The following is a 51,174-nucleotide window of genomic DNA, read 5'->3' on the forward strand; positions in this document are numbered from 1 at the left end:
TTACAAATGTAGTTACATCTTTTAAATTATCAAAGTGTAATAACATCTGTGCAACAACATCTGCAGATTTTAAGATGAAGTTATTTTTAAGATGAATTAACTAATAATGCATTATATTAACCAGATGTAGTTACATATAAAGAAATTTTCAGATGTAACTACATCTGGAAAAAACTCTTCCAGATGTTACTTACCAGATGTAGTTACGTCTTTCTAAGATGTTGTTAGGGATCGTTGAATTTTCAGATGATATTGGACAGATGTTATTAAAGTAAAAGAAAAATATGGATAATCTTGGACAAAAGTATACAGATGATCTTGGACTACTCCACAGATGTTGTTGGACAGATGTAATCTTTTACCTATTCGAGAGATTTATGTTCAAATAACGCATTAAAGCGACTTTTTTAGTTATGTCTTGTTATCGTCGACCTTAAAAAAGATTATATTCTTTTAGTTAGATTTTATGGTCAGCGTTTATAAGATAAACTATATAAAACATAACAAAATTAATAAATAATATGTTCTGACCAACTTTCTATTCTGACCAAAATTCTAATTTATTATTTAAAATAAAATTTAGAATTCCTTTTTTTTTTAAATTTAGCCACCGATTAACTTAAAATTCAGCCACCCTTTTTTTTGAAATTACTTCATAATACCATAATACCAAAAATATCCAAAAAATTTGACTTTTATGACTTCTTACTATATACATAATTTATTTTTATAAATATTTTCAAAAAAGAAAAAAAAAAAAAAACTTGATTAAAGACCACGTTCAAATGCTTTTCACAGTTTTTTAAGCAGCTCCGTGGCTTCTTTACGAAAGCTTTCATCCTAAATAAAAATTAAATTAACATTAAATTAACATTAGATTTTCTAAAACTTAAATCATAAACCAATTGAAATATTTTTGCAATTTTGTTGAAAACCATCTTTAAATTTGGGATACATTTTTTATTTTATTTTTTCTCATTTTATTATTAACCGAAGGGGAGGGGTGTAAATTTGAAAACTTGATGGATTTTTATCTAAAACTTCTTTTTTGACACGTTTATTGCATTAAAAGCTTTAAGACTTTAAGTCACCGTTTCATGATTTTCATTTCAAATAAGACTAAAATCCATTTTCTAAAAATCAACAATTTTTTTTGTAAATTTTTTATAACTTACTTTCGAGTTTTTTCATAACTTATATGCACACTTAATTTGACATAAACTGACACATGATTGACATAAATTGACACGTTATTGACATTAATGAAACAACTATCTGTTCAAACTTGCAAAGTTCGATGAGAATATAGAAAAATATTTAGAGAGAGAATATTTTCAAACTATTACAATTTTTCATTAAATTATTTAATAAAAAACAAAACAAAAAAAACATTTGTAGCTATGTCATCAAAACTAAAAATCTGCCGACTAAAATGTGTCAAATGTCGACTAGCCGAAAAAAACCGACTAAAAGTTAAAAATAGCCTTCTTTAGAAAGAGGGATGAGGGCTTATGATCTATGCAATCTATGCAGGTTCAATTTTATGGCATACTGTCTTAAAACCGACTTTGCATAAGTATGATCATTAGAAAGAAAGAAAATACTTGAAATGGCAACATTATGAAAACTGACTAAACTTATATTTTCTGATTTACATTTGATTTTATGATCCTAGTTTTAACAAAAATTATATTAAATGATTATACATATACCTCAAATTACCCAAATCACTTTTTAATTACATGTAGATTTGTTTCAGATAAAAAAGTGCATAAATAATCATTCATAAAAAACTTAAAACAAATAGTAAAAAACAGAGGTTTTATTTTACCTCATCAGACATTGGTACAACAGAAGTGACTTGAAAAAACCATTTTCTTGCTTCTGGTAAACAGTTTTTGTAGTAATAACACTAGAATAAATTTATTATGAACAGGGTTAGCAATAAAACCTACTTCCAAAAAAAAAAAGTCAAACTGGTTTTACTATATTATGAGTAGTTTTCACAACTTAGATCCATTTTATATTATTGGTGTTGTTACGAAAAAAATTCATAAACACTTATTTTATTGTATTTTTAGACATTTATTTATGAAAACAAGGTAAACATCATTGTGCAGTTTTTTAATAAGGCTTTATTTATTCCTTTGTGCTACCAAGTATATGAAATCCTCTGTACTGAGTTTAGTACAAAGGATGAGCTCAGTACAAAGGATGAGTTCAATTTAATAACTTGCTATTATTCTACAACTTTCTACCTTCTGTTTTCAAATAATTGTTATAATAAATATCTTAAACATAAAAAAAAATAATGATTAGTTATTAATTAATTATTTTTTATTATTTTATTATTAATTTTTTTAATTAATAATAATTGTTAAAAACAACATTTCTTTTAAAGTATCATTATTTCACAATAAAAGTTAAACAAAACCAACTTCATTTGGAGGCAACTCCTATCTTTTGTTAAACACAAAATATTGGTTTTTCCTCTTTTCATATTCTTTATAATTAAAACAGAAAAAAAAATGTAACTAATGCGTTAAAACTTTTAATCCTTTTTTCGAACTTCAACAAAGATTTAAAAAAAAAAAATTTAACGCCTAATTATACAAAAAATGAGGTTTTTCATGTCATACTTATATGAAAAACATCATTTTTTGTATATTCAATTAAAATGTCTTAGTCATATTTACCACAACTTTTTGTATGCATATTATTTTTTATTATTATAAGAAACAACTATAAAAAACAGAAAGTTAAATGTTAAAAAATTAGGAACAAATAAAAAAAAATAACTATGCTCAAAATAATTTATCTTGTTTACTAAAGGATAAAATGAATACAAACTATATATAATAAACAATTAAGGAATATACTTGAATGACCTCCATGGTAATATTTTAAAGATATTTAAGAAAACTACATGAGTATTTTATCTAAGTACCTCTATAAAGCAAAAGACTTAAGAAATATTTGCAATTCAAAATTACCCCTAATTTTAGAAAATTTTAGAAAGGGTAAAGCCAATAAAAGTCCTTATAAAAAGTAACGAAATTAAAATTTTTTAAATGTGTTAAATGCAATTTAATTAACTGAAAATTAAAAACTTACTTTTCCTAAATAAAACGAGTTTCCTATTGAGTATCCAGATTTTAACTGTTCTGCCTGTGTATCAAACAAAATACTAATTAGTTTTTAAAAAACTTTAAATACGCAGAAAAATCTAATTGATTTCAATTTTTTAACAAAAAGTAGTTTATAAACCTTTAAAAAGCATTGAAGAGCATCATCTACAGTAGCAGTTGGAGTCTCAGAGAAGATTGCAGCAGCAGCTTTTCGAATATACCAAGGAAGCATATAAATCTATAGTATTTTATTTAGAGACTAATTTACTTTTAATTTATGTATAAAAGAAATTTACATTGTTATCATTAACAAAATTCTAAGGAATAATATATGTGTGTCTATATATATATATATATATATATATATATATATATATATATATATATATATATATATATATATATATATATATATATATACATATATATTTATACATATATATATATATATATTTATACATATATATATATATATATATATATATATATATATATATATATATATATATATATATATATATATATGTGTGTGTGTGTGTATGTATGTATGTATGTATGTATGTATGTATGTATGTATGTATGTATGTATGTATATATATATATATATATATACATATATACATATATATATATGTTTATATAAACATTTATATTTGCATATATAAATATTTATATATGCATATATAAGTATTTATATATGCATATATAAATGCAAATAATAAAATATAATAAAAGATTAAATGTACCTCGTACAAATATCTTCCAAGCAAGTAGTAAGATGCTGCATCATCAGGGTTTAATAAAATAGCTTTTTCTATATGCGCCTATAAAACAAACATATTTTTTAATTATAAGCAAAATATCACAACAAAATTTTTTATTAACATCTCTCTGTTTATTTTGAAAAACAACATTTCTGAGCATTATTTGATATTTTGAAAAACATATTTTCCTGAAAAAAATGTTTTTCAAAATATCAAAGTTGGGAATAAAAACTACAAAAATAGAAAAAAAAAACAAGTTTTCTCGGTTTCCCTAAAATTCTTTTGCTGAATTCTCCTGCTTTTTTCAGATTTTCTAAATTGAGTGGCAACACAATAATGATTTAAAATATCATCAAGAAACTGATAGACTGAGACATACCAAGATGTATCCAAATATTTCAAGATAAAAATATTGTTTTAACTGCTTTCAAAACACATCTCAAAACAAATATCTCAAATTAATTTTCTACTTTTTACTCATATAACAAAACAACAAAATAACAAACCTTGTAAATGTTACCTAACAAAAATTTTTGTTTTGTCTCTTGGAACTTAATGTTTGTGCCGATAAGAACAGCATACCTAAAATAAAAAAGAACCACAAACATCAACAAACCCTTGCCTCTTCTACAATAATGTTACTTCAATGTAAAAGATGCTAACTAATAATTTGTAAAATGTTGGTTATACTTTTTTTATTTTATCAAATCTTTTTTATTATATCAAAGTTTGAAATGCTGGTCTTCCCCATAAGTTTGCTTCAAATGGCGTATCGGAGATTTTTTAGATTACCAAATGATTTCTTTATAACTGCTTTATTAAAGCCATCCTTAAAGGCCAACACTCTTCTTCATTTCCAGCACCCTCTGGCATACCTTAAGGTTCTATACTTTGTCCTGTTTTATTTCTAATCTATATTAATGATCTTCCTGACAATCTTAAATGGCTTTATTTGCTGATGACTCAATTTTATACACCTGTCTTGATAAAAAGTCTTTTTTTTTGAATTGCTAAGAATAGGCAGTTGATCTTGAATCTGATCTCACATCTGTAACAGCTAAGGGATTGCAGTGGTTTGTGAATTTTAACTCCAACAAAACTGAGATATTTACTGCAAACAACTATTAAAATACTGTTGACATTCCTATATGAACGAATGGCAACACTCTCACTGAGTCCTCTTCTTTACATCTTCTTGGAATATCATTCACTACTGACCTCTCATGTAAACCATATATACAATCGATTGCTAAATTAGCACCTTCTGAGGTTGCTTCTCTTTATTGTGCTTGCCATTTTTTTACTCCTGATTCCATTCTCTATCTCTACAAATCTCTTATTCATCCTTCTATAGAATAGTGTTGTCATAATTGAGCTGCTTCTTTTAATGATACTCTTTCTCTTCTAGAGAAGGTCTAAAAATGCATTGTAAACATGGCTTGACAGTTTTATCTGCCAAGCTTGAACCTCTTTTCTAGCTTTTTTTAAGCTGCACCTCTTTCTCTTTTCTACAAATACTATCATAGCTGTTCAGGGAGGGAATCAACTATCATAGTTGCTGTTCAAAGGAGCTATTATCTCTAGCATTAAACAGAACTCACTCTAGTTTGACTCGTCATTCATCGAAGTTGCATATTTTTACTGTATCTGTCCCGGCATGCTCTAAAAACTTTTTTTTTGTCTAGTTTTTTTACCTGCACTTCAATCCTTTGGAATTCTCTTCATGTTTCTATTCTTTGATTTCTTGTAACTCCCAACTTAATAGTGGTTGCTTGTAGCCTTTTTAGGAGTGAATTAGATTTTTTTTTAAATCACTAAACCTGGGGAATCATTAAAATGCTTCTGTGAAAAAGAAGTGATACTTTTTGTTTACTCACACCACCATTATCATTGTTATTGAGTTGAAATGAGTAAAAAATATTAAATCAAGAAATATTTTGAAAAATTCTCTCCAAAATCTTTGTTTAAACAAGTTGACATTTCAAAATTGATCAATAATGATCTTTAGTTGGATTTATTTTTAAGAGATTTGAACTATCAAAAGAAAAGCAGGAACTTGAAAAGTCATCCATATGTCTTTATACATAAATTGATCAAAACTTTGATGCTCAAATGTAGTTCACTAAACCTGTATAACACAGTTCACAAATATAGGTTTTAGGTATAAAATGATATGACCCCGGAAGTTTCAATGGATTTAGGTCACTAATGTCATACATTATGAGGTTCTGACTTTAAAAAAATCTAATGTGTGGCCCTTTTTGAGAAAATTAAATTTGAAAATTTGCAAAAATTTCATAAGATTTTTTTAAGATTTTAAAAGGTTTAACTTCTGTAATTAGTGTTTAAATCAACAATATGGTTGATAATACAATATTTATTATTATTTTTTGTTAAATATAACAAGACTGCGACATTTTAGTTAAAAACCAAAAAAATTAGATCTGATTCCCATTATATATCAATATTTGTAGCTTTATTGCATAACTAGTCATATATATATATATATATATATATATATATATATATATATATATATATATATATATAATATATATATATATATATATATATATATATATATATATATATATATATATATATATATATATATATATATATATGTATAAATGTATTTATATATATATATATATGTATAAATGTGTATTAACACAATGATTCTCCAATTGCAGTCGTAGTATTTTTTATGTATTCTCGTTTTTATTATTTACATGTTTCTATATTTTAATGGATTACTATAAAATAGTATTTCTTATAAACACTTATTCTAGTTTTTACTGTCTTCTTATGCTCACTTTTGAAACTTAAAATGTAGCTAGATATATACTTATATGTTTTAAATAGATAATCTGGAAAATTAAAAAATTAAATCTACAAAACTAGTTTAATGAACCAAAAGGTTATGCCACGCCTACTCTTTAAAAAGAATAAGTATAAGAGATGTCACGAGGACAATCAGAGAACGGTTTGTGCCTGCTGCCATCTGAAAGATTTAAATTGTATACCCATAAACCTGACACTGGAGAAAATGATCAAAGAACATATCAATCCCAACTATTCAAGACATGTGTTTGAGTATCCAACTGGTAAAACTTACATTAAAACTTTAAATGCAATAAGTTAAGTATTGTAGTCAATTTAATATTGTGTTTTGACAGTTGTTTTTTTTACGATTCAATATGTATTAAACTAAATATTTTTTTAAAGAAAACATGTCTTACAGCTCCCTCACAACAATGTACTTTGTAAAAACAGATATTATTTTTGAATTCATAACTTTAGTTTTATTCTAAGGAATTTGTTCATCATGCAAATCATACATGTACAAGCTGGCTTCCAATAATCCTATTCCAATAAATGTTACTAAAAACTGGAAGCAAGCGGACCTAATGCTTTTCAAGTCTGGAAGAGACTGTGTCATACAGTGTACAGTCTGTTCTTTGGCAAAATCCATGGATCATAGGGTACTAAAGAAAACTAAAGCTAGAATTGAAAAGTCAAAGTCATAAAAAACCTCTTATTTTATGCCCTAACTGCTTTTGTAACCTTGGTAAAGGTTTACCCCACAAATGTTCTCCTGGGCAGGTAAATGTTTCAACCCACCTAAGTAGCAGATCATCAAAGGTACAACAGCAAGTTACTTCAACTCTGCTCAAAAACATCTATACATCTTCACAGACAAACCTTGGGGAAGAGATCACTAATTCAACAGGTTAGTAATAAATATGTAAGAACAGTTAATAATTTTATTACAGGAGGAGCTTTAGTTCCTGTAACCCTTGGCAAACAAATTGAACAAAAAAAGAAAGTAAAATTTGAAGAGATCCAGCCTCTAATAAACAAACTAGGACTTAGTCAGTATATGAATAAGTAGATGTTGCAGGGGCTTCGAAAATGCGGTATTAAATTTGAGTCATTCATGGAGGCAAAACTAGACGAGAGGAGCAAGATCCTTTCAGATTTTTATGCTGTTAAGACAATTCAAGCTGAAGAGAAGATAAACAATAAGCTTACAAAGGTAGTTTCAAGAGACCTTGCTTATATTAAAGACCTTACAGAGTTTCTCAGCTTTGTCATGGATTTCAGAGGGCAAAATTACTACTGTACCTTTGTCAGAGTTGGAATTGATTCAGGTAACCAAAGCTAAGAGTTAGGGACATAGAATAAGGTTTAGCATTCTTTAAATATAGTATTTAGTAAAATGTTCCCTAATGCTCAATTTAGGTGGAGGTTCATTGAAAGTAATCTGTAACATATTTGAGCCTGAAAAAGAGAGAGAGGACGACATGGGAGATAGAGGGACATACTCTGGGATCAATGGTTCTGTTGTTCTTGCATATGCAGATAACTTACAAGAGACCCATCATAACTTATTGCAGATTGTCGAAAGCATAAATCTGCATGAATTCAAATATTCTCTGGCATCAGATATGAAACTCATCAATATATTGTTGGGAATTTCGGTACTATATATATATATTATAATCCAAATTTTATATTTTTTACATTACTTGAACACATATATATGTGTTCAAGTAATGTAAAAAGTAGTACATGCAAGTATATGCGTGTACTACTTGATAAAATGTAAATCATGAACCTTATATAAATTATTCTAGGCACATGGAGGAAAACATTCCTGTGCCTGGTGTGAAGGTACATCAAGTATTGCTGCTGGAGATCTCAGAACTTTGAGATCTTTAGATGATTGGTAATACTATATTGCGAGGCTGGATCGCCACACAAAAGGATGCAGGACTTCAAGGTAATGTTAATAATATACATTAAAGATAATGTTTTGCCTTAAAAAGTTCTGCATTTTATCAGACTTTAACAAATATTATTTTTACATAGAATGTTGTGAAGCCATGCTTGATTAAGGAAGATAACAAATCCAAGTTGGTGTTAGATGTTATACCTTTGCCAGAACTTCACTTACTGATGGGCCTTGTAAATCATATGTCATCCTTCCTAACCAAATTGTGGCCCGAGTTTGAGATGTGGGTTGCAAGCTTGGGATGTTTAAGAAAAAGATATCATGGTGGAACTTATGAAGGAAATACTTCAAAACGGATCCTAGAACAGTGCGATGAGCTAGAAAATATTTTGCCAGTAGAGCTATTACCTCTATTAAAACCGCTGCAAAAGTTCCACGTGGTAGTTCAAGGAACATTCGGAAACAGTTTAGATCCCAATTACAAAGAAGACATTCACGCATTCACGCAATCTTACATGGTTACCCAAGAATACTGTAAGGAGGTAGAATATAACATGTACTTTTTTGCTTTTAATAGTCTGTGCAAGCACATGGGTGATTCACTATGTTATACAAAAATTTTGTATAATTTTATACAAAATACTTTTCTGATAAAGATATCACTTCAATAAACAGCATAATTAAAAAAAAATTGATTGATATTTTATTATAGTATCTTCAAAAAGATTTAACTGTCACTTGGAAAGTACATGCTATTACAGCACACCTAGAAGAATTTATCTCCAGATCTGGGCACTCTCTTGGAAGATATGCAGAGCAGGCTTCTGAATCAGCTCATGCTAAAATGAAGCCTGTCATCAACAGATTCAATGTTTCCCAAATGAACAAAAAACATTTAACAAAGAAGCAAGAGAATTGCAGAGGTGTTTAGTAGTAATAACCTGTAATAAAAGAACCTTGTCAAAATTTTAATATAGTATTAAAGGATATATTTTCATTGATTTTTTAACTAAAATGTCGTAGTCTTGTTATATTTAACAAAAAATAATAATAAATATTTTGTATTATCAACCATAGTGTTGATTTAAATACTAATTACAGAAGTTACACCATTAAAAATGTTAAAAAAATATTATGAAATTTTTGCAAATTTTCAAACTTAATTTTCTCAAAAAGGGCCACACATTAGATTTTCTAATGTCATACATTATGAAGTCAGATCTTCATAATGTATGACATTAGTGACCTAAATCCATTGAAACTTACGGGGTCATATCATTTTATACCTAAAACTTATATTTGTGAACTGTGATAACTGTGATCAATAAAATTACACAAAAACAAAATAAAAAATTTTTAAAAATAAAAACTTCATAAAACTATTTACTTTTTTGATGTAAAAACATTTCAAAACAACCTAAAAATCAATAACATTTTATTAAATTTTTTATTTATTTTTAATAAATTTTGTAAATTAAAAATAAATATAATCCACTCATGATTTCAAATCGCTTGCTTGTTATTTTTTTATTTATTGTTTTTTAACCTAGTAGTACCAATTAATGTACTATCCAGTAGAGTAGTAGGTACCAGTCTCTTTTTACTTTATTCTTTATAAAAGATTTAATCGTATAAAATATTTAATCCAATCCATTTTCTATAAAAAAATTCCTCAATTCAATGAAATATTAAATATCATCTTAAAATTATTGACATTTTGATAACAATCTTTTGAAACTAACTAATCTTATTCAAGACTGAAGAGTTTATTGAACACTAATATCCTACTTCCAATTATTTGATAAATATACTACTTCTGATAAGTTTTATTTTTCTTATTTTGGTGTGTATCAATCACACAAAATTTGGTTCTCAGGCATAAAAATGAAAATAAGGAAATATTAATTTTTTAAATTTGTAATGATAATGTGATCATCACGTTAACCTTTATTGGGGCAGGTGAGGTTTTTTAGTGGTGGTGAAGGCCAACTTACCTTGGAAAAAATTATTTTTTGATTATAAAAAAAGTTTTCAAATAAAAAAGTGTCAACAAAAAAGAAATTATAAAAGCAAAAAAGAAAGAAATTAGTAAAACCATTGAGGAAAAATAATTACAGTTAACATCTACTAAAATTTTGTTTCATAAAAAAACTTTTTAATTTTTCAATAAAAAATTTCTTATTAAATTTTTTTATTAAATTTCCAACTTTTTAATTTTTGGAACTTATTAGATTGTTTTAAAATTTTTGAAATTTATTATATTGTTTTGAAAATTATTAGACTGTTGTCAAATAAAAATATATAAAACATGATTGCTTTGTAAACTTTTCGACCCATACAACAAAATAACTATTTGTAAATCTTTGAACCCAGACAATAAAATGATCAAATTGTAAATTTTGGCATCCATGTAATAAAATAATTGTTTTGCTAATTCAAGCTTGACTCTTTAAAAGATATAATATGTATATATGGTAGCTTTGCAACTCCGTTTGACAAATTTGTTCATTTTGAGTTAAACGCAAGTTTTCATTATGCAAATTTTAATAGATAAAATGTTTTTGGGTTGGTAATGTACAACCATGTTATCAGTGTATTACATATTTTTTCATATTTGCATTTTCAATGCAATCAGCAACATTTTTAAAGAAAACTGTGAATAACAACAAACTGAGAATCTTGCAATATTGCAACTGTAACAAGTACTCTTGATTTTGATCAAATAATAATCAACAACCATAGATTAACTAGATAATCAAACAAAGTTTGATTATCTAGTTAATCTATGATTGTTGACAACCTTTTTGTTAGTAATTTTAAAATATAACAACTTTCATATAAAGTACTCTGGTTAATAGTGTCATATACCTTGGTTATATTTATAAACAATTCTCCTACTGAATTGCCATATTTAACATAAATAAAGAAAATCTCCTGTAAATTTTCAAAAAAAGTTTACAAAAATAAGGTCAGCCAATATACTGATAGAACCTCACTTATATCATGACCCCAGAGTTTTGAGCACAGTTCATAGTTCTTGCCTTTATAGGACTTATGTTTACAATAATTTGCAAATTGAATAAGTTTCCTAATTCAACTGTTGAACAAAATGAAGCAAAACTAAACTAAAAGGTATTTCAAACAACTCAATGGATGTGATTTTTTGAGAGGAAAAAACTTTGGAAACCTGATATAGATATACATATCCGATATATGGCCGGATATGTAAAAACCATATCCAGTACACCTTTATCACAAACAATGAAAATTATGAACACATAAACTATTGTAACAGTTTTCAATGTTGAAAATGATTTTGAAGATCACCTTAAATGTAAATTAACAATAAATCTTTTTAAATAAAAAAATTTATGAACACATGAACGATATATAAATTCTTACCACTGGTGGGCCTGATAACAATTTTCATTTATGTGAAGAGCTCTTTCAGCAGTTTTAATACCTAAATATTTTATCTCAAGTTACATTTGAAAATACTATAAAACAAATTACATTACTACATAAGTACAAATTAAATTACTATGAATTCGTTTTCATCAAAATCATGGTCATCACCATGATAATAATAGCCATGATGATTATGGTATTCATTATCATCATTGTTATCATCATCATTATCATCATCATTATTGTCACCAAATCACAAAATTATCTGAATTTTTTAAAATAAAAATTTGGCACAAAATATATATATATATTTTTGATAAAAATGATGATAACAATGCTTTATAAAATGAAAAATTAATAAAAGATCATAAAAACCTCAAAATAGTATTAAAATAACTAGATAGCAATAAAATAAAATATTAATATATAATAAATTAAAATATAGTAAATAAAATATATTAAAATATAATATAAATAGATATATTAATATTAATTTTTAGGTATTTTTTAATTGGTAACATTTTACATTAGTAACTAACCTTCATCTACCATACTCTTATGTTGTAAATGATCCCCATTTTTTTCTTTTTGGCAGGAAATGCGATACTGCGATTTAGCATAACGCCATAATAAATCAACATTGTCTGGTATCTTCAAACAATATAAAGTAAAACTATATTAATAAATATGCATAACATTAAAACAAAAAATTCTTAATTCCAAATTAAATTACTTATTCATATTACTAAAAGACTTTACATTAAACAGCACATTTTTCAACCTTACCACTATGTGGATTTTCATATTGAGTACCAGAACTTTCAATATAATTTGAAACTTAATACAAGGCCTTTTTCAACCTCACTTCACGGTCATTCAACATCTTTTCAAACTTACTATTAGGCTATTTAATGCCTTTTCAACTTCACTAAGAGGTCTTTCAGCAACTTTTCAACTTCACTAAGAGGTTTTTCAGCAACTTTTCAACTTCACTAAGAGGTTTTTCAGCAACTTTTCAACTTCACTAAGAGGTCTTTCAGCAACTTTTTAAACAAATGCTGACACTTCACGTTGAAATTTTAGATAAACTTAAATTTTGTTTAAGCTTGTTAGTATTCTGAGATACTCTAAAATTTTTAGTAGATTATTAGTGTAAGGCTTATTAGTAGGCTTATTAGTGTAAGCTAAATCAAGATTGTTGTCAAAATTCTAAGTAAGAATGGAATAAAATAATACTTTTAAAAACATAATGATAATCAAATTTAAAAACATTTATGAAATTGATTAGAGGTTAAGATCAAATAAAATACAACAAAAAATAAGTTATTATTAACCAGCTTTTAGGTTTTTGTAAATCAAGTAACTGTTTTAATTACATTAGAATAATCTGTTTATTTTAGTAAACTGTAAACTTAGTAACTAAAAAGTTAACAGCATGATTTAAAACATATTTTAGCTGTAAAAAAAAAAAAAAAAAAAAAAAATTGAATATGAAATATAAAGAAAAAAAATTTGAAAAAAAAAACCTGTTTTGCTTTATTTAAAAGTAAGTTATAAGCTTTAACTTGCTGCTCATCATCGCCATCAATTAAGCTGTCTACTTCCTTGACAAAAAATTGAAGATTTTCAGATCTATAAGAATTAAAATTGTCAATGCACAAGTACTTGTTCATACTTTGACTTTTCATACATTAGCTTAAATTTTTGTACCTAGACTAATTAAGTTTTACGGATTGTCATATTACCTTAACACTGGCATTTTAATATAATGTATAATATTGTAGTGGTAGAGTGCTCTCTTTGTAAGAATTAGTATGAAGTACCAAGATCAAACCCCACCATGTGCCAGATAGTAATGCACTTTTTTTCTGTACACCAACCTTGTTCATTAAGGATTGCATTTTTAAGGGTTGAAACGAGGTCATAACAACAGTTTTAAAGGAAAAAAAAAGAGTAGCTATTCAACTGTCAACTTCATTACCAGGCCCCTTGACCTTAGACAGGTTAATACAGTAAAAAAAAAAATGATAACTGCCTGTGGTACCAGAGGATCCTTTCATTGTATTTACAGAGTAGAAAAACAAGCAACTTAAAAACATGCAGTCAAGGCTCACAATTGGCTGATAAACAAGATTATTTACAATATACAAAATGCGGTTTTTCATCTTTTCTAAAGGAAAATTACCATAAAAAAAAGAAAGAAAAGTAGTTAATACAAATATAACAATTCTTAATAGTGGGACAACTTTAGCAGAAACTGATTTTAAAACAGACTAATTAAAGTTTTAATTATATAGCAATTTCTAAAAAAGAATATGATGTAAAAGATAATCTAAAACAACAAAAGAAAGTCAAGAGAATATCATGATTTTTTAAAAATGAAAATAATTTTGAAAACAAAAAATAATAAAACTTGTTTGAGTAAAAAATCAGCAACTATGACTAAAAAGCACCTAGAAGATATATATATATATATATATATATATATATATATATATATATATATATATATATATATATATATATATATATATATATATATATATATATATATATATATATATATATATATATATATATATATATATATATATATATATATATATACATATTCTAAGAAATCTTTTTTACTAAAGACAAAAGCAAATAGGATTTGGTTTGATAACTTATTCTATCTTTTAAAAAAATTAATTCTAATATGAAACTGTAAAACACTTGTCTATTTTTTGAACAACCAACTGTAAAATATAAAAATAGTTAAAAGCTGTTTTAACCTTTATACTGTGGAAGAAAGAACTTGTTAATTTTAAAAAAAGTTACCTTAATTTTATCTACATAGTTTTTAGAGTAAACTTGCATAGTTAATTTATGCTAAAGACAGCAAAAGTTTTAAATTAATTATAATCCATCAATACAACAACAAACAATTACATATGCTGCTTTAAAACTCACAAAAAACATTATATAAGCAAATGATATACAGATGCATGTGTATAAAAAAATGTTTTTGCATCTGAATGGCAGGATGAGATTATTATATGAGATTGAAACAATAAAGAATATACAAGATCTTTAGCAACTTCCCAATGCAACTTGATGTAAATAACATCTGAGCCAAAAATGTAATTGTAATATATTAATGTTCAAAAAAATTAAAAAATCAAAAAGGTTACGCTTTTGTCTTTAACCAAAAAAACAAGAATAACAGAAAAACTAAAATCTTAGATTCTTTTTAGAAAAAACTTTCACATAAACTTTCATTAATCACAAAAATATTGAAGACATCAGATATAATATGCATAAATTGTTAGCTATGATCAATTTTTCTTTATTTCTTCAGGTCAATACAGTTAATTATTTTTGTAGAAGGAATAATGAATAATCCAATAAAATTTAATAAAAGGTAAGAAACCAAAAAGTCATTAATAATAGTAATAACAACAGCAGCAATATATTAAAAAAAAAACGTTAAATAATAAATTTTTGATTTTCTCTTAATGTATGGCTAAACCCAACAAGAAAACTTGATTCAGGCATTTCAATCCCTACATCAAATTAAAAGCAGGCCATATATAACCCACATCAAATATTCTATTAAAGTGGGATAAGTTTATAAGCACACATAACACGCATCACCACCATTCAATAAAATTCATTAAAATTCATTAGCATCTAGTGCTACATATAATCCACACCAAATTTTATTATCAGAATACAAGATATTTGATTAAACTTATAACATTCTTAAAAATTAAAAACAAAAAAGTAAAAAAATTTAAACAAAATAAAAGAATCAATCATAAACTTTTATTTTTTTGTGTGTGTAATTAACAAACATCAATAAGAATCATAGCATAAAACTTTTAAAAGGTTTTGCTAGTTACATATATTTTCAAAGCATAATGCTTTATTTCATATCACCTTTTTTGCATTAAATAAACTATAATAAATTATAGCCATTGGCAAAGTGTTGTCTTCATCAAAATATTGACATCAACAAAGTGTTATTATCAACAAAGTGTTAAACTCTACAAAACTTAATAAAGCACGTGCATCATTCAAATATTCAACACCATGCCTCAACGATATCATTCATCTCCATGCTTATATTATGCACATTTATATATAATGCTATAAAGTTATGTAAAAAGCAGCAATTATTGCTGTTTTTATAAGAAGCTTAAAATTTAAAATATAAATCTTATTCATAAATTCACCTTGGCTTTTCCAAGTTTTTCTAATTATTTATGTATGACCTTTCATATAAATTAAAGTAATGGACTCATGATGATTTTTACTATTTTATTGTGCTTTAGAATGTATTTATACTAAATATGAACATCTGATGATTTAACTCTAATTAGTTGTCTACAGAAGATCAGAGGTGCAAATTCCATACTACTCAATCAAGCTTTTGAAAAAACAAAGAAGGAGAGCAGAAACAACTGGCATTGCTGTCGAAAGAGAAAAGATATTTCACTTAATTATTTTTAAACTAAATGAGGAAAATAGGTTCAGTGACGCTAAAGTAAACTAACACATATACTATATATATTTTAAATTCTTATTTATTCATTATCTTATTCATTAAAAAAAATTCTCCAAAGTACTGTAGGTGATGAAACTTTCTTAATTAGTTGTATTAATCTCACTCTTTAAATTTACATTTTTACATATAAGGTTGTGAAGCAAATACTGAAAAAAGAGAAAGATGGCGCAGTTACTTCAACAACAATGTATACTAGAGTAACATACATACATTAGTAAACATGGTGGCTTAGTAAAACTGATTACAAACAATTTACATTAGAGCAGTTTTTAAAGGAAATAATTAGTGAAATTATTTAATTAAAAGAAATCACATTTGCTTTAGGTATTTAAAAAAATTGCTTATAAAATTAAATTGTTTATTCAATTTAAAACATTTTATCATTAAAACTATTTAGTTTTTAATTCAATTGTTATTTTGCTAATCACCATATTATTTAATTGCTATATAACCATATAACCATTAACCATATAACCATTAACCATATAACCATATAACCATACAATTGAAACGCAACCTTAAAATTAAAACTTCAAGTTTGTTATTTGACCTTTTTATGTGGTGAAAATATTTTCAAATTTTAAATGTTTTAGCATTTGGTTTAAAATGAAAAAAATACATTAATTTTGGGAAATTTTTTCGTCTCCTATCCATTCCCTGTTTAAATAGTGGAATGAGATTAAATTTAAGAGTTCAAATGAGGAAAACGTTAACAAACTTTTTATATTGCGGTATTAATTTTATTACTGCACTAAACATTTTTCTCGCCTACACCAAAGTTTAACACAGAACAGAAATAAGATAGAAAAAAGTTACTTTTTAAAAAAATCTGAATATGTGTGTTTAAATAAAATAAATAAGTAAATACTTAGAAATATAATCATTTTATCTAAGGTTAAGGAGTTGAATTATATAATTTAAGTTAGAAATTAACAAATATGTTTTGACATAGCATCAAACATAAAGCATAAAAATAAAATATCCAAATGGAATACGAGAATATCTCGACAGAATACACAACTTTGATGCTCTATTATTTAAAGTCAAATTATGATATTGAGATTTTTTTTTTTAACTACTAGTTGCACTATTAATTAAAAAATATAAAACAGAAAACTTTTTGAAAAAAAAACTGTCAAGAGTTATTCTTTTTTTAGTGAGCAGAACAGAATAAAAAACTGTAAAAAGTTAGAAATCCACTTCCACTTACTACTGTTAAATATCAGAATATAGATTGCTGTGTCAAAAAAAGAAATTTCCATTAGACAAATTAAAATTTTGTTTTTTAATCAAAATTCCAACTTCTAACATAAAAAGTTATTTGAAAAGGTGATTTCAAAGCATGAAAATTACTTTAAACAATAAAAGAAAAAAAGAAAAAATTCTAAATCAAGTTTTTAAATGTTTTGTATGAATGCAAATACTATTTAAACCAGGGATCTAAAGTTGGAGTCTGGAGTTTGGAGTAAAGGAGTCCCTGTATTTACCAGGAGTCTTTGTTTTTACCCAGAGTCCCACCCGTCATAAAAAATTTTTATACTAACTTATATTAAATTATAAGTTTATTAATTTAAAATTGTTTAGCGAGCAGTTGCATAACTTTAAACCAGTAAAAGGAATAATTTATAGCCCTCTGGCATATAAATTATTCAAAAATGTGTAGCATTTTTATGGCATACGTTGTCAATAGCATACATTACTTTTAAAGAATATAAGAGGGGAATCACAGCATATGCAGCGTACAGAACCTTTGGCGTGAACTGATAGCTATGAACTGATAGAGATACACACTCAAATGCAAATATTTACACACTCAAACCTGCATTGATGCTAAAGTAAAAGAAAGTATTTTTTTAACCCATTTTCCGAATAATATTGTTTTAACTAACAGATATGGTTTTACTGATAAAAAAAAGAATGAAAGTCATATGGAAAGTATTAAACAAGCTGAGCACCACAAACAAATTCGGAACTTCTCACTTACAAGGTGAGCGCTCTACCACTATACCACTACCGCAAGTGAACTTAATATTATAACATTTTTAATTTTAAGCATATTAGTAAAAATACCTTTAACCTAAAAGAAATAGTTATTTTTCTAGAAAAGAAATAGAATCAATAATAAATTATAATTTTTACAGCATAATTGAAATTTTTTATAGTCTACCCTACCATTTAAAAACTTTGGTTAATTAAGTCAAAAAAATTTTAAAAAAAACTCTAGAGCCCAGAGTCCCTTTTTTTTGATCCCAGAAACCAAAGTCGCAATGTCCCTATAATTCAATAAGATTCCACATCACTTATTTAAACAATCTAGTATGACCTTTCTTATTTTATATAAATAGTAACACACACGGAACAAAAGTTGAACACTTGAAGAACTTCTAGTTTTACAAGTTATCAGGCAATTTTATTTCAAATAAAACTTGCTATATATTATTATAATATAAATAAAGTATTTATAATTTCCTGGATTATCTATTGTTCAGTTACTTTACATTATGAAAATATTTTTGAACACAAAATATTGTTTTTTTGATTAACGGCAGAGCGATAAAAATTACCCATTGATTTTTAAAAAATGATTTACTAACTTTTCTAGGTTCTCCAAAACAATGCTGATAAAAAGCTCTTTTTATAACACAAAGTAACGCTACTTAGCTATAAGTTACATGCCTTATAAAACGTTGCGTTAATATATTTATGGGCCAAAGATCAAGCATATATGGTTAAACTTCACAGAAATAAGTCTTTTTAGAAAAATTTTGCATGGGCTTTTTGGTGCCAGCATGCCACTAGCATGCTGGAAGAAAAAAAAAAAAAGGGAAGAAAAATATATATGCATACCTTATTGTGGAATACTAAGTAGCCTTATTCCCCCAGTTGATTTATAAACCCTTATTGACTATATCACATACAGGTTGTTTAAAACACGTAAAAAACCTGTAAAGGCTCTTTTATTTTCAGTTAAAATACTTAATAAATCTGTAAAAATCCATTCTTGCCTTTATGCGCCAAGTAAGATTTGATGAGTCAACTGGCCAATCATTTTCAAACAAAGAACAGAAGGCCAGTAAGTATCAGTTATGTAGAGTAACATTTGTTATTTTATTTTGTGTCGTCCGATTTTAACTTTATATTGAAGAATCTGGAGAACCACTTTGTACTAATGAAAAACTTCTACACTTAAGTGTCATAGATTGTGATTTCAATTTGTAAAAAGAAGTGTTGAGGTTATTACAGTCTTTAAGAATGATCTTTAACTCTTTTACTATCAAACATAAATTAGAATGCACATTGACTGATAGAAAAGTAGCTAGTGTTTTTTGCTTGTAACTCTTTTTAAATATGTAGTTTTTGTGGATTAAATGTTGCTTTTTCAAAATTTCAACTATAGTTTTAATTAAGATTGGATTGATCACATTAGATGCATAGACTAGGTGCTTTGAATGGTTTCCAATACATCGAAGTGTACATAACATGCTTATTCAACCAGTGCCAGTAGATCTTCTTTCTGAGGGGGCTCAGGAAAAGTCAAAATAAAGATTAAAAATCATTGAGTACACTACACTAGGAAATTTTTAAGAAAAATAATTAATAAAGATGCTATGCAAAGATTATTGTGCAGTTCCACTTATGAACTCACTAAAAAGCAGTTCAGGATGTATTAAGGAGCTCAAGCTTAATGAAGATTATACTTTTGCTGTAATATATCTTTTTAATTTTAAGTTTTTTATATTTTATAATCAAATTTCTGATAAATATCTAACAAATATAAATAAATCATAAAAAAATAAATACTCTTTTCTTTGTTTTGAAAAAGTCTCTATGATGAAACAATCATTTTAATTAATTACTGCTTGGGAAAAACTGTTTTTGAATCCAAAAAAACTGTTTCTGAAAAACTAAAAGTTATGTTTGAAATTACCAATTTTTGACATGACATTATTTTTGGGGAGGTGTACAGGATCCTACATCTGCAAAAAAAAAACAATCAATTTTTTAACAAGAGTTGCTGATAAAAAATTTAATCTAAAATCTTTAAAAATAAAGATGTTATGATTTTTTATCTATGTCGATCTTAGCCCATCTGTGTGTAATGAGTGTAAATAATTGTATGATATATAAACTATTATTGTGTTGCATCAGAAGAAAAATTGTGGGTGCGTCATACATTATATTGTATATAATATTTATAACGTTTACTATACCATGGGGGTATTTGGAAATGTATATATATTGAGTAAAGATATTCATGAAGACACAGCCAAAAAAAACAAGTTTAGACTTATTATTACAAGTTATTTCAGCCATGAGCATTGTGATAAAGTTTGCAGATTTGGTGATGTAGTACGAGGGTTTGAGTGAATATTAAGAATAGATAGAGAAATTGGAACTGGTAGCAAAACTTCAAAAGTTGATGAGTTGCATGTGGTGCTCCCCTTATTTCTTTCTGGCAGGGCATTTGCTGTTTACAAAGGCCTCAGTGATGAGATAAAAGAAGGCTACAATGAAGAGAAAAATGCACTGACTACTGCCTTCTCTGCTTCTCCACTGACAGCATAAGAAGAGTTTGTAAATCGCTGTCTTGAAAAGAACAAGTCCATCGACGTATATTTAGCAGAATTAACAAGGCTGAGCAAGCTAACATCATCTCACGCAAGTGAAGAGTGGATAAGGTGCGCATTTATTCTCAGATTACCTGATGAAGCAGGAAAACAGCTACAAAGTGTATGCTCAATATCAACCATGTCAATATACCAGGTACAAGAAATCAAGAAGTTTTGTAATCTTACGTTGCAAAGAATCATGTTTTGTTAGTTGCATGAATATTGCTATCAGCCCAAGACAGTAAGTGGGCAAAAGACCATAACATACTACAGTTGTGGTGAGGATGGACATATCAGTTAAAACTGCAGCAGTGGTGCTTTGTGTGTGGAATGGGCAACCACATGACCTAGCACTGCTATAAAAAGTGTACAAACTCGAAAAAAAAATGTAAGGGAAGCGGCCCATTTTTGTGCAAGTGACTGCCCACAAAATTTAAAACTGCTAACTCTCTGCATATGTGTCAATGGAAGAAAAATTGTAGCAGTTGGACACTGGATGCTCTAAATCAATTTTAAGTCATGATATTGTAAACATAAAAAACGTCAAACTAGCAAGAGAAAAGGTTGTCATGATGAATGGGAAGTCAATTGAAGTAAAACACCCAATTGCTGTTGATCTTTCTATAAATGATACATCTTTCTATGAAGTATTCTCGCCTTTTCACTAAAAGTATTCACTATTCAAAAACTGATTGATAAAGACTTTCTAGCTGAATTCAAAAATGGCAGTTAGAGCGTGTCTTGGAAATGGCTGCTGGAAGCACCAACTTTAACAAACAAAATTCTATATTATCATATTTCTGAAGATGCAAAAAGTGAGTATGCAATGAAAATAAGAGAATAGATAGCACAGGGATGGCTGAAACCATTTGAAGAGAGATGTAATGGCATCATTCCGTTGATGGCAGTAATTTAACAAAACAAATTAAACGTACATCCGATGATGGACTACTGTGAGCCCAATCAATTTGTATCCATTCACACTGCAGATGGTGATGTTTGCAGCACCAAACTTTGCAGCTGGAGAAAGATGGGAGAAAATCTTGAGATAATCAATTTAAAGAAAGCGTAACTGCAGATTCATGTTGACAAAGTATTATGGAATCAAGTTGTGAAATATGAAGGGCAGCGTTACTGTCTAACAAGATTGGGCTTTGGTTTAAATGCGGCGCCCATAATAATGACTAAAATCTTAAAAAAGGTATTGTTTTTTTTTTTTTTTTTTTTAGTATTGTATTTGCCGATTGAAAATAATTTACACTCGTAATTTATAAAAACAAATATTTACATGACTGGGGCTTGAAGAAGACAAAATTCATCTTATCATTAAGCACCCCCCAAAAAAATGCATATTCATCAAATAAAATGTTTTAACAAAATGCAAAAAATAAAATATATAACGTTTAAAATATTTAGTAATTCAAAGAGTATTTATATTTAAGAACTGATTAGTAAAATAAGATGATATATAAGTATTAATATTACAAAAAGAATTTACAATAACTTTTTTTAATAAAAATTGAAATTATAAAATTTTACAATATTTTTAGTAATTAGTATTTCAAATAATAAAACTTAAAAAAATCGTTTGTAAATTCAAAACTTATAAGATAAGAAATACATTTACAATAGCAGACTATTGTTTAGAATATTAAATATAATATTAAAGAGTAATTAGTAGGTTAATTTTTGTTTTTGTTTGCTAGTTTAAAAAGCTTTTTAGAAGAACTTTAATTCATTTTCATGTATCATCAGTAATTGCTTAAGTTTTGTTTTAAACTGGTTTAAAGAATAATTAGATTTCAGCTCATTATTTAATATTGTATTCCACAGCTTAGGACCTCGGTTAGCAATTGAGAATTTGGTTGCTGAATAATGTGTTTTGGATTGAATGTAATTGTTTTTTGAAAATCTGGTAGGGTATATGTGGTTTATTTTTTCAAAAAGTGAATTAAATAACATTGGTGATATTTTTTTATCAAGTTTAAACATGAAGATAAGAATATGGTAAAGGTTTAGTTTATATACATTTAGAATATTAAGTTTATTAAATAATGTTTGAGTGTGAGAGAAACGGTCTACGTTTGTAATTATCCTTATAGCCTGTTTTTGTTTACTAAACAGTTTTTTTACTTTTGTTGCGTTTGTGCTGCACCAAGCAACGTTTGCATAATTTAAGTAGCAATGAATTAAAGAAAAATATAAGTTTTTTAAACAAGATAGATTTAAAAACTGCTTGGCTTTATACAAAACACCTATATTTTTTGATATTTTATTTTCAATTAGACCTATGTGGTCCCTCCAGGTTAAATTTTCATCCAGAACCACACCTAAAAATTTTATTGATTGCTCTCTTTTTAATAATGCGTTATCAATAAAAAGATCAGGAAGTTTTAATGGAATATCTTGTTTTTTATGAAGACGATGGAACAAAATGTATTTGGATTTATTGATGTTCAAAGATAGTTTGTTTGATTTGAACCATTGGGTTAATTTTTCAAGTTCTTTGTTTACTGTTTGAAATAATTTACTGATATCTTTACTAGAATAAAACAAGTTTGTATCATCTGCAAACAAAATTAAGTTTAAAATGTCGTTAATATAAACGAGAAATAAAAGTGGTCCTAAAATTGATCCTTGAGGAACACCACAGGTGATTGACTTATATTCCGTTTTTCCGCTATCATATGAAATAAACTGCTTTCTATTAGACAAGTAACTATCAAACCAGGACAAATTAGTATTTATTATACCATAACTTTCCAGTTTGGATAGAAGGATTTGATGATTGACAGTGTCAAAAGCTTTACTTAAATCGATAAATACACCTAGGGTATACTTGTCTTCATCAAACCCTTTAAATATATCATGAACAAGGTGAGTGATTGCATGATCAGTTGAATGACCAGATTTAAATCCAAACTGTTTATGAAAAAGAATATTATTAACATTTAAAAAGGAATATAGTCTATTATACATAACCCGCTCTAATATTTTAGAAAAACAAGAAAGAATTGAGATTGGTCTATAATTCGTAACATCGGAAGGATCACCTGATTTTAACACTGGAATGACTTTTGCAATTTTTAGGTTATCTGGAAAAACGCCTTGTTTTAGAGATAAATTAAAAATATGTAGTAATGGAATTGTAATTTGTTTTATTGATTTGATAATGACATTACTACTTATATCATCAAATCCTAAACTTTTATTGGGTTTTAATAAAGAGACTGCGTCTAGTAATTCTTTTTCTGTAAGTTTATAATTAGACATAACATTAAGGTTGGTTGAGGTTAAGTACGAACTAAAGTGTGATTGAGTAGTTGCTATATTAGATGATAAAGTAGGACCTATATTTACAAAAAACTGGTTAAGTGTTTCAGCGACTAAGGATTTATTTACAATTTGTTTGTTATTAAATTTAAGATTTAGAGGAAGTAAATTTCTGTATAAGCTTTTTTTTCCAATTACCTCCTTAATAATATACCAAGTTTTTTTAGAATCATTTTTGTGCTTTATTAATTGTTCAGAATAGTAACGTTTCTTTGAGCGTTTTAAAATTGACTCAAATAGCCGTTTATAGTTTTTATAGGTAGTTTCATTTTTAAGAGTTCTTTTTTTAAGAAACTTGTTATATAAGCGTTGTTTTTTTTTTGAAGATTTAAGAATGCCCTTCGTGATCCAAGGGTTTAAAAGTGTTTTTGTTTTGATTACTTTAGTAACTTCTGGGAATGCCTTGTTATAAAGATTAAGAAACTCTGTTAGAAAAATATACGCTTTATTGGCGTTTAGATTTAGTTTTAGGGTGTCCCAGTTAACACAGGATAGAAGCTTATAAAAATGACTAATAGAAGTGTCGGTTATTAAACGTGTTTTAATTATTTTTTCCCGTTCATTTTGGGCATTATATATGCATTTTTGCGATAGGATAAAAATCGGAAAGTGATCAGACACGTCAGTTGTAAATATTCCTGTTCTTATATTTTCATTTATAAATTCATTTCTTATAATTTGATCTAGGGATGTTGAATTTTCCTTAGTTATTCGCGTTGGTTTATTGATTAGTGGAATATAGCTATTTTGAAAAATGGTGTTAAAAAAGTTTTTAATATATATATTATTTTCATAATCTAATATATTGAGATTGATATCACCAATAAAATATACAGCTTTATTCATAGACGATTTATTTTTAATTATTTTTTTAATGTGGTTTTCAAATACCTTAATGCTTCCTGAAGGCGGTCTGTATAAACCATGAATGACGATATTTTTTGAGGTTTTGTTAATAATTTCAATACATAACGATTCGTAATCGTTAGTAGTTGAACTTAAATTTGGTTTAACTTTGAATAATATTGAGTTTTTTATGTATATACACAAACCCCCACCTTCCTTATTAGATGCTCTAACTTGATGAATTACTTTATAATTAGGTAATTGAAAATTAGAATTGTTTTCAATGTTTTTATCTTTACACCATGTCTCACTTAGACAAATTATTTGAAATTTAATGCCAATTTTATATAAAAGTTGTTTTAACGACTCAAAATTTTTTTGAATACTTCTAATATTAATATGAAGCATTGAAAAATAGTTATCCTCCATTCCATTAGCAATTTTTTTAGAATTTGGGTCATAATATAAAGGGTTAATATTTTTAATTATTTCATCATTATTATAAAAATTAATATCAGGATCCGAATAGTTGTTTAATAGTATTGACTTTTTTGATACAAATGAATTAAAATTTATGTTTGTTAAAACAGTTTCATCAGCCATTTTAAATCAGAAATAACTTAAAGCAATATTAAAATTCAAAAAGTAATATAAAAACGTAAGAAAATCATTTATCATTTTTTTTTTTTTTTATAAATTCTCTAACAATAAGCTTATCGTATATAACAACGGAATACTTACCATTTATCCTGTGCAATTTGCTTTCTTCAAGAAGTTTCTTTCTTATTGTGGAAGTTTCCAGCGAAAAATCCTCGTTGATATAAATTCCGGATCCTTTCAGTTTATTGGCATTTTTTAGGATTTTTACTTTGTCTTTATGGTTAAGTAACTTAATTACAATTGTTCTTGGATTTTTTTTTTCAATAATGCCAGTTCTATGCGCTCTTTCTATGATTACCCCATTTACATTGAGATTATTTTCAAAAATGTTTATTATTATTTTTTCCGTATCATCCCAACTTTCGTTGTCATTTTCTTTAACTCCTTCAATTCGAAGATTATTTCACCTTTGTCGATCTTCCAGCTGTCTAAATTTATTTTTTTCATTCTCACCTATATTTGCATTCGATGACTTTTTTTTTTCCAACTCGCTCATTTTTTTGTCATTGCAATCTTGATAAAACGTTAGACTTTCCTCAATGTCTTTTTGTGTTTTTTCAAACTTTATCAACTGCTTGTTAGTTTTATTTTGATCAGCTTTTCGGTTTACGTTATCTTTTTTTAACATTTCACAAGTTTCCTTTAATGTACTAATTTCTTTCAGCAATCCATCGATTCGATCATTAGTCAGTTTTAAATTTGCACTTATTAACGATAGTATATCATTTTGTTGTTTTTGGAACATTTCTTGAAAAATTTCCCTAACTAATTTTATCGAGACGTCAGTGATTTGTTTTGAGCTCATTTTCGATAAAATATGTACATAAAATGCTTCGACTAAGTTTAAGAAGTTTATATTATAAAAAAAAAAAAAAAAATTGTCTTTAAACAAAGTTGTTGGGTCTGGGATGGATTCATTTATTGATGACATTATCGCCAATAATAACAGTGTCAAGTTGCCTGGTTCAAGAGCTCTTTAAAAAATGTCTTGGATTCAAAGTTGTTGGAAAAACTTGTTGGTGGTCATGTCAGGCCTTGTTATGAGATTTCACTGTGAAACGAAAACGCGTAACGCATTTCAAAGTAACTCAACTCAGCAAATATATTTTGTATTGTTAGAAGTTATATTGTGTCACTAGAGTATTTTCAAGTACCGCATTGTAATTAAAGTTATTTTATTAACGCGTTAAAAATCATACAAACAGTTTTTTTTTCTCACTATAACAAAAGTTACAAATAAAATTTAAGTTCCTATTTGAAAAATCATTTTTTTTAATATGAACTAAATTTTATTTTGAAAGAAATAAAACTTTACGTTATTGAATCGACAATAAACTATCTTATTAATAAAATATTTACATCAAAATAAATTGTGCATTTTTTAAACTATTATGACAAAAAATAATTTATATATTTAAAAGGAATTAATATATTTAATTCCTTAAGATAAGACTTAAAACACTTTATTTTCTTTAACTAATTTTTAACAACAACAAAAAAATTATTAAACAAACTGTTTTTTTAACAAAAAATCTATTAGTTTACAATTGCAGTTAAATGCTTTTACTTACGACTTTATTTCTTCTGAATAAATGTCACATAAACAATATCAAAAGTTAATTTAAATATTGTAAAATAAAAAAGTTTTTGCATAATGCAAAACTGCTGAACCCATAGACAAATCACCTTTTCGCAGGCAAAATGGGAGCTGCATAACGCTTCTTAACAAGGCCTGTCATGTCTTGGATTGCGAGAGTAAAAACAATGCAATCAAGTCCGTCCATCAGTTAAAAAGAAAGACTTACAAAGGAAGACCCCGTTCATGGGTCATGGCATGCCAAAAACACTTTTGAAGTAGAGATATGCCAGAACCAGTTTATGTCGAGTTCCCAATTTCGGGTACCCTGAAGAAAATACTGGGTTCAAGTCCGGGTACATGGCACTGGATCCATTTTTATTCTTTTACCAAGCTTTTATTTCAAAAAGTTGGAATAAAAGCTTGTGAAATTTCAAGCACTTAATTGTTTTCACAAAATAACGCTAATTAATTTGCGCTAATTAATTTCGCCTAAATGAAGTTTCCTTTTAATAAATAACTATATTTACCCTGAAGGTCACAAATTTGTATTACACAAACTAAAGTGTAAACTCAATATCCCTAAATATTTTTTCTCCCTCGGGATTGTTTATCGCTAAATATTTGCTAATATGCGCTAATTAATTAAAAGTTATGTTATGGAAAATAAAAGATTAAGAGAAACAGAGAACGGCAAAAAAAAAATAGTTTTATTCACACTACAGTCGAAAACTTCTTAACTGTAGTGTGAATAAAAGTATAAAATTTAAAACAAATAAAAAATAGCTTAGACAACACTTAATTGCTGTATCTTATTTTAATTGTTTAATTAACTTTAGATTATAATGAACAAACATTAGGTATTCTCCGTTATCTGCTTTTAGTCTGCCCCTTGTTGATTCGTATATGTCCCCACCAGCACTAAATAATCTTTCACTTTCTATTGATGATAGAGGTGCTACACTTTTTTGTTAAGCTTCTTTGTAGCATTTCAAATGAACTGTTCCAGCAAGTTGGAACATCTTGTTTCATTTTGTGAGGTTCAATACTGAATTGCTGCTGTGAGGTACAATACTCAACTGCTGAATTTAATTTAATTTTGCACATACTATTGGGGAAGAATTAAAATGTGAACATTTAGCATCTAAATGTGAACATTTAGAACATTTGCAGAGGAATAACAACACATTTTAATCCTTGCTGGATTTTTGGCTAAATATAGAGTCATGAATACATAGCTGCAAAGTATGAATAAAGCATGGAATTGATGACATGCCACTGTTTTTTAGTCCAGCCTTCATATTACTTGCATTATCGGTAACAATAAGATGAATTTTACTTAATGGGATTTCAAAAGACTCTAAACCTTTTTGTAAATATTCTTTTATATGAACACCTGTGTGATTTTCCATAAAATGAATTACTTGTAGAACTGCAGTTTCTTGGGTAAATTTAGTTTAATCTATCCAATGTCCAAAAATACTTAAGAATGTGATTTTCGCAGTATCCGCTGTCCAAATATCTGTCATCAGAGACAAATAGTTTGTCGCAGAGATTTTGTTTTTAAATCTTTAAACAATTAGAAATTACGTTTTGACGGAAATATGTTTTACTGATTAAGGATGCTTACCCCCAATCATAAATAAGGTAATTTATAATTAGGGTAAGCATCCTTAATCAGTTCATTGAATACCATAGCTTCAACAATATAAAATGGCTGAATATCCAATGTGATAAGTTTTCCTATTGTTTTATGGATTTAAACAGACCTGTGGTCATTGATATCTCTTTGTGTTTTTTTTTGTGCAAAGCCTGAATAATGTTGCTTGTATGGTATTATTGGTGGTAGAAGCAACTGTGACTTCAGAAGTAGCGCAAGACAGCAACAATTGAACCTTTTTCTTCTCCTCTAGATCAAACTTTTTGGTGTGCTTGAAGCGCAAATGTTTTATTATTGCTGTAGTTCCATAAGACTTTAAGGATTTTCCCCCTCTGGTAACTAAGCTATCACATGGTTTGCACTTGCACATATGAGGAGCAGTGCTGATATCAAAGAACTTCCACGCTATACTTTTTTAAGACATTCTTTTACTTTCAAATAAAATTTCTATAAAGACAATGAAAGTACGTTTTTGATTATATATTGCAGATAATATGATTACTATTATGATTTCTTAAATAATAAGCTCTTAATTAACTATTTATTAACTACAAAAGGTCCTGCAAAACAATATATAAAATATTTATCTTCTACCTCTACTTCCAAGATTTTTTGCTTAAGATAAATGAAACGCGCAATTATTGTTCAAAATAAATTTAAACTGTTGTAAATGTTTAGTTATTGTAAACAATTGTTTAGCAAAAACTGCATTTAAAAGTGAATCAAATAACTCAGTTAGGTCAAAGCATCAAACTCATTCATTCAAAGTTTAATTACTAAAAATTATCTTGTGAAAAATTCTCTCCCACAACAAAAAGAAGCAATTCAAATACTTTTTTCTCCGTTCTTTTCTTTCGTTTCTCTAATTATTTCATTTTGCATTACTGATTTTATATCCATATAAATCAGTTTCCTTTTTGCAATATATGATTATTTTGAAAAATATATTTTAAAAAATATTTAAAGTGAGACATCTATATTAAACAAATAGGATTTTGTGGTTATCGACTCCATAACACTTTTAGACTTATATCAAGAAGTTTACTGGTTGAATTTTAAACTAAAAGCAATGTTGTTAATAATATTTTAACACAATTTAAAGTACCACTAAAACAAATGGTTACAGCACTTAAGGCTTACATTTATTACAAATTTCTTTCAAGATACCCGGTGCTGGGTACTGCAACAAAAAGATTGATTCTGGGTACCCAGGAAAACAGCCAAATAACTGGGTCCCCGCATCCAAACAGGGTACCTGGCACATCATTATTCTGAAGCAACATTAAAGATGGTATATTGGTAAAGCATGGCTCCCAGAAAAGTGAGGAAACATAGCTCCCCTACAAAGCTGTATTCTTCTATGAGTGTAAACCACACACAATATACTATACACAACTATTTACAAGTATTTGTGAAATCACCTGACTCAAAATGTATGAGCGAATGGAATAAAGGAAGAGGTACAGATGCAGGACAAGGAGTTTTGGTAGAAATCAATGGACTGCCAAGACACATGTCAGATGTCCGTCCTGCTCCCATTGCAACTGACTTGTATACTAGAGAATCAGAAGAACCCATTGCAACGTGAATCTCAGAAGATCAATGTGAGTGAGGAAGTTTCCAAATAAGTATGCAGACTTTGTCAAGAGACCAAGGGGTGTTGTAAAAAGTTTAAACAATTGTATTATACATAAACAATTATCGTGTTGCATCATATATTATATTGCATATAACGTTTAAATTGTTTATTAAACCCAGGGGGTATTTGCAAATGTATATACAGTTATTAAAACCAGGGGGTGTTTGCAAATGTACATACACGAAAAGAGAGAGAAAAAAAAATGTAGACTTATCATTACACTGCGCAATGGTGATAAGAAAATACGGAGTATTGAAGTAAGCACACATAACATTTATATCCTGGTTTACACCCAAAATTAGCTCAAAATTTTGATAAGTAAAACAAAACATACTGTGCTGCATGTTTTTTTTAAAGCAATATTAATTAATACATTATTTCCGCTTTGCAATTAATTTAGTTAAGATTGAGTTAAAATTTATAATATTAGGTCACGAAAAATTTGAGAGATAATATCTTGTTAGGCAAGCATTTTTAAGATCTCAAAGAAAAAAAATAGTCAAAGAAAAACTTATTTTGACCTTATTTAGCAACTATTACTCAAAAGATTTTTTATTCAAAAGATACAATTTTATAGTACCAATAGAATGGAGTAAATCTTTTGGCCAAGAACATCCAATCCACCAAAGTACCCAGAATTACACCTTATGAAACAACTAAACATTTCAAAAAAGACACAAGTCTATTGATGAAAACTTTTCATGATCAACAAAAATATGTTTCTGATAAAATAAGATAGCAAAGGTTAACACAAATTTTTTTTTAATCATTGATGAATATCTTATTATAAAAAAGTTAAAAAATATAAGTAAAAAAATTTTTATATTTATTTTTCCATACACAAAATGTTTCTGGGACATGTTTTATATATCAAATTGGCTCCTAAAACAACATTTTTGATAAGTATCTGTTGGCATTCCCTTAATGTGTATTACATAATAAAGTAATACTGAACTTTAAAAATATTTTTAGGGGTCCCCAAAGAATAAAATACTTAAGGGCTCCCAAATATTTTAAAAAAAAAGGTTCTTTAAAAATATGTCACCATTTGTCTTGATGGAGCCGAATTATTTTTAAAATGTTGAAAAATAATAATCATTTTATAAATGGATGTTACTTTCATATCACAAAATTAAAACAACAAAAGAGTGGCCAAATCAAGAGAAATAAATACTAAGTAAAAGAAGAAGAAAACTATTAATAAACAAAAATTAAAAAACTCTTACAAACTTTCAGTACAAGGTGGATTATTTGCATCAAGGTATTCATCACTATCACTCAAGCTGGCACATTGATTATTCAAATCTCTAGCTATAGAAAGAATAGTTTCACGAAGTTGCTGAACCTCAGTAGTCAGCTGTTTTAAGCACGAAATGAGTAGTTCTTTATGCTTCATTTTTTCATTCATAACTCTGCGAACTATGACACCAATACCAACTCCAAGACCAAGTCCAAATGCAAAATTTTTTGTAAAGTCAAAAGGGCTAAAGCAGGTTATAAATGACATTTTGGAAACAAATGGTTATAATTATGAACTTTACATCTAAAACAAGAGATAAAAATGATAAAAGTTTCTAAAAACATTTTAATTTCTTCCTTTAAAAACAATGTTTTCTGCACTCTGAGGTAACTGAGTATTTACAAATCAAGTTTTATTTTATGTTATGCTGCTAGAGAACACTGTTGATGCATTCTATTATAATATAACTTGCAATTGTGTACAAAATTTGCAATTTTTGATATGATTGCGTACAAAATAAACATAATTTAAAAATTATAAGCCTAAAAACTCAACCAATCAACTGGTACTCTTTAAAATACACTTTAAAATGTACTGTATACAGTTTACATGACTAAAATTAATTGAAGAACAAAATTAACTTCAGCTTATACTTAGAATTTTAAACTTATCTCTATAGTATAAAGATATTATAATATAAATATAGTATAAAGATATTTTAATATAGTATAAAGATATTATAATATAAACGACTAATATTAAAAATTATTAATATTAGTCGCGTAAACTGTACTTATCTTTATTGTGAAAAAATAAGTTTGAAATTACAGATATATGTTGAAAATTAAAATTGTAATTTTTAATTTTTATAATTAGTTAGCCATTTTAAATCATTTAAATACATTTAGTAAATGTATATGATACATTTAAAAGTTTAGAGGACACAGTTCAAAGTTAGGCTAAGTTTTTTGACTTATATCTTTAAATTGTGTTTTACTCTGTAAATTACATTCTATTCAATTCATATTATAAAATATATTCTGTATTCTATAGACTATAGAGAATGTTGCATTTAAAAATTTTTGAAGATAAATTCAAGGAGATAACTGATGTTAAATTTGGAAAATTTTATTAATGAAAAAAGTCTGTCAACCTATCAAGTATTTTGTTTGTAGGTGTAAACACATTAATTTAACACGCTATTTACTTTCAATTAGAAATTGTTTGGAAGAGGTTAAATAAATAAATAAAAACATATTCCAAAAATAAGTGAAGAAAAGTAAAGGCAGCTCTAGATACTAATATCGTAGTTTATTCTCGTGGTTACGTAAATAGCGGGTTTAAGTAAATCCCCATGGTAAAGTAAAGTGGTAAATTGTTTGGAAGAGGTTAAATAAATAAATAAAAACATATTCCAAAAATAAGTGAGGAAAAGTAAAGGCAGCTCTAGATACTAATATCGTAGTTTATTCTCGTGGTTACGTAAATAGCGGGTTTAAGTAAATCCCCGTGGTAAAGTAAATAGCGTGTTAAATTAACGTGTTTACGCGTTCAATACAAAATACTTGATAGGTTGACAGACTTTTTTCATTAATAAAATTTTCCATATTTATCATCAGTTTTCTCCTTGAATTTTAAAAAATTTTAAATGCAATATACTCTATAATTTATAGAATACAGAATATAATTTAAAGACTTATGCCTTTAAATTGCGTTTTACTCTTTAAATTATATTCTATTACTCTTTAAATTATATTCTATAACTTAAATTAGCTTTCGGGTTATATCTGTTAGAAGCGTACCTAAGACGTCCGGGCTACTTTAAACATAAACAACGAGAAAAGACACGAATTTATTTGAATTATTACCTCTCCTCAATAATATTACCTTGATATCGAACTTCGCCGTTTTTAGTGAAGCCAAGTTGAACGTTCCGTAATGCGTTAGAAGTTATTATTTAAATCGGGCAAAAAACTTTCAGCTATCATTGTCAAAGCAATTGTCAAGCAGAAGGAGGTTTGTAATTTTAAAGTCTAAATTAAGGTTGGAACTGAAGATGATTAGTTCAGAGATGTTAAACTTGGTGGGCTACAGACAGTATAAATTTGTGTTGGTCAAAGAAGATTGTAGTAGCTGAAAAATAAAAGTAAAACTGCTGTTTTTATAGACACAAATTTAAAAATATTTTTAAAAGCATATTTGAATTTAGGACTTTAATCAAAAACATTGTATTATATTTTAATATTTTGTATAATTAAAATAAACATTTGTAAACCCTTGAATAATAGTAACTGATTCGTTTGTTGTCTTAAGGGAGATGCACCCCCAAAAAATTTCATTTAAAAAAGTTCGTTAATATATTTTTCAAGTAGTAACAATGTTGTTTTTAAAAATATATAAATTTACATCTAGTAGTACACCTCAATAAATGACTCCTTATGCAATGAAAATTTAGATAAAATTCGCAACTAAAAATCTTATTTGGTTTCTTGTTAAATTTAAAGAGCTTCTTGTTAGATTTATAAAACTATAAGTAAGAACAATTAGTTTTTAAATTTAGTTTCAGCTCAATTTTTATCGCAACAGAAATAAATTTTTTTAAAGTTTTTAAACATGGTAAAAGTAGATAGACTTAAAGCGAGAACAAAACGAGCAGTAAAAAGAAAAGGGATTTTTAATGGAAAGGTGTTACATGGCAGTGAAATTTTAAATAATTTAAATTACTTTTTAAATGATAATATTGAACCTTTTGTTGATAAACAAACAGATATCTTCAAAACGTCGACTTCTTCTTTTTGCAAGCTTCAACCTATTTTGAACTTAACACCACAAAAGAATGCTAATGTCAAAAATAAAGATGTAATAGGTTATAGAATAAATGACCATTCTATTTTGTCAGATGCTGTATCAGTTTTAAGTTGCCCCACTAGCTTTCAAACAACTTTAGTAATAACTGAAAACAATAGCGAAAAGCGAGGACTTGCATGTGAGCTTTCAATTTTTTGTTCAAAATAAAAATATCAAAATAACTTTTATACTTCTAAATTATTAAATCAAAAAGGAATCTTTGTTAAAAACACATGTACAATATACACAATGAGAACTCTTGGAATAGGATATTCTGGAATTCAAAAATGTACAACCCTCATGATCATGTCAAAACCAATGACGCCAAAAAACTATGATAAACTTGTTTTGAAAATAGCTAATATTACAGAGGGAGTTGCACAAGAAACAATGGCCGATGCTCTGGCTGATTTAAGATAAAATTGTCAAAATAAAGATGAGATTTTTGATATTGGTGTATTTTGTGATGGGATATGGCAGTGAAGGGGATTTTCCTCATTAAATGGTGTGGTTGCTACATTCTCATTGGACAGTGGAAAGTTTTTAGACGTTTAGTTAATGAGTCGATTTTGAAGAGGGTGCTTGTTAAATCAAAACTTGCTAAAAGAAATCCTACTGCTTATGCCAAGTGGAAAATTTTACATATTTGTAAAATGAACTTCATTGGTTCTGCAAGTCGAATGGAATGTGAAGGAGCCAGTCGCGTTTTCCGGTGATCGATTCCTATTTTTGGGGACCTCACTAAAGATGATGAGCTTAAAAAATGTCTTCACGGCAAAACACAAAATGCGAATGAGTCCTTTAATAGAAAAATTTGGAACACCGAAAACAAAATTTGTCACCATTACAGTATTAAAGTTTGGTGTCTACAACGCTGTAGCTAATCTTAATATTGGGATGAATCATTAATTCTAATTTATGAAAAACTTAACATGACTCCTGGCTATTATACAATAAACGGTTGAGACGCTATAAACAAAATCCGCCATAAACGGTCAATCTATCGAGGAAAGCCAAATAATAAATTGCGTCGTCAAAAATTAAGGGCTAAAAAATTGAAGAAAAGTGGCAAGACCTTAGAAAATGAAGACAAATTATATGAAAAAGGAGGTTTTTGATTTAAGTTAAAGTCTTATATGTAATATTTAGTATGTTTAGAGATTTTTTTATTTAATAATTTTACGCTTTCAGCGTTTTCTCAGTTTGAGGTTTTTTAATATGCCGGCCAATGTTGCAAGAGAACTGCCTTTCGTCTCAAATTTTCAGCATATCTTGTTTTTAGTAAGACCTGTGTTTTAAATAGAACAGAATTTTAATATCTTAAGAAAAAAACTAGTATGGCTGTTTTACCTTTTCAAAAATTGACCTTTTTTATAATACCATTTTTGGCGGACATGCCCTCAGACCCAGATTTTTTTTTTTTCTAAATCTGTTCAATTTAAAACACTCATGCGATTTTTCTAAATGTATTACCAAAGTTTCAAATTGCCTTTTTGTAATAGTTTTTTTTTTGTTTTCATTATGTTGTATGTTAGATTACTTAAAAAGTTTTCTTTATTATTATTATTATTATTATTGTTATTATTGTTATTATTGTTATTGTTATTATTATTATTATTATTATTATTATTATTATGTATTTCGCCGATAAGAAAAGTTTACAAGTTTGTGCAATACAAATATATAAATACATGGCTGGGGCAAGAAAAAGACAAGTTCTGTCTTATCACCAAGCCCCTTTAAATAAAAATGTCAATAATAAAAATACAAAACAAAGTAACTCGTTGAATAAACGTTAAACAAAACGTTGCGTTAAAATAAAATAACGATAAATAAAAACTAAAAAACATTTTACGCTATATTACAGTGGAATATATCCAAAAGAATACGAAGATTTTTTAATTAATTATTTTAATTAAGTTATTTTTTTCCTAACTGGTTTTATATTTATAAACCTTTTGAATTTAAATTGAATTTAAATCATAAAATAACAGATAATACACGAACAACAAACAAACAAACAAACAAAAAAACATTTTTTAAAAACATTTTTAGTATCTTAATGTGTCTTTTATATATGTAAAGTTTATTATATCAGATAAAAAAACAACGTCATAATGTACAAATTCAAATGTATATAGAATATATATTTAGACCATATTTATAAAGAAATAGACAAACGTGATTACTCCTAATCAAAGGCTTTAGAAAAATTTTGACTCGTCATTTATTAAAATCTTTTGCTTAAGTTTGTTTTTAAATTGTTTAATAGAAGAAATAGTTTTTAACTCATTATTTAATAGCATGTTCCATAGTTTAGGACCTCTGTTAGCAATTGAGAACTTAGTAACAGAGTAATAGGTTTTAGGTTGAACATAATTGTTTTAAGGGATTTTAGGGATGGGTGGATTTTGCCATTAGGAATTTTTCCAACTATGTTGAGAATACGAATTTAACATCTGACCTCTAACGACTCCAGACCAAGACTGTCTTGTTGTTGAGCAGAGTGAGCAGTACACGGGGCTTTAAAAATAATGTGCGATGCAATCTTCTGTACAACAATTTTTTCAGTTGGATCTTAGCAATAGGAGCCAGCAATACGCTTCCATACTCAAGATGAGTTCTAACTAGAGCCGAATATGCTAATAATAGAAGTTTTCGAGGAAGTGAAGGAGCAGGTTTTAGAAGCGCAGGTAGGATGCCATGACATTTTTTAACTAACTTATCAACATGTGGTCCAAAGCTTAAATGACTGTCAATGTGAGTACCAAGGAGTTTTACAGTAGTTACAGGTCTGTCAAATAATGGATAGCATCATAAAGAACAAAATAGTAGAACATCTTTCAACAAATAATTAAATATCAAAGGATCAATACGGCTTTGGTAAGGGAAAATCATGCACAACAAACTTGCTTGTATCGTTTGATGTAATTATAAAAGCTACCGAGAACGGCATTCCAGTTGATATAATAATGAAAGACTTTAGCAAAACATTCAATCGAGTACCACGTACACAACTTTGTTTAAGAAAATTAATAGCATACAGAATAGTAAATAAGATGCTCAATTGGATAATTAACTATTTAAAAGATCGAAAACAGCGTGTCATACTAGGAGACGCTATTTCAAATTAGTTTAACGTGCTAAGTATAAACAACTTGGCATCACAAATCAAAAATAATCCAAAACTTTTTGCAGATGACACAAAAATGATTGTGATCATCAAAGACAAAAACAATTCGATTAGTTTGCAAAGCGATATCAACATTACATCAAAATGGTGCAAAACGTGGCAAATATCCTTAAATGAAAGCAAATGAAAAGTAATTCACATTGGTAAGTCAAATCCAAAGTTTAATTATAAGGTAAATGAGCATCAGTTATCAAAACTGTAGAATTTGAGAAAGACTTGGGAGTGATTATCAGCTCTGACTTAAAGTGGGACCGGAAAATCAACTCTATAATAGCTAAGTCTAATCGCATATTGTGTCAGCTTAAAAACTCATTCAAATACATTAACATAACCACTTTTAAGATGCTCTTCACGTCATTGGTGAGGCTGCATCTAGAGTACGGCGCTTCAGTATGGAATCCACATACAATAAAAAACATCAAAGCGATTGAAGCAGTCCAAAGAAGGGCAACTAAACTAGTCCGAGAAGTTAGATGTAAAACATATGAGGAAAAGAGATGCTGCCTTTGTCTGACAACACTTGAAGAAAGATTTGATAGATGTAATGAGGTTGATAAATATAAGAGTTGAGAATTGAGATGATAAATATAAGAGGAGACCAAATACAACAATTCAAAATTAAAAATGGACTAAATAAGATAAACGTTTAAGCCAAGAAAAAATGATTACTGCACAAGACAAAAAAACTATCTAACGAGAGAACAAAACAACTCTGATATTCGGTACAAATTCTTCTCAAACAGGATAGTTAAACGATGGAATCAACTACCAGTAAACTGTCAAAACTAAAAAACAACTAACATTTTTAAAAAGAATTATGAAAAATTTACAAAAAATTAATATTTACAACTACCATAAATGGTCTTTATTATAGCCATTTCTCATAACTTTGTCGTTGTAGGTTGACATTAATAATAATATGAAGAAGTAAAAACTATATATTTAACATCTTTGCCAAACTGACATCGAAAGGGAACAACAGAATTTTAATTGGTAGTTTTGCCATCAAATGTACCCTCGAGTCCTTAATACAAGGAGGCAGGGGGAAGGAGGAAAATAAAAGGAGGAGGGGGGAACTTTAGTCCAGATCTAATAAACAAGGGGGGAGGGTTAATAAACGGAGGGTGGGTGTTAAAGTATAAGTATTTTTTATTATAAATTTTAATTTATAAATCCAAACTAATATTTTTTTCACAACACGCATAAAACTATTTAATTTTAGCGTGGCTTGCGGTCAAAGGCGCATTTTCTGACAGCAGTTATATCATAATTTTAATAGGATTTAACATGCTGATATAAGTTTTATACTTTACTGAGAAATAAACTAAAAGCTTATTTTCGACAAATTGATATTTACTAGGTCGGCAATTTTTAAAGTCTGTTTACATTGAAATTTTTATTTTTTTATTTTTTGAAGGTGCCCCAAGAAGTTTTTATGGTCTCATCACAAAGCACCGCGGAAGAGCATTTAATAGGAAGTTCACGCCTCCTTTCTAACCGATGTCGCAAAACTTTACCAGAGGTGGGGTTTGAACCACGGATCTCACGTTTCTGAGGCAAGTGCGCGATATCACTTTGCCGCGGCTACTTTTAATCAGTGACTGAAAGAATTATTTTCTAGTTCTTAAGGTTGATTTTCACTGATTTTTTTTTTTAAAGTTTTGTGATGTAAGGTTTTTGTTGATAAAAACTAAAAATTATTTAACGGGGGGTGGGGGTGGGGGTGTCTTAATAAGCTTGGGGTGGGTGGGAAAAGTTTTGTGCTGTAACAGTTCAGTTTGTTTTTTGTTTATGTTTTAACAAATAGTTTCTGCAAAATTTAGATTTGTCTAGTTTATTTTTGAAGTAATTTATTGAAACAGCTTCTAATATTTCAGATGGTAAATTTTTCCAGGCATTTACTACTGGATTTTGGAAAAGATAATAAAGAAGTTAAATATTAATACTTGTTTTAACTTTATTTAATTAAAAATTAGCAATGAGTATTTTCCAATGACCTTGCAAAACAACTAATATAAAAACTAAAGCCTCTGTGTAATGATAAAACATAAGCAATGGTTGTTTTCCAATGTCCTCGCAAACCAGCAAACATGAAAACTTATGCCTTAAGTAGCAGGAGTATTAGGGGCACATACAGTAAAATCTTTACCTAGACCACATAAACCAATGCAGTGATTACCAAAACCATATAAATCAATGCATTTGAACTTTTTTCTAAGTTATAATTTATTTAATTTCCATAGCAAAATATCTTGGAATAAACCAGGATTGCAATTTACAAATGGTGTCCTTTGTGACAATGAACTGGTAGAATAAAGACAACATTGGTTGAAGAAAGTTTATATGCATGTGTCTAATGAAAATAAAGAGGTAAAACTTATGTAAAACAAGTGTTTGTACTTTATCGTTGTGTCTGTTTAATACTATGATAGGAAAATTATATATATATATATATATATATATAAAACTAAAAAACGCGAAGGCGGTTTGCTTATTTACATAAAAGAAAATTTACAATTTTTTATCAGGCATGACATGAGTATTTGTTACAACAATATAGAGGTTTTAACTATTAAAATCTTAACCAAAAGAACCAAAAACATTTTATTTAGCTGTTGCTATTGGCCACCATCTGGTGTAATTGAAAATTTTAGTACATTTCTATTTCACAATATAATAAAAAAAATGCAATCAAGAAAAAAAGAAATTTACATATTGAGAGATTTTAATCTTGATTGCTTCGAATATCACGTCAAATATAATGCTTTATTTGAAATCGGATCCATTCCCTTAATTAATAAACCACACTAGAATCACTCAATCGACAACATCTCTTATAGATAATACAATAATCAATGATTTATCTAATGGAACTATTCAAAAGAGCATAATTAAAAATCTCAGATCATTTTCCGATATTCTTTTCGATTAATACTAATAATAAAATATTGCCACATACAAACCAATATCACATTAAACGTATTTTTAATGAAGCAAATTTAACATCATTTAAGGAACAGCTATCTTTACTACATTGGGAACATTTTAATATTCTAGATAATGTAAACTTAGTCTACAACAATTTTTTTTAAACATTCTTTGAAATATGCAAATCCAATTTCCCACAAATAAAAATTAATCTTACACCAAAAAACAACAAATCACCATAGGTTACCAAGGACTAAGAAAATCTTCAAAAATTAAACAAAAACTATATATTAATATTTAAAATCAAAATTAGTAGAAAGTAAAACTATTTATAAAAATTACGCTAAAATCTTAAAGCGACGAAAAAAAAAACTTAAATATAAATACTATACTAATTCGCTTGAAAAATATAAACTAAATTCTAAATGCACTTGGGAAATCATTCGAGAAATTACAGGCAGTAACAAAACAAAAATATCTTTGCCCAAAACGATTAAAATAAACGAAGAGTACTTGATTAATCAAGAAAAGATAGCTGATGAACTAAATAAATATTTTGTATCTGTTGGTCAAAACCGAGCCAAAAAAGCTCAACCAACTAATACTTTTGAAAAATATATTTCTTTCCCCCTAACATCACATTTTAACTCCTTTGAGCTAACTTTTGATGAATTTAAATGTGCTTTTAAAATCTCAAACCTAGCAAACACGTTGGCCTTGTTGAAATCAATAAAAACATTGCTATTAATTCATATAATGTCTTAAAAAAAATTCGTTTTAGGATATTTTCATGTTCTATCAGACAAGGAATTTTTCCTAATCAATTAAAAATAGTAAAGGTTATACCAATATTTAAAGGAGGAGATTTAACTAATATTAGCAATTACCGTCCTATATCCATTCTTTCCGTTTTCTCAAAAGAATTTTTTATAATAGAATATATAATCATCTATTAAATAATAATCTTATATATCAAACAATATGGTTTTAAAAAAAATAATTCTATGGAACATGCAGTTATCCAGTTTTCAAGAAGTATAACTGAATCATTTGAAAATTCCCAATATACTTTGGGAGTTATCATAGGTTTAGCAAAGGCATTAGATACCTTAGATCATGAAATTCTTATAAAAAAGTTACAATATTATGGAATAACTGGTAATGTTCTAAATTGGATTACAAACTATCTAAGTAATCGCAAGCAATATGTCTACGTTGATTCAAATTGGCATAGAAATTTGCTTGATATAACATGTGGAGTAACCCAGGGATCAATATCAGGGCCCTTACTATTTCTTATTTACATCAATGATCTCTATAAAACCTTAAACTTAATGACCACTATGTTTGCACATGACACTAATCTGTTTTTATCTCGCAACAACATAAATTATCTATTTGAAAACATGAACAACGAACTAATTAAAATCTCTGATTGGTTCAAGACAAAAAATCTCTCAATATTGATAAAACCAAATGGATTTTTTTTCCACCCTCATTTTAAAAAACATTTACTGCCAAATGACATGCCTTTTCTTTTTATTGACAACACTCTAACAAAACAAGTAAGCTTTACCAAATTTTTAGGCGTTAATATTGATGAAAATCTCTCATGGAAAAAACACATAGAAATTTTGGGTAATAAAATATCCAAAAGTATTGGAATACTATATAAAACAAGAAATATCCTAAATAAGCACACTTTAACTCAACTATATCATTCATTTATCTATTGCGACCTAAACTATGCAAATGTTGCGTTGGGTGGTACAAATAAAAGTAAGCTTGAACCTTTATATCGTCAACAAAAACATGTTGCACGCCTTATTAATTTTAGGGATCGTTTTACTTATGCCAAGGCTCTCCTAATTCATATGAATGTTTTTAGTATATACGAGCTGAATATTTTCAATGTTGTTTTATGTAAACATGTAAACATATATAAAAACAGTTTATCTCCTGAACCCTTTCAAATTTTACTTAGGAAATGATAAAGCTATTCGACAACCTTCTTACCATACAAATTTTGGAAAATTTTGCATCTCGTTTCGTGGAGCTTTTCTGTGGAATAAAAAAATTTCAAAAAATTTTGATATTTTTAAGAAATTTTTAAGAAATGTAGTTATCCCTCCTTTAAACTAAAACTAAAAATATTATATTTTCAATTGATGAAATATCTACGTTTTTTTAAAATTTTGATTTTAAGTTTTCTTATTTTGTGTTTTCCATAAAAATACTTTATTGGTAAAGTTTTATATATATTGTAAACATATACTGTGTTCTTCTGTACTAATTCTGTAAATTTTTTCTTGAATAATGTTATATATAGTTTAGTTATATCTATTTTGTAAAATATATTGAGTATGAGTGTCTATATTTATGTGTAAATATGTGAGTGTGTATGTATATATGTGTGTGTGTGTGGGTATGTATGTTTATGAGTATATGGATGAGTGTATATGTATGAGTGTATATGTATGTATGTATGTATGTATGTATGTATGTATGTATGTATGTATGTATGTATGTATGTATGTATGTATGTATGTATGTATGTATGTATGTATGTATGTATGTATGTATGTATGTATGTATGTATGTATGTATGTATGTATGTATGTATGTATGTATGTATGTATGTATGTATGTATGTATGTATGTATGTATGTGTATATATGTATATATGAGTGTGTGTATGTATGTATGTGTGCATGTATGTATTTATGTATTTATTTATGTATATATGTGTGTATATATGTAATATGTATCTATATGTTTTATTTGTATATGTCTTTGTGTTTACTTGTATTCATACAAATGTTCTACACGCACATATGATGTTATGTATGTACATACACGTAAGTGACTCGTATGACCTTCAAAACTAACCTACTTGCCTAAACGGCTGAAATTGTTCAAAATTGCTGCACGTGGGTCAAAGAAAAACTTTTACAAATCACCAAGTAGAAAATATTAATCATATGACAATAAAAATCTTGTAATTAAAAATTCAACAAGACAATCGTGATATACTAAACAATATTCGACAAAGACAATCATGATATACTTAAAAAAAGAAAAAAAAGGTAGACTTAATCTATTCAATAATGTATTTGCAGAAATGTTTTACAACGGTTGAAGAAAATAATAATTTTGAAGAAAAATGAAAATTCGTCAAGAAAATTGTGCTATACTGAAAATAAGATGCAGAAAAAAATAAAATTAAAAAATAAAAAAAATCCAAAGAATAATGATCCTAGTAAAGCCTACCATATTTCAAGTTAATTTAAGGAAAACTTCAAATACTATATTTATTACCAATAAATTATGCGATAGTCGCATTGTATCAGTTTACATCAACTTTTATTGACGCGTCAAACTTTAGCGGTTCTCATGACAAGACCTCTTAGTCTTCTTTGAGTTTCCGCGTTCTTTATTTTGAGTTTCCGCGTTCTTTATTTAATTTCTATCATTATTTTAACATAATCTTTAATTGTAAACTTTTTAACTTTATATATTTGTGAAAAATTTTCATGTAGAAAAAAACAAAAACAAAAAATTATATATATATATATATATATATATATATATATATATATATATATATATATATATATATATATATATATATATATATATATATATATATATATATATATATATATATATAATGATTTCATAAAAGAGTTTAAAAAATTTTCTGCCTAAAATAGTTGCAGCACCACTTATAAATTTTTTTTTTTTTAAAAGGAAAACCATGTCTTGTTAAAATATTTTCTTTTCTTTATAATTTTGTTTGCTAGTGATACAGATTTAATAGATACTATTGAAGATTAATTGGTTCGGTCAGTATTACCAAGTAGTGCTTTCTAACTGATAATGTGATAATTTTTTTTTGTTGGGTTTATTTATATAAGAATAAACATCTTTGTTTTTTCTGGCAACGGATTAAATCTTGGTAGTTAAGCCTACAGTTAAAAGTTTTTTTTTGTCTTTTGCATATTCGCAGAAAATACAAAAATTGATGGCATAGCATTTATTTTTAAATCGGGTTTATGATGATGATCAAAGCATGCAATATTTTTTATTTGCGATACTGTAATTGTAATCTGGTTCTAAAAAATGGTCGCTACATATACAATTATGTTTGGATGTAAGAAAATTTTCGCATTTCAAAGCAACAATTCATCTTTTACAATATTCAGAGATCTTTAGAAGAAATTTATGGAGGGATTTTGTGTCGTTTTTACATATCTTTAAGAATATTTAAATGCAGCACAAGATTTAATCATTTTTATGGTGAATCTATCCAAAAAAAATAGCTAATCTAAATAAAAGCTTCACCAAGGTAAAGCAAATGATGTCAGGAATTTACTGCTTATTTTATGCGATATTTTCTGTTTCTGCCCGATATATTAATGGCCGATTAAAATAGTAAACAAACAAGTAAAATTGAAAACTAATTTTTAAAACCTAATGCTTATATAAGTTATTAAAATACAAATTTTGCAATAAATTTTTTCTGATATTACTACTTTATTTTATTACAAGGTTATTCGTTCTTATATGCGCGTCTATCCATTTTTATATACGTCTCGATTCATTCCTATTATATGCGTGTTTAATCATTCTTAATGCGTGTTTAATCATTCTTATATGCGTGTTTATATGCGAGTCAACTACCCAAAAAATTATAATATAATTTTATATAACCAATAAATAGGCTTTTATGTTTTTATATAGATATATTCAAAATATTAGTTTGTTGCCACCGTTATTTATTTAAAAAATGGTTGCCGAGCCAGCACTGAGTTTATGTATTATCATAGGGAATGTATTATCATTATTAAAAAACTATTTAAAAAATCGGAAACAATTTGTTAAAATAGATTCATCCTCATCATCAAACTTATGATATGCATTATTCAGAGTTCCACAAGGATCCATACTAGGACCTTTGCTTTGCAACAACTATGTTTACCTATGACACAAACCTTTTTCTAACTGACAATAACTTACCAACATTATTTAACAAAATGAATAGTGAACTCAATAAAATTTCTAACTGGTTTAAGTTAAACAAATTATCAATAAATATTGAAAAAACAAAATGGATCCTCTTTTATCCAGCTTCAAAAAAAATCTACTTTCGAATATACCTTTCTTGTATATTGATAATACTGAAATAAAGAGAGCTAAAGTTTCCGATTTTTTTGGTGTTTACATTGATGATAACCTCACATGGAAAAATCATGTTAACAATCTAAACAATAAAATTGCTAGAAGTATAGGAATGCTATACAAATCAAGAACTTTTTTAAGTAAGTATACTTTAATTCAATTATATTACTAATTTCTTCATTGCCATATTAATTATGCTAAAACGGAATGGGGTGGTGTAAATTAAAGTATACTAGAACTTCTTTATCGTCAACAGAAGCACGTTGCACATTTTATAAGTTTTAAAGACCGTTTTACTCATGCCAGGTCTTTTTTACTTAAAATGAATATTCTTAATGTATATCAACCCTTATCCTTTTTATAATTTATACTTACATAAAAAAAAAAATACTATCTTCGAAATGAAAACTTTATCCAACAACCTTTTTCGCATACAAATTTTGGTAGATCTTTTTTTTTTTTTTTTTTAATTTTTTGGTGCCCCAAGAAGTCCTAACGGTCTTGTCACAGAGCACCGCGGAAGTGCATTTAACCAGGAAGTTCACGCTTCCTTCCTCAATCAATTTCAATCGATATGAGATGGTGACATAATTGTATTGTTTGATAATGATTGAAATTATCCCACTGCAATTTAATTAGTCATTTCTTTACTTGAAAATGCTCTAAAAGTTTCTTTATATCTTTCCGAATTACCACCTCCCCCTAGAAAATCGCTAACCTTGCGCCTGAATTATTACCTCAATTAATCAGTATAAGATAGTGTGATAATGTTATTTAGTGATAGAAGTTATACAACTATAAATAATTAGTCATATAACTTAAAAAAAAACTTTACAAATATTATTTTATATCTGTCTGAATTATCATCTCCCCCCTAGTAAATCACTAAATATGAGATGGTGCGATAATGGTATTTTGTGATAATGATAGAAGTTATACAACAGTAAACAAATTAGTCATTTATTTACTTAAAAATTCTATAAAAATTACTTGTCTGAATTATTACCTTCCCCTAGTAAATCACTAAAATGACGTCTCATCTGGTTATCTAATCAACTTTTTAATATATAAATATTTTTATGTTCTATTTTTGCAATTTCTTTCGTTTTATTTTCATTGTTTTCATAAACTGGTGCTGTACATTTTATATTTTATTAAAAGGATTATATATTTTATGCAAATTTAAAACATTCTTTGTATTATATACATTTTTTCCTTTTTTTTTAGTTCAACTTTGAGATTCTGTCCTTCTTTGTTAATCATGTTTAGTTTGCATACTGTTGAAATAAGGTTTAAATTTAGTAAATTTTCATGCTTTGAAGTTTACTTTATTGATCATTACCCAACAGTTTAAGTAATAAAATTGAATTCAAGTCAAGATAAGAATATTAGTTTTTGTTTAAGATATTCAGATGAAGCCTTTTTGTATGATATGCAAGCTGGATCTGGTAGGTAGCTGGATTTGGTTTGGTAGCAGGATCTGGTAGCCTAAGGAAAGAATAAAAATAGAAACTTTTTTTAAAAAGAATTATTTATAAATTGTTATCAAAGCCTGATAGGTTGACCAGATAAAAATAAGACTATAAGAAACTGTGCGAAATTTAAGTTTCAAAATTTACTTATCTTAAGAGCTTCAATCATTTTTCGTAAAGTTTTGTTTCAGAAACGCTTTTTCAAATACATTATTGAACTCACAGGTAAATTATTCATCAGCTTTTTTGGGGGCTTTGCGCAGTTAATAAGTGGTTTTCATTGCCGATAAGTTACTTATATATTTTAAAACTACTTTTATTTATATCCTTTTTTGTTATGTTAATCATTTTGATTGGTAATTTTTCTTTGTTTTATTTTTCTTTGTATATTTAATTAGGGATTTCACAAATTTGCAGAAATAAACTTTATCAACATTATTTTTATTACTACACCAATGTTCAACGACAAATTAAATCCTAATCTTAAATGCCACAGCCTCTATCAATCAGATTGTCTCAATGTAAATAGAGGAGGCATAGCTATCATAAGCAACAAGTTCATTTTAAACAAACTCGAAGATTTCCAACTATACAAAGATTTCATTTGCAGCTATTTAGTAACAAAAACTAGTTACTAATCATGGATAGAATTGAAGCTTCCTAATGAAACTCTGCTTCTAGGCTGTTTTTACAGCCAAACTTTCTATTGTCTCTGATAGGCAAGGGTGGATCTAGACCATTTAGTAAGGAGGAGAGCAATGTTTAGGTTATTTAGATTCGGTGATCCAGACCATCCAGGAATGAAAGGAAGGGCAATTTTTTGATTTGGTGGATCCAGACTCTAATAAAGTAAGGGGAGGAAAGGGTAATTTAATCAGGTTTAAATCATAAAAAATTTAGAGTTAGATTTTTTCGAATATTAGTCTCACACTTTTTAAATCGTTGTAACTATGAAATTACGTCATATTGGTATCCCAACAGTCCAGTTTTTTTTTGAACCGCACAAAATTAATAAAATATAAATAACTGTTAGATGACACCTTTGGCACCGTAACGCAAGCTCAAAATGAAAAATCTCATGGATATATAAAACAAATCCTTTGAACTAGTGTTGATTAATGACAAGCGCAACCGAAATAGACTTTTTTTGTACGTAAATATAAGGTTCTTTATATTAAATCAGATCTTTCTGATGCAAATCACGAGTTTAAGTGAGATAATTAGCTTTGGCAAAATCACAATAGCTAACTCATTTAATATCAACTCATTTAATAATCAATTTCAAGCAGTTTTCATCAAGAACCATTTCGCAGCGTTAGAATTATCTTGTTCTAAGTCCATGCTTTTGCAAACTGAGAAAACGATGTCAAAGTTTGAGTTTGTTTGCTGCTATATCGAAAAACTATTTTGGAATTTAATTTTTCTTTCAGATATAAGATTGTTTCGTTAATCGTTTAAAAAAAAAGAAACTTATAAAAATTACGCTATAAAAATAACGCCCTTATTTTCCCACCCTCTTTTGGAAGAAGAACAAAATAACTTTAGCTTTTTTGTAAAATGCAAAAATGTTATTTTACTACATCTTATTATTATTTTTTTTAAACAATCATTGTTATATATTTCAAAAACAAATAATATTTACATGTCTCCAGTTTATAAAAATGTCCAATATACATATTTACAATATCTAAAGAGCGTTAACAACGCTGTTTTACACATGCGCGTTTGATATAGAGAGAAAATTTATAAATTTAAATATTCGTAGTTTATAATATAAAGTGCTGGCTGTTAACCCATGCATTTAAAAAATATACGCAAAGTCCGTCGTACCACAGGCCTACAAGGGGTTTGCTTGTGGTTGTCGTTGAAAATATATTTTAATTATACTATGTAGTTGTAAGGAAACTCGCAGAAGACTAAGAGAAGTCTTCCCAACAAGAACCTTTAAATGTTGTTTTTATTATAAATCTTGATGCGTGTTTCTGATGTATTTATAGAGAATTTAGGTTTGATTTATTTGTACTTCCCCAGGCAATATTAACATATGTTAGATAACTTTCTATATAAGAAAAGTAGAAAACTTTGAGATTCTCCTGGGAAAGTATAGATTTGACTTTGTAAAGTATGGCGATACTTTTGATACTTTTGTATTTAATATTTTTATATGCTTTCCAAGAAATTGTTTTGTCATTAATCATCCCAAGAAATTTTATACTTTCAGTTCTTTCGATGTTTATGTTATCAACTTTTAGTAATGGTAGCATGCTGGTATTTTTGTTTTGTTGTTGCATTAAGTTTTTTTAGTGATTGTGGAAGCTCGTTAATATAAATTAAAAATAAAAGAGGACCAAGAATGGAACCTTGGGGAACTCCGCATTTTATTTTTAGTAAATTTGAATAATTATTTTCGTTCGAAATAACACATTATTGTCTGTTGGACAGATAACTTTTATACCAATCTAGGCAAGTATTTTTTATTCTGTGTTTTTCCGGGTTTTTTTCAGTGAGATATCATGAATAACTGTGTCAAATGCTTTGGATTGGTCTATAAAAGTTCCCAATACAAATTGCTTTTTATTAAATTACTTATGCTACGAACTAAATCTAAAATTGCAAGTTCTTGTGAGTGCTGTACTTGAAAGCGGAATTGTTTTTTATTAGGTATTCGTTTTGAATTAGGTATTCATATAATCTATTTTAGATTCTCAGTGGGCACAACGCGTTTTTTAAACGTTCTTAGGACGTTTTTATTAGGTTTAAACCTAATAAAAACGTCCAAAAAACGTTTTAAAAATGTACCATGCCCACTGGGTTATTCGGTCATTGAGATTGGTCTGTAATTTCTTAATAGAAATGTTTTACCGGTTTTAAAAATAGGTACAATTTTAGCTAATTTAATTTATCTGGTACAGTTCCAGTTTTAATTGATCATTGAAATTTTTTGAAAACAGGTTTGCATATCTCCGAAAAGACATTAAAAACAATATTACTGCAAATGTCATCTATACCTGGAGACTTGTTTATTTTAAGAGAGTTTATTGCATTTTAGAGTTCATAATTTTTAGTTCTTTAAATATTAATTCGTTCTTGACACTGATTAGATAAGTTTCAAATGAATTGTTTGGAGAATGGACTTTTGAAGCTAGACTTGCGCATGTAACCCATTTGCGATTACATATAATTTATTATAAAAACTTATTTTTTAAGGTTACGCTTGAACGAATTAGTACCAATTAATTCAAATTCAAGGTTTAGTTCAAGTTCAAGTTAAAGCTCTTATTTGTTCATTGTTTTTGTTAATTTTATATTTATTTGTTCAAATTTGTTAATTAGTACTAATTCTTACTACAGTAAACATGTTTATCATTGTTGAACGTGATTTTATTAGTAACTTGATTTTAT

The 51,174-nt window shown here is 27.3% G+C and overlaps 1 protein-coding gene across 1 annotated transcript; it reads right to left on the reverse strand.

Annotated features, from left to right (window-relative positions):
* Positions 1 to 676: 676 nt before the first annotated feature.
* LOC101239181 (regulator of microtubule dynamics protein 3) lies at positions 677 to 32,456 on the reverse strand. Its single transcript, XM_065806139.1, has 10 exons — positions 32,138 to 32,456; positions 13,565 to 13,670; positions 12,578 to 12,689; positions 12,033 to 12,093; positions 4,399 to 4,474; positions 3,875 to 3,952; positions 3,268 to 3,366; positions 3,115 to 3,168; positions 1,832 to 1,912; positions 677 to 840 (listed from the first exon to the last, which is right to left on the reverse strand). The coding sequence occupies exons 1-10, from the start codon at positions 32,416 to 32,418 to the stop codon at positions 793 to 795; spliced, it is 996 nt and encodes a 331-aa protein (XP_065662211.1). The 5' UTR covers positions 32,419 to 32,456; the 3' UTR covers positions 677 to 792.
* Positions 32,457 to 51,174: the final 18,718 nt, after the last annotated feature.

This window comes from Hydra vulgaris, chromosome 09 (genome assembly GCF_038396675.1).
Source record: "Hydra vulgaris chromosome 09, alternate assembly HydraT2T_AEP".
Classification (NCBI taxonomy): domain Eukaryota; kingdom Metazoa; phylum Cnidaria; class Hydrozoa; order Anthoathecata; family Hydridae; genus Hydra; species Hydra vulgaris.

Excerpts from the sequence above, each read along its gene's own strand:
- LOC101239181 (XM_065806139.1), bottom strand. The coding sequence starts at position 32,418 with ATGTCATTTATAACCTGCTTTAGCCCTTTTGACTTTACAAAAAATTTT. Across the intron at positions 4,475-12,032 it reads TGTTATCAGGCCCACCAGTG|GTATGCTGTTCTTATCGGCA; the intron begins GTAAGAATTTAT and ends TTTTTATTTTAG. Across the intron at positions 3,953-4,398 it reads TGTTAGGTAACATTTACAAG|GCGCATATAGAAAAAGCTAT; the intron begins GTTTGTTATTTT and ends TTTGTTTTATAG.